Source organism: Podarcis bocagei, assembly GCF_964188305.1.
Source record: "Podarcis bocagei genome assembly, chromosome: 11".
NCBI classification, from domain to species: Eukaryota; Metazoa; Chordata; class Lepidosauria; order Squamata; family Lacertidae; genus Podarcis; species Podarcis bocagei.
The window spans coordinates 42,089,299-42,150,246 of NC_138136.1; the positions used below are offsets into that span (position 1 = coordinate 42,089,299).

General features: G+C 42.9%; 1 protein-coding gene across 3 annotated transcripts; it reads right to left on the reverse strand.

The window, feature by feature from the left end:
- Window positions 1-35,091: 35,091 nt before the first annotated feature.
- Window positions 35,092-57,161, reverse strand: GPBP1 (GC-rich promoter binding protein 1). 3 transcript variants are annotated; one of them, XM_081213025.1, is made up of 14 exons: window positions 57,002-57,161; window positions 54,822-55,836; window positions 51,270-51,343; window positions 47,187-47,216; window positions 46,823-46,943; window positions 42,514-42,637; window positions 41,569-41,792; window positions 40,799-40,865; window positions 39,767-39,951; window positions 39,253-39,390; window positions 38,905-39,054; window positions 38,028-38,215; window positions 36,973-37,075; window positions 35,092-35,972 (listed from the first exon to the last, which is right to left on the reverse strand). In XM_081213025.1, exons 5-14 carry the CDS (start codon window positions 46,883-46,885, stop codon window positions 35,814-35,816), a joined length of 1,401 nt encoding a protein of 466 aa, XP_081069151.1. In that variant the 5' UTR covers window positions 46,886-46,943; window positions 47,187-47,216; window positions 51,270-51,343; window positions 54,822-55,836; window positions 57,002-57,161; the 3' UTR covers window positions 35,092-35,813. The 3 variants fall into 3 exon arrangements, with proteins under 3 accessions (XP_081069151.1, XP_081069150.1, XP_081069152.1); XM_081213024.1 differs by lacking the exon at window positions 47,187-47,216 and having other exon boundaries at window positions 51,274-51,343; XM_081213026.1 differs by lacking the exons at window positions 47,187-47,216; window positions 51,270-51,343; window positions 54,822-55,836; window positions 57,002-57,161 and adding an exon at window positions 50,791-50,898.
- Window positions 57,162-60,948: the final 3,787 nt, after the last annotated feature.

A 60,948-nucleotide genomic window follows, 5' to 3' on the forward strand; every position in this document is an offset into this window, starting at 1 on the left:
CACAGGTTGTCAGTTGGGGGAGGGGGGACACAAATCAGGATGGTATATTTTAACACAGTAACACATTCATTCTTTTCCAAACGAATTCATCTGCTTGTCAGCCTTGATGTCTCTCTCATTAGATGTACAGTTTCCTTGTGGACATGTTCTTTGTCTGAGATAAGGGAACCAGATGCTAGTATCATTGCACGAGTTTCACATTACAGTGGTACCTCGGGTTACATACGCTTCAGGTTACATACGCTTCAGGTTACAGACTCCGCTAACCCAGAAATAGTGCTTCAGGTTAAGAACTTTGCTTCAGGATAAGAACAGAAATCGTGCTCTGGCGGCGCGGCGGCAGCAGGAGGCCCCATTAGCTAAAGTGGTGCTTCAGGTTAATAACAGTTTCAGGTTAAGTACGGACCTCCGGAACGAATTAAGTACTTAACCCGAGGTACCACTGTATTTGTGAGCCATGATTCTGTATGCTCACACACACCACTATCCCCCAGCACCTTCTCTCTCCACCTATCCATCAGAACAGAAGTGTTTTATTCTATTGTTTAATAACTTAATTGCTCTTCAGTCAGTTAATCTTTGTTCGGAGCACCGCGGAAGGCACTTCCAGGCGGATATTACTCATTTGGAGAGGAAAGAAAAGTAAGGAGAAGCCACTGACTTGCTTCCGCAGAAGGCTTTTATGTTCATGTATCAGAGCAATAAGCCCTTCTGGCTGTTAACTGTCCCCTCTGATTCAGTACACAGGATTAGATGTCAAGATTAAGAAAGGCACCTGATTGCTTTTATTTCAGATTGTTAAACAATAGAGTTAAAGAGCTGCTGCAAGACACACCAAGAACTATTTTTGACCCAACACTGCTGTGCTCTCAGCGTTAAAGAGCCAAGAATCTGGAAAAGAGATGTTGAATACTATCATCCAACTATCCATCATCTCAATCATTTCCATCCACAGCTCTCCTTCTTGTGCTATTCAATGTGACACTGAAAGCAAAGTGCAACTCGCTTATTCCAAAGCATGAAAAGAGCAAAGCTCCTTCAGCTACAGCACCCCAGTTATGGAATGCCCTGCCTCTAAAGCAGTGTTTCCCAAACGTTTTTGGGCAACGGCACACCTGTTTACCGGAAAAAAATCTCGCGGCACACCACCATTAAAGCCCCGCCCCCGTGACGTCATTCGGGGAGCCGGCGGCCCGGGCCTGAGCTGGAAGGAGAGGCGGTGCTTTTCGGCACAAGGCAATCGGCCTGGAATTGTTTCCCGCGCGCTGCGAAAGGGAACAGCTGCGGTCGCGCGAACCCTCCGGCGCTGGGAGGGGAAAGGGCGGAGTCGCAGAGCACCAGCTGGCCGAGCGGTTGCGCGCAGCGTTGCGCTTTTGGAGAGCGTGCGGCTGCTGCTAGGGGATCCGGGGACGTGAGCAGGCCTGGCCCGACCCGGGTTGAAGGAGGACAAGCCGGCAGCGCGCCAAGTGAGTTCGGTTGCGCGCGATGGCCCCCGCTCCCCCCACCCCCGCCGGATCCTCGCCGCCGCCGCCTCTCGCCCGCCTCCCTCCCACGGCACACCAGCCGATGTCTCACGGCACAGTAGTGTGCCGCGGAACACCGGTTGGGAAACACTGCTCTAAAGGTCCACCCAGTCCCTACATTGCAATATTTGGGGCAGGGGACAGGCAGGCAAAAGTACTGTTCCTTTCCAGGCATTTTCAACTGCTGGTGATTTCATGGCCTAGTTCGCATGTCACATTAAACCATAGTTAAGCTTAACTATGGTTTAAAGGGGAATGTGTGGCATGCTGGTGCAAGGAATGAAAATCGCAGCCATTCCACTCATCTTTCCACTCTTGCTGCTTCACTGCCAAGAGGTAAGCCATCATTTGGCTTGCTCTTGTGTCTGAACCTGGAAAGACACAATGAAGGTTTGCTCTTAGAATCCAAAAAAAATGGGGTTCTAACTTGAGCAGGAACCTCCAGCAGTAGAAGAGTCTCCCCACTGCGGACATTCACCGTCCAGCTCATGAAGAGCAAGAGCCATAGTCATGTGGAGCCTGGAGATGATGATGCTGAGTTGCTTTTTCCAAAAAAAAAAAGTGCACTCAAAGCAACTTACAAAAACCATCACTAAAAGCAAGTGTAAAAGCAAAAGCAAGAATGGAAACAACCTAAAAGGCTCGCCAATAATATGTGTAAAAGAGCAGGTCCAATTCACCCCTGTTAAAGGCAAGCAGAAAATGAAGATCCAAAGAAGAAGAGTTTGGATTTGATATCCCACTTTATCACTACCCGAAGGAGTCTCAAAGCGGCTAACGTTCTCCTTTCCCCTCCTCCCCCACAACAAACACTCTGTGAGGTGAGTGGGGCTGAGAGACTTCAAAGAAGTGTGACTGGCCCAAGGTCACCCAGCAGCTGCATGTGGAGGAGCGGAGACACGAACCCGGTTCACCAGATTACGAGTCTACCCCTCTTAACCACTACACCGCACTGGCTCTAGGTGACTAGGTAAGTTTAGATTAGATAATTTATTACAGTTGGAGACCAGCTTATAACTAGATAAGTTTTTGCTTGGCATCAAAAAGCAGATTGTGTTGCCACCAGGCATGCCTCCCTTACTGAGCTCAGCCTTGCTTGTGCATAGTCTTCACCTTACTGTATGGTCTATTCTATATTATCTTAGAGTGAAATTCTACATGTCCCACATATAAAGGGCATTTGAAGCTAATTGCTCCCACCCACCCCCTGCAGGAATTATGGTAATTGTAATTCGTTAAAGGTGCTGGGAATTGTAGCTCTGTGAAGGGGAAACTACGGTTTCTAGGATCTACCCAGACCGAAGTCATATTGAATTCAGTGGGGCTTGCCCTGAGGTTTGTAAGGTTAGGACTGCAGTCTTAATGTTTCAATCGACATGCTATGATCCTGCTGTTAAGAACATTGCCTGTTGTCTGGTGTGTGTCAATCGTTGCATTGTTCATATTACAGTTTCTCTGATTAGTCCATGTAATGCTGATACTGGAGACATTTGAACTCTTAACTACTCCACTGTCAGTTTCTTATGGAAGCAGAACATCTTGATAAATGGACTCCTGAGCCTCTGGGATGACACCCTGACTAGTTCTGAGTTTGTTCCAAAACAGATAAACAGAAGAGGTTACTTCTGAGGTTCCTTAGTACGAAGAGGTTACTTCCTAAGGACAAAGACAAATTACTTGGAAATATCAATGGTAGAAGGGCCCAGAGCATTTGACTAGAAGATTTATGAACTTGAGAGGGGGGAGAACATACACTGAGATATCCTTGATTAATAAATCAAGCAACATGCCAGAAATGTGGGCGGCAGCCCTGGCGGAATTTTGTTAGTTGTAGGCTGTGTTTGAAAAAAATGGAGAAAATGATGAGCTGTGAAGTTACTGCATGGTGTTTATTCTGCTCTTGTTCTGCCTTTGTGGATACAAACATGTTCTTTGTGGATGATTGGGTGCTCTTCCTGTTCCTCAATGACAGCGTGCTTTGTTGTAGCTTAGTGAGTTTCTTAGCTGATAAACTAGGATCATTGTGGCTGCTTAACACTTATGGTTGATCGGTGCATGTCATCAGTGGCAATGTGCAAATGCCTTCCATATTGTTATGTTCTTGTTTCTTCCTATATAAATGCAAATGTAAGGCTGTTGTCACTCTGCAATTTATGTGGCAAATGGCAGGGAGGCAGGTGAGCAAACAAGTGGCACAGGTGGCAGGCAGTCTTGGTGGGCCAATCCACAGTGTGGCGAGGCGCTTCACAGAGCAGTTTGGCAAAGCACTCTGTGACGTGCCTCCCCCTTCTCTGTTTAATTGGCTGAAAAGAGTGTAATATAAAGTAAGGTTACTTTATAATCTTAGATCCAGAGGGAGAAGCTGAACAGGCTAGCACCACAACAGTGCAGGAAAATGAAAGTAACTACTCCGGCAAGTTGCATGGTGCTGTCTTGGATCTAACCCATAATAGAGACAACACGGGAGACAATATTGAACAATTTACCAATTTCTACATGTGCACCTAGATGTGTTTCGGATCTTCTTGGGGCTGTCAAGAGGGTTTAGGCCTCCAGCTGTTTGGGGACTACAATTCCCATCATCCCTAACCACTGGTCCTGTTAGCTAGGGATGATGGGAGTTGTAGTCTAAAAACAGTTGGAGGGCCGAGTTTGGCCATGCCTAGTTTAGGGCCTCCACAGTCATAAACCATTTTAGATTTCCAAGAGGTTGCAGTGGAATTAGGGTACAGTGGCAGCTGGGGAAAGGGGACAGACAAAAGATTTAGCAAAATCTACCTTTTTTTCCAATCTTCTTCTCCACCTTGGAGGGTCTCCTGGGACTACACCTGCCCTCTGACCTGATCCTATGCAGTTTGGAATGCTGGAGCTGGCTAGTGTTCGCTTATTTAAAATGGTCTGTTGCTCAAGAGCTTCAAAACCATTGTAATTGTGTGATCTGGCAATATTCCACTGAATATCACCCACAAAGTAGCATCAGATGAACACAGGAGGACCCCACATCCAGTGCCTTGAGTTCTATGAAGAAAGGGTGAGATGTACACGTTTTCATTGTAATAGTTGCAGCTCCCAGGCTGCTCCCATCATTCTCCTCCTGCACTTTACCCAATGTAAATCATCTACCACCAACCATAAAGTGTGGATTATATGCATTAAGAGAGTAGGAGCTGGCTCGATTAAATTAATATGTTTCTGTAAAGACAGGAAAATAAGCAGTTCCAGGAATAAAGGGGGGACCACTTTCATTTTTAAAAAAGGAAATAATTAATTATGATGATGCTTTTGTTCAAGGGGTATTTTTAAATCTTTTGGGGGAGACATTTTTAACAGGAGGCTAGCTTTCAGCGTCCCTGCTATGAGCAGACTAGTAACCAAAAGAGTGTTTGTGCCATCTAGCGGTTTGTGAAACAATTACACAGATCATAGCTTCCAAGACTTTCATAGAGTTTCTTATTGTTAACAAGTATAACCTGGGCATCCTCCAAGGGGTTAAAGATGGCACAAGGTGGTGGTTCTTCCCCCATTTGCATTTATCTGCACAACGACCCTGACTCAAGGTCACCCAGTGAGCTTTTCCCATCGAAAAGAAAATAAAAAACCCATTGAGCAAAAGCACCTCAAGGTGTTTTCTGCTCTGTTTGGAAGCACTCCAGGAAGTCTTCATGCAATAGGCTTGTTCACACTTTCCATTGAACCCAGCTACAAGTTGTGGGGCTCCAGTCACAGCAGTCCAAAGAATAGTGGGCAAATTCATAGAGGCGAGTTCTATCAAGGGCTACTAGCCATGATGGATCTGCTCTGCATCCATGGTCAGAGGCAGCAACGTTTCTGAAAGCCTGTTGCTAGAAACCTGTGGAGGGGAGAGGGCTTGTGGGCTTGGATCTGGGTGGTCACTGCGAGAACAAGATGCTGGACTAGATGGGCCATAGTTCTCTTATGACGGCTCCACCGCCAAGTCCTGCTGTTGCCCACCAAGGCTATGGATTGTGCCATTACCTCTGAGCAGTATTACTCATCTGCATCCTGGCTGCTTTCCCCATAGCCCACCGGTTGTAGGTAAAGAGTCCTTTTAACCTGCACCATGTTGTACATGTTAAGTATAATTGTTTAATTGACACGGAAATGGAGAATGGCTAGATGTGTATTGCTGATGTTGGGGTTTTCCACAGCAGTATACTAAGCTCTCTGAGCTTTAACTGGTTGATAATTAACTGTTGAATGTTCTTTGCTCTAAACTGAATGTGTGCCTTTGATCATGTGACAAAGGTACCGTGGACGCTTGGGTTGCGAACGTGATCCGTGCGGGATGCATGTTCGCAACCTGCAGTGTCCGCAACCCGCAGTGGCATGTCACACTGCGCACGCACAGGTTGTGATTTGACTCTTCTGCGCATGTGCGAAGCATGATTTAGCACTTCTGTGCATGCGTGACCTCCCAAACCCAGAAGTAACCCGTTCCAGTACTTCCAGGTTTCGGCGGTCCGTAACCCAAAAAAACACAACCTGAAGCATCTGTAACCTGAGGTATGACTGTATTTGGTTGCAAATCTGCCATTTTGGAAGAGTGGTGGCTTAGTGGGAGTAAGATGTGTCAAATGAATCTCTTGAAGAGAGACAAAACAGCTACATGCCAATGGAGCCTGTGTGAGAGAGAGCTATGTTTGTCAGCTCTGATTATAATTTATTTTATTTCTTATAAGTTGCTGAGCCTGCGCTGGACATGCTCAATATATTGTACAACGGTTTGGATGTATCATTTACTGTTGTTGTTTTTTTTTTGTTCTGTTTTGAAGAAAGTTCTGCAAGTAAAGTTTTGAATAATATCTACTGAGCCTAGACAGTGTTTTATTCCAAAAAGAGTCTGTTTTTATGCATTCAGCTGCTTTAAGCTGTGTAGTATTAATATCTTCAATAGCACATAAATCCTTTTAATATCAAATAAGAATCCCTCCTGAATGTAGAAAGGCTTGAGCACTTCCACCATTGAGTCAGCAGAATATGTCAGCCAGTGATTAAATAGTGGGTGACATTCAGAAGAACCTACCGCTGGGCCTGGTTTTATTATTATCTTGGTGGCCTCATCCCGGACCCTAAAATATGTATTTTATCTATTTCCAATCAAGTTAATGCAGATCATACATTTAAACAGATAAGTATATCTTCTGGTAGTCATTCAGTTAGTGATTGCTCAGGGCTGAAAAGATGCTTCCTGCTGTAACCTAGATAACTGGTTCAAGTCAGTGGCATATGTGTTTTGCTGGTGTCCGGGGCACATGCGTGCACACAAGAGGGCAGGGGGCAGAGGGCTGATAGAGCCCACCGTGCCAGGCCCAGCCCTCACAGCTGACAACACCAGAGCAACACCAGCCCCACAAAGCGGCACAGGGCAACACCTCCCAGAAAAATATGCCTGGGGCCATCACCCCAGTAGCCCCCTCCACACTACGCCCCTGCTTCAAGTACATTATGTTCATTGCTGTCTCGGAGAAATTGGCATGTCATATTCAAGCACCTTTTCATTTTACCTCTGTTGGGGGTTTATTTATTAAATATACGATATCACAAGTTACACGGCTGGCAAATCTTTTCAAAATATGGTTCTGTAGGCGGTGTTTTCATACCACATTTAAAATTTCTGAATTGTATCCATTTCATTCACTCCTGATTTTTTTTATTAAAAAAATTCTTTTGACTTCATTATCAAAAGCTCCTTGTGTTGAACTTTCCTTATTTTGTTGTTAATATTTGTTTTTTTTTCCCTCCTCTTTGTATGCATTGTTTGTTTTCATTGCTCAATAAAAAATAAAAAAATAAAATAGAGCGTTTGCAATGCAAATAGGCACATTGATCACATCCGATGTCGTGGGCGCTAATTAATTTGTTAGTATGATTTCCTGTGAATGGAGAAAGAGAACTGGAAAAAAGAGAATAATCATCTGTAGGCATCCTTCCCACATGAAATTCTGATGTTTATGCAGTGTCTCCGGAAGATGAGGTTGCTTTGAATCTTGCCTGAATGCACAGAGGGAATCCACATCAGAAGAGACATATGCTTTCATGGTGACTGGCCTGCTTATGAACTTTCTTGAATATGTAATTACTAGCAGGAAGGTTGTTCCAAAGAGCTTGAAACCCAAAAAAACACAGCTCAAAGCACTGCCTGCCTGTGCTTGAACTATATCTGGATTAGCCTTATTGTTTTTGGTTAATTGAAACATTGCACTGATGAAGGCAGAGATGGCCAAGAAGATTATCTCCAGATGTTGTTGGACTACAACTCCCATCATCCCTGACCATAGGCGAAGGTCACAGGGGTCACCACAGCAAATCCAATTAAATGACAATTGGGGGAAAGGAAGACAAATAGAGCCTAGAAGAAGTAGCAGAGAGACGGACAAGCTCAATGTAATGCTAATGCTGCGGGTGTAAAAGAAATAAAAAATAAAAACAGCAGGGGCACAATGGGAGTCTAGGGTTTTCCCCAGACACTTCTCCATTGCGAATCAATTGTACCTAACAGTTGTTGTGCAGCTCTGCCTGGAAAATTTGAATCAGATCATTAATGAGCAGCTTTATATAACATTTGGCTTTCTAACTGTTTGATCAGGTAAGATTCCATTTTGCTCCAAGTGAAATGCCTGAGTTCATTTGCAATTCAAACTCACATATTCATTGCCATCAGCAAAGCAGGAAACACCCACTGGGGAACAAGTGCTGGGTTGCAAGAACAGCCACACAACGAAAGAGCAAAGACACCCCCAATTTGGCACATGTATAACAAATCTGACTGTAAGGCAGTTGCTCAAGGCATGGGGAAGGTTCCTTCTTTACAATGAATGGTTGTCTGCTGCAGTGGTTTTCAACCAGTGTGCCATGGCACCCTGGGGTGCCTTGAATGATGGTCAGGGGTGCCACAGGCAACATAGACCTCTGTCCCTCTTTCCTCCCTCTCTCCTCTGATGCCCTCTTGTGTCTCTGCCTGCCAAAGGCTTACACAGCTGTTTGTTGCAGCAGCCCTGGGTACAAGCTCCCCAGGCGAATGGTGTCTCTGGGGCTGGCCAGGGGGCGCTGGTTGTCAGGAGCTGAGGTGACCTCAGAGTAAGCAAGCAAGCGGGTGAGGGAGCCCAGCCAGCCAGTCCTATAGCCCTTGCTGTTGGGCTTGGATAGATACGTCCCAGGCCCCTGTGGGGCAATGGGAGGAGGCACCTCTGTTTGGGACAGGGGAGTGCAACTCAGAGACCAGGGACAGCAGCAGCAGTTGCCTGGAGGACTCCCAGAGCCAGTGTGGTGTAGTGGTTAAGAGTGGTGGACTTGTAATCTGGTGAACGGGGTTCGCTTCCCCGCTCCTTCACATGCAGCTGCTGGGTGACCTTGGGCCAGTCACACTTCTTTGAAGTCTCTCAGCCCCACTCACCTCACAGACTGTTTGTTGTGGGGGAGGAAGGGAAAGGAGAATGTTAGCCGCTTTGAGACTCCTTCAGGTAGTGATAAAGCGGGATATCAAATCCAAACTCTTCTCTTCTTCTTCTTCTTCTTCTTCTTCTTCTTCTTCTTCTTCTTCTTCTTCTTCCCAATGAGAGGGGAGAGAAGAGGCTGAGAGAACACACCACAAGCGAGGTGTTCGAAAAAGTTGCTGCTGGCTCTGCAGGCAAGGGGTGACATAACTGGGCTCCTGAGCCCCGCAAGGGTGCCACAGAAAGATTGTAGCTGGTCAAAGGAGCCATAGACTCAAAAAGGTTGAAAATCTCTGGTCTACTGGAAGGGCTTTCAGTGTTCTATGGAGTCCTCTATTTGCAGGGGTTTCTATTCTAAGTCTGGTTTAAAGATTGCAAACCCTAAGAAGCAAGAATGGGGGAGGGTGTGAATAGTCCTACCTTCTGCTCACCAGCCTAAGCAGGCACACAGGAGATCACCTGCTCACAATTTTCCACACTCTGGTGAGATGCAATATTTGTTTGTTTATTAACAAGGTTGATATAATAATAATAATAATAATAATAATAATAATAATAATAATAATAATAATAATTTATTATTTATACCCCTCACATCTGGCTGAGTTTCCCCAGCCACTCTGGGCGGCTCCCAATCAGTGTTAAAAACAGTACAGTGTTACATATTAAAAACTTCCCTGAACAGGGCTGCCTTAAGATGTCTTCTGAATGTCAGGTAATTATTTATCTCTTTGACATCTGATGGGAGGGCGTTCCCCGGGGCGGGCGCCACTACCGAGAAGGCCCTCTGTCTGGTTCCCTGTAGCCTCACTTCTCACAATGGGGGAACCACCAGAAGGCCCTCAGCGCTGGATCTCAGTGTCCGTGCTGAACGATGGGGGTGGAGACGCTCCTTCAGGTATACAGGACCAAGGCCGTTTAGGGCTTTAAAGGTCAGCACCAACACTTTGAATTGTGCTCGGAAACGTACTGGGAGCCAATGCAGATCTCTCAGAACTGGTGTTATGTGGTCCCGGCAGCCACTCCCAGTCACCAGTCTAGCTGCCGCATTCTGGATTAGTTGTAGTTTCCGGGTCACCTTCAAAGGTAGCCCCACGTAGAGCGCGTTGCAGTAGTCCAAGCGTGAGATAACTAGAGCATGCACCACTCTGGCGAGACAGTTCGCGGGCAGGTAGGGTCTTAGCCTGCGTACCAGGTGGAGCTGGTAGACAGCAGCCCTGGACACAGAGTTAACCTGCGCCTCCATGGACAGCTGTGAGTCCAAAATGACTCCCAGGCTACGCACCTGGTCCTTCAGGGGCACAGTTACCCCATTCAAGACCAGGGAATCCCCCACACCAACCCGCTCCCTGTCCCCCAAAAACAGTACTTCTGTCTTTTCAGGATTCAACCTCAATCTGTTAGCCGCCATCCATATATATACCACTTACCTTTTTTTAATAAAAAACAACAACCTCAAGCTCTCAACTCAACTCAAGCTCTATGCAGTATACATAAAGCAATATAAAATAATCATAAAATCCAACTTTAAAAAAGACATAATAATTTTTGGTCAAAATATGCATAGAATCAACAGTTTAAGGAAAACAAATATAAGTAATAAAATGGCACATCTGGGTAGGCTTCACTAAACAAAACAGTGTTTAGCAGGTATCAAAAACTGTACAGAGGTGCCTGCCTCTTATTAATGCATTATTTTCCCATTTAAATTACAGTCATTATTTCTAGATATGCATCTATGATGTTGTTGGTTTGGTATGGAGTCAGTCTGGGTGATGCCCTGAGTGCCCTCCAATTCTTGGAGTCCTGTACCTAGTGAGGTGGGAGAACAATGGAGACAGTTGCGTGTGAGTGAGCTGGGAGCAGGCTGGGAGCTGGACAGAGACATGCTTGCTTTGTGCTTGAACCAAAGCTTCACCTAATGAAGAAACAAGATTTGGTTGGGTGTGTGTGTGTGTGTGTGTGTGTGTGTGTGTGTGTTGCAGGGTATTAATGTTGTGAAACCTTCCATGTTAGGCTCAGGTTGTATATAAAGTTAAAGGGACCCCTGACCATTAGGTCCAGTCGTGGCCGACTCTGGGGTTGCGGCGCTCATCTCGCTTTATTGGCCAAGGGAGCCGGCGTACAGCTTCCGGGTCATGTGGCCAGCATGACTAAGCCGCTTCTGGCGAAACCAGAGCAGCGCACGGAAACACCGTTTGCCTTCCCGCCGGAGCAGTACCTATTTATCTACTTGCACTTTGACGTGCTTTCGAACTGCTAGGTGGCCAGGAGCAGGGACCGAGCAACGGGAGCTCACCCCGTCACGGGGATTCGAACCGCTGGCCTTCTGATCGGCAAGTCCTAGGCTCTGTGGTTTACCCCACAGCACCACCCGCGTCCCCAGGTTGTATATATGTGTGAATAAAACCATATAGCCTGACACAACCACCTCTGCCGACCTTCATTCCAAGAAAAGAGAACTCTGGATAAGCACCTGAAACTTCTGGATTCTTTCACCACTCAGAGATTGGGGTGGCACGTAACAATATCTATAAATTAGCACATGCAAATTTCATGCAAATCTGTGTATCTCTCTTTCTTTTTTCATTGCTCTTTTTGAGGAGGGGCAATGCCTAAGCAGCCCCAAAAGAAACAGAAGAGGCACCCTCCTGTTTGTGGGGTTGGGCATCGGGGTAACAGAGGAACGTTCAGGACTTGAAAGAACAGTTGTAAACAAGATGAAACTCCCTGCAGCTGCTTCTCAGGTTTAATCCACTGCTGGTCTGCAGGCTGCTTTGAGTGGATTTGATGTTTGCCTGTGGAGGGTGTTTGACGTGGGTGTGAGGCAGATAAGCACAGCTGACGAATGACATTTGGGTCTGCTTCACAGCTACACAGGAAGCTCCTCACTCACCGAAACCCAGGCTCCTTTTAAAAAAGCCTACGTGTCACTACTATATTTAGATGGGGAGATAGTTTTATTGTAATGTTGTAACAGATGTCTCTTTTTTTCTTTTTTTTTCTTTTTTGGTGCACTCCATTAGGAAGCCCTTGCACTAAGTCAGATGATCGCGCCATCAATCTCAATACTGTCTACATGAATTGCTCTTCAAGTTTCAGGCAGCAGTCCTTCCAAACTATACCTGGAGATGCCAAGGATTGAACCTTCCGCATGCAAGGCAGCGGCTCTGCCACTGAGCTTCAGAGTAAGTCTCTGTCCAGTTTCTGGTGATCCCGCTTCCTCTTCCCTCCCTATCTCCCTGGACCACAGCCCACCCCATTGAAGAGCAATGGTGGGGCTGACATACAGAAGGTGCTTTTCTGGGGAAGAAGAAGAGGAGGAGGAGTTCAGATTTGATATCCCGCTTTATCACTACCCTAAGGAGTCTCAAAGCGGTTAACATTCTCCTTTCCCTTCCTCCCCCACAACAAACACTCTGTGAGGTGAGTGGGGCTGAGAGACTTCAGAGAAGTGTGACTAGCCCAAGGTCACCCAGCAGCTGCATGTGGAGGAGCAGAGACGCGAACCCGGTTCCCCAGATTACGAGTTCACCACTCTTAACCACTACACCACACTGGGGACTTACACCAGACCTTCTCTGGATATAAGACCATATGTTTAGAAAAGCATAATTTCTGCTTGAGTAATTTTTTCTGTAAATGGGTTTTCTATTCTGGGTTGTAGTCCCATTCTCGGAGTAGACCTGTTGAAATTTAGGAACATGAGTAAAGTAAGACCATTCATTTCAATGGGGCTACTCTGTATAGGACATAGTTGAATACAACCCTTGGTTGTGGCTTAATTTATTGATTGTTAGTTCTATCTCCATGTATCCTCATTCCTTGATGCTGCTTTTAGTCAGGTGGCTGTGTTTTTAATGATGGTTTATTGTCCATTTTATACTTATAAGCAGCTTTGAGCAATCCCTTTAGAGGGGAAAAAGAGGTATACATTTTCATATATTAAGATGAAAATAATTTAACAGAAAATAGGTTTTAAAACACAAATTCAAATATATTTCTAATTGCATATTTTTGTGCAGACTTTTTAAATATGAAAATTGGACAGGACTGTTAGATGAATGAAACATGTGAAAGTGCCATGGAGATGAGAAATGCTAATTTTTCCACATCCTTAGTTGTGTAGTTTAATGCCGCATTATGCCATACATTAAAGAGGTATGCTTTAAATGAATGGCTTCTCCCAAAGAATAATGGGAGCTGTAGATTGTTAAGGGTGCTGAGCGTTGTTAGGAGACCCCTGTTCCCCTCCCAGAGCTACAATTCCCAGAATTCCCTGTGAAGAGGGATTGATGGTTAAGTCATTCTGAGAATGGTAGTACAACAACAACAACAACAACAACAACAACAACAACAACAACTCTGTTATAACAGCATTAAAAGGCCATGGACATTCCCATCTAGCTCAAGGATTCCCTAAAGAAGTAAGTGGAGTTTGGACCATGTGCAGGAAAGGGAAGATCTCCCAGGTTGGGAAGCTGGGAAACAAAAGGGAAGCTCCCAGGTGAAAGCTTGGAGGATCCACCTCTTTCTGTGTGAGACAAGGGTTAAGATCCACCTGTAGGTTGCATTGCATTGCACTGCACTGTATTGTATTGTGAAAAGCCTTAATAAAATATTTTTTTAAAAGAAGTAAGTGGGCTTCCACAGATAGTACAGGGTTGCAGTCTGATGCTGTAACCCATTTGTTTTAAAATGTTGCTAACTCTAACAGCGGTAGACAAACAGCTTAAAATGTGCCTGCAACCAAGTCTTCAGGTTCTAAACCTGAAGAGAAATTGAAAAAAGAGCCCAAAATGTCTTCTCGCTGGAGTTGTTAGACCTTTGCAGGGAAAGCCCAGGAAATGAGGGTCACCACTTAGGGTCAAAACATCTCGCAAAGCTATAACAGGACCCAAACCACAAAGCTCAACCTTTGCCTGATGTGAAAGGCTGTAGCTAATTAAAAAGTCCTGTGAACCCTCCAGCATAAAACAACATTAACATTTCAGAAGAACCCCATTATAGGGTGACCCAGCAAGAAAGCCTTGATGACAACTGGCACAAAGGATGAATCAAAGATGTTGAAATCCTCTCGCTCTCTTCTCAGCCTGATGGCATTTCTCTCAGCTAATAAAGATGGTGGGATTTCAAAGTAATAACTTTTCCTGCTAAACAAAACAATATGTCAGATGGCTGTGATTGCTGCTTCCTGCTTCGCTTCTTTTTTACCACTTCAAACGTCACACTAGATCAGAGTTATTTTGTGGTCTGGAGATATTTATTCACTGCTTTCCTACCTTAAAATGTTTTAAACTCTTCAGTTAAGTGATAGGAATAATATCCTAGACATAATTCTATCGACCAGGGGAAGCCAACGTGGTGTTCTCTGTATGCTCTTAGGCTACAGTTCCCATTGGCCTCTGACACCATAGCCAATGGTCATAAGAACATAAAAAAGAGTCTGCTGGATCAAGCCAGTGGTCCAACTCGTCCAGGATCCTGTTCTCACAGTGGCCAACCGTTGATGCCTGTGGGGAACCAACAAGCAAGATTCAGGCACAATAGCATCACTGTGTGCATGATGGGAGTTGTAGTTCAATGACATCTGGAGAGAACCATATTGGCTACTCTTGGTATAAACCATTGGTGGCCAACTGCTTAGGGTCCAGACGCTCCCAGCTAACTTCCAAAAGTCATGGAAGTTCTGAGGTTTCACCAAGAAGACTCTGGGACCTCAAGCTGAAGAACCTGGCAGGTCTCCTGCCCATCAGAACATCCAAGGTCATCTCTAAAGTCCATCACAGCAGAGGCTTCTAGAGCAAAGTCACCAATGAATACTATTTACATTTCCAACCTGGAATAGAGATGAGCTAGATACCATCAGGACAAGGGTCAAATGTTGCCCCTAGGCTGCCAGGAGTTACTGCAGACTAAAGTTCTGCCTCCTTTGTTTGAGGCAGTATTCCTCTGAATAAAAAGGTAAAGGTAAAGGACCACTGGACGGTTAAGTCCAGTCAAAGGTGACTATGGGGTTGCGGCACTCATCTCGCTTTCAGGCCGAGGGAGCTGGTGTTTGTCCACAGACAGCTTTCCCGGTCATGTGGCCAGCATGACTAAACCGCTTCTGGTGGAACAGAACATCATGATGGAAACCAGAGCACACAGAAGCGCTGTTTACTTTCCCACCTCAGTGGTACCTATTTATCTACTCACACTGGTGTGCTTTCAAACTGCTAGGTTGGCAGGAGCTGGGACAGAGCAACGGGAGCTCACCCCATTGCGGGGATTCGAACTGCCAACCTTCTGATCTGCAAGCCCAAGAGGCTCAGCAGTTTAGACCACAGCGCCGCCCACATCCCTCATGCCTCTGAATACCAGTTGCTGAAAACCCCAGGAGAGGAGTGTGCTGCTGCAATCAGGTCCTGCTTGCAAGCTTCCCATAGGCATCTGATTGGCCACTTTTAGATGAGGATGCTAGACCAGATGGGCCATGGGGTCTATTCTTTTGTTCATGTGTACATATTGTCGTTATGCTATTCTATCCCATTCATTTCACCACAAAGGAAACACAATGAAAATTGGGGGGCAGTAATCATATCATTTGCAGACTGAAAGCAACAGCAGCAGCAAATACCAATCTTATTCCATAGATTGACTTATGTTCGGGACATGGGATGAATAAGCAAATGTCAGCAATTTCCACCCGTTTATGTTTTCGTAAAAATTCTCCTTCATTTTTAATGGTGAGCCATGGGGACTACAGGTCAGAGTATTACTTGGGTAGCAAAAGGTGATTCTTTCCACCCAGGTTGGCCATAAAGGCTTCAAAGGCAACTATGGGGTTGCAGTGCTCATCTAACTTTCAGGCTGAGAGAGCCACCATTTATCCACAGACAGCTTTCCGGGTCATGTGGCCAGAATGACTAAACCACTTCTGGCACAACAGGACACTGTGACAGAAACCAGAGCGCAGGGAAACGGCGTTTACCTTCTCACCGCAGTGGTACCTAGTTATCTACGTATTTGCACTGGCATGCTTTCAAACTGCTAGGTTGGCAGGAGGTAGGACAAAGCAACGGGAGCTCACCCCATCACAGGGATTCAAACCGCCAAGCTTCTGATCGGCAAGCCCAAGAGGCTCAGTGGTTTAGACCACAGCGCCACCAATAGTCACTGCATCTGACCGACTAGCTCCTGGTTGGACTCTACCTATGGCAAGGCCTTTAATGACAGCAAGGGCTTAACAAGTGCAACCACATATTGACTCAAGGCTGGAGATCACAAAGACCACTGATCGTGGGAGTTATGCCATTTTCCACTTCCAGTCAAGACAAATAATGCATACATCAGAAAGCCATACGTTAAGTGCTTTGATTATTATTATTTTATTGTACACCACTGTTTGCAGGTTTATAAATGTAACAAATAAAATAAGTCAAATCCTTATCCCCCCCCCCCAAAAAAAAAAACACCCACCTGTTCGTGGCACAAATCTTTTCCAGAAGTTCAGGAAGCAAATGCTTCATCCCTCAGGAAGAAAGTCAATTCCAAAATAAATTTAAAAGATCACATTAAAAGGAGAGGCATAATAAGGTACAGAAATCAATAATGTCATTAATATGTGAAGCACCATCATTGTCTTATTCGCTGCAGAAGTTCACGCTTCATTATCGTTCTGCAGAAGCCTTGGCACACAGTGCTAGCACAATTCCAGATCGCAAGGGTACTTAGCGAGATTAAATTAGAAAGTGCATTATGTAGTGCCCTTTGGGAAGTCTGGCTGAGATATTTCGAACATGATTTAAGGCTGAAACGGTTTCTTCCAGTAACTCACGTGACTCCTTCCCTCATCTGCTTTTCTCTGTGATTCCAAAGGGGAGGGAGGTTCATGTGAACATATGAGCTGCCTGATTAGGGAATCAGACTAGCGAAGAACATAAGAAGGTAAGAAGAACCGTGCTGGACTGGACCAGTGGACCATCTAGTCAAGCACCCTGATCTCACAGTGGTCAATGGGAAGCCCAAAAGCAGGACATGAGCACAACAGCATTCTGCCCACTTGTGATTCCCAGCAACTGGCCTTCATAGGCATACTGCCTCCAACAGTGAAGATGCAACCTAGCCATGGTAGCTAGCAGCCACTGACTGCCTTATCACCATGTTATGTGGTGCCATCAGAAAAAGCCTTCTCTCCCTTTTAAAGCTGTGCTTGGTTCCAGCTTGGTGCTTCTGCCCTGCTTCCCTTCACCCACACCAATTTTTACTACTGCAGAGCTGTTGAGGAACAAGTGTAATCTTTGTTACTGTTTGGTAACCCTATCCACTGCACAGTATCGGTTGCCAGACCGAATTGGACAGTTGTCAGAATTCTCCATCTGCCCTTTATTGTGTAATTCAGTGGTGTTCTTGACTACTATGGTGTTAAAGATGTGGGAGATTGCAGTCAAACATAATTATGCACAGCTGCTGCTTAGTGCATGAAGGGGTAAAGGACCATAGAGTTGTATTAATAGAGAGACTCAGTTAGGTCACTCCCCCTTCTTCTCCAGAGAGGAAGTAAAGCATTTCTACTTCCTTTTTCTCTCTCTGCATCATGTAATCTACCAAGGAGGACATGTGCAGGCTTGCTCCCAAATTTATAGCATGTGTCTGGGACTTCTTTCTGTATTTTCTACTCAAGAGTATTTTGCCTGCATTATTCTTGGTGCTGAATGGAACAATGCATGCCTGAGATCTTGAATCTGTAAGTAAAACATTTTAAACTTACTTAACAATGTTTTCTGCGCATTACAAGAGGGTTAGTAAGAGGTCAGCTATTATGTTCATTTGAACAGGATAAAAAGGTTTAACAACCTATATTCCTAATGCTGTACTGCTGCACTAGTTGTGAGTTAAACTCTCCTGGGGTTCTCTGTGTGCTAGCCCTGGGTTTTGAATCCAGTCACCCAGCCTATTCTTTTGTTGTTAACCCACACACATGAGTCCACAGAGATTCATATATTTAATTCCCCCCACATAGAAGACTGTTTGACTGTCATGCAACAACAAAATGAATGAATGCCTGATCAGCAGAAGTATTTAATATCAGCTGGAAAGGCCCTGTTTTGGGGGTCCTTGTTAAGTGTGTCCCATAGGGAAACCACACAAAGCAAATCCTTCGCTCTAGTTATCTGACTATCCCCAGCACTGGTGTCTCTTATATTTCAATTAAAAGCTTACTTATTTTTGCAGGTCTTTGGCACGTTAACATGAACAACATTACCTGCGAAATGTATTGCTAGTGGTTTATTGTATTTCTATGTATATGATGTTTTATGATGTTAACTGTGATTGTTTTACTTTCTTTTAAACTTCCTTGGGCTCTTATGAGAGGAAGGCTGGGATATAAGGAAAATAAATAAAGAAATAGTCCAGGGAGTTGGGTCAAAATTTATTTGATCTACAGCAGCACAAAATCAAACAAGGCAGTCAGACAACAGTTGAACGGAAAGTTCATTACTTCCTAGCCCATCCAGAAGTTCATAGTCCTGTTAGTAACATGGAGTTCTCTTGCCATATTGCCTTAACTACTGGTACATTTACAAGCCATAAGCATTCCAGATCCTTAATTTAGGGTCTAATTAAGAGTCCATATAATAACAATCCAGCTACCTTGCAATATATCGCTGGTAGTTCCCATTATCAGGACTGCCATTAAACAATGGTCACATAAAGAAGACTCAGCAAGGACTTCATTAGCAGGACATCTAAATCAGCACGAGAAACTGTAAGCACTCTTGGCAAGCAAGAAGAATCCATTCCAGACATCGATATTTGCTTATGCTTAATTATCAACCTCTCTTGAAGCTGGACATTGCTTTGGAACACCTTCCAGATATCTCGGATGTGTGGGGACTGCGCTGAAGAAAATGAACTCAGTATGTGTTCATGAGTGTTTGTAATCATGGATCTGAAAGACAACAAAGGCTCTGATGCTCACATTCCCCCATTATTGGATAACTGGGAGTGAAAGAGAGATACCACTCATCTGTCTGGCCAAAGACTTCTAAGGCTCCTTGTAACATCAGAGCAGCTAAAGTTTCCCAATAGCAACCAGAGGAGCTATGCATTCTCTGCTTGCACAGATCTACTCTGACATCAGAGCAGGTTAGACATTCACTGCCAAATGGCATCCACACCCCTTGGGTTGTGAATACGTATGTTATTCCATTTTATGTATCAGATGGAGCTCTGAGTAACGTGTCCCATCCGTTCAACGATATCCGCTTGCACAATGCGACTTTTCCCATTAAATCTCCTTAAATCTGTTCTAGGGGCTCCTAAACCCTCTAGAGAAGATTTGGGAAGGCCCCACAAAACATGGTAGCAGGGAGAGGAGGGAAGCCCATTGCACAAGCGGAAATCCTTGCACTGACAGAACACATTAGTTGGATACCGATTTACTGTTATCATTATTATTATTATTATTATTATTATTATTATTATTATTATTATTACTGTTGTTATTTGAGCTTTTCAGAATGTTGGCACTCAAACATGTGTAAATTATAAGACCAGTGAGTGTCCACAGTCACTGTTGCTGTTGTTGTCGTTGTCGTCATCAATAAGATACTTCTACTGCATTTGTCGCTTGGCTTCTGTTGCTCCCAAGAGTCTACCCACAGCATGTGAAATGGCCTTATTAACCAAGCATTGGCAAGTTGTCCCAGAGGTATTGTGGCTTATTAAGCAATGATTGCAAATCGAAGGAAGGACAAAAGACAAGAAATACTTACATACACAGCCGCTCCAGGGAAGGAAAAGCTTGCTGAGTCTTTCCAAGAGCATCTGTTCCTTAAGAGAGCCATAGGCCAAGATACATACAGTAGGTGCTTTCTATTGTTGTTGCTGCAGACCCTCTGAGTGTCCCTATTTTCCAGGGACAGCCCCGGATTTACAGAAGCCATCCTGGTTTCTGATCTGATTCCTACTTTCCCTTAAAGGTAAGGGTAAAGGTACACCTGCCCATACGGGCCAGTCTTGCCAGACTCTAGGGTTGTGCGCTCATCTCACTCTATAGGCCGGGAGCCAGCGCTGTCTGCAGACACTTCTGGGTCACATGGCCAGCGTGACAAGCTGCATCTGGCGAGCCAGCGCAGCACACGGAAACGCCGTTTACCTTCCCACCGGAGCGGTACCTATTTATCTACTTGCACCCGGAGGTGCTTTCGAACTGCTAGGTTGGCAGGCGCTGGGACCGAACGACGGGAGCGCACCCCGCCGCAGGGATTCGAACCGCCGACCATGCGATCGGCAAGTCCTAGGCGCTGAGGTTTTACCCACAGCGCCACCTGCTTTCCCTTAGGACGTCCCTATTTTCATCAGAGAAGCATTGGAGGGTATGGAGGGTATGCAACCCCCAAACCAAGGCGATAAGACACAACCTTTAGAAGACATCTGAAGGCAGCCCTGTATAGGAAAGTTTCGTAATGTTTAATGTTTTATTATGTTTTTATATACATTGGAAGCCATCCAGAGTGGCTGGGGCAATCCAATCAGATGGGTGGGGTATAAATAACAATTATTATTATTATTATTATTATTATTATTATTATTATTATTAATTGAATAGGCTGCCCCTATTTTCACCGGAGAAATGTTGTGGGGTATGTTTGTTGCTGCTGCTGCTGCTGTTGCTGTTATTTCCCAGATCTTTACCCTAAGGTTACAATAATTTAAAATACAACATTAAAAGCAGTTTAAAACAACTTGCAATCACAAAAATAGGGTAAATATACATCTTGGAATACTGAGTGAAGAACCAAAAATGCATGTTAGCATAGGAACATAAGAAGCTGCCTTGTAGCAAGTCAGACCCCCTAGCCCACCTAACTCAGGTACTGCCAATGTGGACTGACAGCAGCTCTGCAGGGTTCAGATAGGGGACAATTCCCAGTTCTATCTTCTTATAACTTGCTAGCTAGCTGGCTAGCCAGATAACTGGATAGCCAGATAGCTGGATGCAGAATAAACAGGAATATGTACACAGCCTGAAATAAAGACACATCCCTTCTCCATTTGCCTATGGCTGGGACCATTACTCAGAGTAAGGCTGAAGCCCACCTTAGGAAACTGAGTTGTCATGAAAGGGCAGCAGATTGCCAGTTTTCTCATTCACTACTATATTTTTTCCGCCATGGGGAGGGGATCCCATTTGGATTCTCTGCCTCAGGCTCTGACATTAAACTGCCATTGTGGGGCGGGGAGTCATTATGTTGATGAGGCCTGTGATTATCTCTGAAGGGAAGCCAGCCCAACCTGACGAGAAAAGGCGGGTGAGTCAGTCGTAGCTGGGAGAAGTTTGCACCTGCGGATCCCAACCACGTCAAGGCAGCGACCCTAAGTGTCAACAGAGTGAAGGGAGGAGATTATGTGGTTTGTGTCTTCCCAAAGAAAGTGCAGTGCTGTTGAATGAATGGGAAGCAGTAGGCAGTTGTTAACCAAGATTGCCCAACTCTGACGGTAATTTTGAACAAAACTAGGCTGGGCCATTGAAACACGAGCCTTTCTTTTTTGAAAAGAACAAGGCATCAATACTATTCATTCACCTTGCCCAAGGTCTTGTTGCCCAAGGTGGAGCCAAAGTCAAAAGTATGACTTGAATATTAACAGAAATTCACACAAATTCACACAAAAATGCATGCAAATTTTTGTACAGCCCTTTTTGAAAAGCAGGGAACTGATGGGGGAAATGTGAACTAAGGTTCATACACAGCATACATTTAAAGCACTTAACATCTTTCAACTGGGAACTGTGGTTTATTAAATGTGCTGGGAATTGTAGCTCTGTGGGGGCAAAGGTCTGACTCCCATCCTGCTTTTGTGGTGGGGACGCGGGTGGCGCTGTGGGTAAAACCTCAGTGCCTAGGACTTGCTGATCGTAAGGTCGGCGGTTCGAATCCCCACGGCGGGGTGAGCTCCCATCGTTCGGTCCCAGCTCCTGCCCACCTAGCAGTTCGAAAGCACCCCTAAGTGCAATTAGATAAATAGGTACCGCTTTATAGCGGGAAGGTAAACAGTGTTTCCGTGTGCGGCACGGGTGCTGGCTCACCAGTGCAGCTTCGTCACGCTGGCCACGTGGCCCGGAAGTGTCTCCGGACAGCGCCGGCTCCCAGCCTCTTAAGTGAGATGAGCGCACAACCCTAGAGTCGGTCACGACTGGCCCATACGGACAGGTGTACCTTTACCTTACCTTTACTAGCTGTGCTTTAAAGGCTGGGCTGGGCTGGGTGAATCCCAAGCCAGAATTTAGATTGCCGGAAGAAATATCAACAACCTCAGATATGCAGATGACACAACCTTGATGGCAGAAAGTGAGGAGGAATTAAAGAACCTTTTAATGAGGGTGAAAGAGGAGAGCGCAAAATATGGTCTGAAGTTCAACATCAAAAAAACAAATATCATGGCCACTGGTCCCATCACCTCCTGGCAAATAGAAGGGGAAGAAATGGAGGCAGTGAGAGATTTTACTTTCTTGGGCTCCATGATCACTGCAGATGGTGACAGCAGCCACAAAATTAAAAGACGCCTGCTTCTTGGGAGAAAAGCAATGACAAACCTAGACAGCATCCTAAAAAGCAGAAACATCACCTTGCCAACAAAGGTCCGTATAGTTAAAGCTATGGTTTTCCCTGTGGTGATGTATGGAAGTGAGAGCTGGACCATAAAGAAGGCTGATGGCCGAAGAATGGATGCTTTTGAATTATGGTGCTGGAGGAGACTCTTGAGAGTCCCGTGGACTGCAAGAAGATCAAACCTATCCATTCTTAAGGAAATCAGCCCTGAGTGCTCACTAGAAGGACAGATCATGAAGCTTTGGCTACCTCATGAGAAGAGAAGACTCCTTGGAAAAGACCCTGATGTTGGGAAAGATGGAGGGCACAAGGAGAAGGGGACAACAGAGGACGAGATGGTTGGACAGTGTTCTCAAAGTTACGAACATGAGCTTGACCAAACTGTGGGAGGCAGTGGAAGACAGAAGTGCCTGGCGTGCTCTGGTCCATGGGGTCACGAAGAGTCGGACACGACTAAACAACAGGTGTGCTTTAAATGTATAGTGCGTATGCAGCCGAAGAACTGACAAATGAGAGAAACTAAAATTGACAAACGTGTCCATCCCCACCAGAAATGAATTCTAATACTGGAAAGGCAAATGAAAGGCGGCCTGGATTTGTTTTCACACTGCAAAAATGAACATAGAAACAACAATTTAAAAAAAAAAAAACAGAAGGAAAAGATGTGTTCTTGAGCCAACTGAGCTCAAGCGTTAACATGAATTGTGAACAGTTAGGTCGCTAGTTCCGCCTATTAAAGCACTCAGCCCCAAAGTCATTCTTCTGAGATCGTCTTCAAACAAGGACTTTTAATGCATCTTGAAGCAGATGGTCTGTGGTTAATGCTTCCTGTATCGAAAATGATTGCAGAAGAGCAGCATCTGAAAGCTGCCGGAAAGCAAATATTAATTATAACCATAAGAACTGTGCCATTCACTAGGGCCCCAAATCGTTACCAAACGAATGTAGATGTTTAGAAGAAGCTAAGCGTGGACGGGCTCTGTGGCATTTGTGTATCTTTAAAGTGGGGCTTGCTTAGCCATCTGTGATTAATTCTTCTGGGATCACAGCCATCCTTATTTTCCCATTCTGTTATCTGGTCTTAACAAATTAATGAAGTGTTAACAAAATATTCAGCTGAATGGGGAGAATATGAACTACTGTTTATAGAGATAAACGTCTTTCTATCTTGAGTCTATTGTTTTTCTAGTCCACCATTGGGGTGGGGAAAGTCTGATGAAGGTAAGCAAGGAGCAAGGATAAGATGCAGTAAAGAAAACTGCAGCAGCTGGATAACTTGTGCAAACAATCTATTTAAATCCCTGGGCTTTTTTGCATGGTTCAGATATAACAGAGAACTATAGATGTAGAACATATTGAGCATTACTAAGTTAGGTTTATTAATTTCAATGGGTGTACAGTGGTACCTCAGGTTAAGTACTTAATTCGTTCCAGAGGTCTGTTCTTAACCTGAAACTGTTCTTAACCTGAAGCACCACTTTAGCTAATGGGGCCTCCTGCTGTCACCACGCCGCTGGAGCACGATTTCTATTCTCATCCTGAAGCAAAGTTCTTAACCCGAGGTACTATTTCTGGGTTAGGGGAGTCTGTAACCTGAAGGGTTTGTAACCAGAAGCGTATGTAACCTGAGGTACCATTGTACTGTAAGTGAAATTTAGTTGAGTCCTACATCCGTGAATGAGTCTTGGAGCCATTGCACTAGGGACTCTTCCCTGCCCCCATCCTTGCTTTCCTATATTTTGTCCCCCGATGGATGAAAAAAATACTTCGGGAAGGGATATTTTTAGTTAAAAAATGGCACAAAGGGTCAGCATTAAGCACCTTGCCTCCAGCTGTTCTTCTTCCACTGAGATTTATGGGGGTTTTTTAACAACAGAGAAATGAATCACAGAACTCTTTTTAACGCCTAACCTGAGCTACAGAACAATTTACATATCTGAGGTGCATGAACTAAAAGATACAATCATCCAAAAGCTGTAGAATTAATTCCAGTCCATGACAGGCCTGCTTCACTGAGATTACCATTTCTAATGAGAATTTCCCCCCCTAATGGCACATTAGAGATTATGTTCCACCATTTAAAATTAATTGATGCATTCATTTATTTAAAAATGCAGTGCTGATAATCAACAACAGGCAAACAGTTTTGCAGTCAATGCCAGCCAGAATTAAAATGTGTGTTTGGTCTTTAAACTACAGATGCAACCATTCTAATTTAAATTCTCGGGTATAAAATTAAGAATGCATTTAATTACTTTTAGTGGCAAGCAGATGGTCATCAGTGACAGGTTACAAGGTAGGGGGAGAAAAAGAGGGTGCATAGATTTTGCTTTTCGTTCTTTACTGTGCAGCAACTAGGGATGAACCAATCTAGCAATTTCTGTTTCTCTCAGTTTCTCTTTTTCCAATCTTATAATCAGTTCTCCACATTTCTACTGCAATTTCATTTTTTTTAAAAAAACTCATGAAACTCCATCAGCATTTTAATGTGAATTTATCATAATAAAGACATATTTGTATGCTGTTCTAATATACACATTTTGGAAGCAGCATCTCATAACATAATGCACTTTGATTTTCACTGATCTATGCCGTCTTATGCACATCTTGAATGTATGCATTTTTGAATACGTGCATTTTTGTATGTACACAGTATTTGGTTGGAGAATTACATTGCAAATTCACAAGAGTGCAAATTTTGAAAGATTGCTGTGTTTCTGTTTGCGTATTAGTTCAAGAAGTGTGAATTAGGTAGTTTCTCATTAAAATGCATATGACATTGAATTCATCCCCCTGCCTAGCAACAACTCGGGGTAGGAGAGTAATCCTGAACAAGAGGCCCATTTTGTGGATCCCTCGTGCTCACACATTGAAACTGCCTTGGTCACCCTGGTTGATGTCATTGGTTAGGTGAGCGATAGGGGCAGTGTGACCTTGCCTATTCCCCGTGATCTCTTGGGAACTTTGGATACTGTTGACCATGGTGTCTTCCTGGAGAGTCTCTGGGAATTCGGTGTTGGGTTAACTGTGCTTCACTGGTTCCTTTCCTACCTCCAGGGCCATTTCCATAGAGTAATTATGGGATGTCTGTGGACAAACGCTGGCTTCCTCGGCCAATAAAGCGAGATGAGCGCTGCAACCCCAGAGTCGGTCACAACTGGACCTAATGGTCAGGGGTCCCTTTACCTTTACAGTTCAGGGCAATGGGAGTTGTCCTGTGGTGTCCCACAGAGTTCAGTCTTGTCCCCAATGATATTTAACATCTATATGAAGCTGCAGGGAGTTCTCATCAGGAGTTTTCGAGTGAAGTCTCATCAGTATGCAGATAGGGGGGAATCAATATGCAGATGAAATCCTGCTCTGTCTCTCTGTTCCATCTGAATCGGAAGAGGCAGTTGAGGCATTAGGCAAGCAGCCGCCTCACCTCTCAATTTTCTCTGACTGTGGGAGTTACTTCTTTTTTAAAAAAAAATATGTGCATTGTCTCTTTTTTCAAGTTGCCTTTGCATATGGTATAAGGTTGGGAAGAAAAGGGGGGGAATGGTGAGTGGGGTGGGGTGATAATGCTTCTATTCTTCTGCTTAGTGTATGTGTGGGGTTTTGTGTCAGCGTCACTTGTGTGGGTTGTCTCCTGTTCGCTTGTTTATTTCTTTGGTGATGAGGGAGGCTGGGAGTGGCCTAGGATTTGGTTGGTTGTCTTTGGTTGGCTGTAGTGGGATTTGTTTATGTGTGTGAGGCGGTGGGTTTTTTTGGATCAGGTTAGCCATATTGATTCGCATGCTGTTGGGGGATTCTTGTTGTTGTCTTGTTGTATGAGATGAATGGAAACCATACCAGAGTGATGGTGCCTTCTTTTATTTGTTGTGGGAGTTACTTCTGACTCAAGGGGCATAGAACACACTAAATCATAAGTTCCATTGTTTTCACTGAGCCATTCTTGTGCAATTTTAGCCAGAGCATTTGCTTTTTAATGATCCTGCCATTTACGCTAGTGTAAATAACCTTTTCTCAGCCTGAGGGCCACATTCCCTTCTAGGAAATCTTCCAAGGGCCACATACTAGTGGTGGACAGGGCCAGAGGCAAAAGTAGGCAGAATTTTTTACGGGTAAGCAGTAAGCTGATCTCTACACCCTTCTACCATTTTGTGACAAACTTTCACCTACTTTCTATCTACAGTGGTACCTCTGGTTAAGAACTTAATTCGTTCTGGAGGTCCGTTCTTAACTAGAAACTGTTCTTAACCTGAGGTACCACTTTAGCTAATGGGGCCTCCCGCTGCCATCGTGCCCCCTCCACGCGATTTCTGTTCTCATCCTGAAGCAAAGTTCTTAACCCGAGGTACTATTTCTGGGTTAGCGGAGTCTGTAACCTGAAGTGTCTGTAACCCTAGGTACCACTGTATTCATTCTCTGCCTGCAGATATCGTTAAATTTCTTTTCCTAATTTAGAAACAGTGAAGCCTTGGCCTTTTTAAATTTTATTTTTAGCCCAGACTTACATATAACTCTAACGGGTCTTGCAGAGAGTCAACGTGGGGCCAGTTCAGGGATGGTTTCATGTCACGTGTAAACACTTCAAACACATGTAAAGAAGGTTAATCCAAAGCAAAGCCAGCCACGTCCAGCATCTGTCTGCTGCCTCGACATATGGTTGTCACATACTGAATAAATGCACATGGCAAGAAACAGGCTGGCCGGCCGGACCAAAAGAGCATCCTGAAAGAAAGAGAGCAAACATGAGCAGATTTGAAAAGGGGGTTATGACAGCTAACTCTGCACTTCCAGATGTGCAGATTAAAAGATGGTGCAATTTGCATATGTAAAACTGTTTTCAACTTGAGTGTCATTAAAGAAGTTCTGTTAAATTATAATATTTTAGGAGGACCTGCAATGAATAATCAAGCACATTTACAGAGCAATGGTCACTGTTTTGTAAAAAGAAATAACATAGAATTATAGAAGGGATCCTGAGTGTTGTCTAGTCTAAAGCTCTGCAATGCGGGAACCATATTTTTGTATAAACTATCAGGAATCATTTTTTGTATCATGCAAATATTTAAATCAACATTTTTTAGTGCAGGGTTTGCTGTACTAGTTCAGAGAAGCCTGTTAATTTTGGCAGCTCATGGCCCATTCAACGGCTTATATCCATCCTGGCTTTTGGTACAACTGCATTGTTTAGACAGGAGGCTGAAAAGCTGTAAATAATAATTTAAAAAAAAACCCAGGAGAGGAGGTTACCATTGCCGCTGCATAATATCCATTACTTTCTCTTATAAAATCAGATATCTCTTAGCCAACACCAGCCATCAATATTGTGCAGTGATTTCCAGAGAGTTAGCTGTGTTAGAGTGCAATGCATGTTAGCATTTGCTCAGATTCCAGTGCATTCCCATCACTGGTGTTTGAAGCTGACTACACATGACATTAGCCACAATCCTATGTACCCTATCACTCCTTGAGAAATACTCCTGTGTGGTATCTTTTCCCTCCAACCAGCTTCCATGCAATCTGAAAGTGCAAGCAATGTTCAATGGTTCAGCTGGCATGTAGACAGTTCATCTAGCTTTTGTGCATGTGCAAATGGTGGTATCATTGAATAGGAGTTCAGGGGGGTTGCAGGTAAGGGGAAACAAACCAGACAATATGCATCAGGTGAAGACACTCCATCTCATCTCTGGTGTGGGCAGCAAGCCTCTAATGTATACAGTGGTACCTCGGGTTAAGAACTTAATTCGTTCTGGAGGTCCACTTTTAACCTGAAGCTTCTTAACCTGAAGACCATTTTAGCTAATGGGGCCTCGCGCTGCTGCCGCGCCACAGCTGCGCAATTTCTGTTCTCATCCTGAAGCAAAGTTCTTAACCCGAGGTCCTATTTCTGGGTCTGTAACCTGAAGCGTCTGTAACCTGAGGTACCACTGTACATAGCCTCAGTCTGTTGCACATCAGGCATTAAAGCACATTTTTACCCAACCCAAGCCCAAATAATCCTGGGAACCGTGGCTTGTTGAGGGTGCTGGGAATTGTAGCGCCGACCTGCCACAAAGCTAGCGTAGATACTCTGCCCCAAATACGCGAGCCACTTCTGCTGGCCTACACATGAAGTAGATCGAGCTGCACCACTTCAGGCTACAAGTGAGGAACGCCATTTTTGAATGCAAACTTTGGGGTTGTCGGAGCCTGAACAATGGTGTTCATCTTATTTCCCAGCAACAGTAAAAAAAAAAAAGGCTTTGATGGGGTGCAGGGAAGGGGGGTGCACAAAGTGGTGATTCATGGGTATAGATGTTTAAAGCATCCTTTGCTAACCTGGTGCATTCCAGATGTTTTGGTCACCAGGTTGGCAAAGACTGAACTAGGGTGGCCTTGAAGTTTGTAGCCTCTGAGGCGGCCTGAGAGAGCAAGAGATGAAAAGGAAAAGGAAAAGGAAAAGGAAGAAAAATTCATTCTTTCAAGGAGCTAAAATCTCATTCTTTCAAGGAGCTAAAATCCTTGTGAGCATGTGTACAGTTTGAACCTAACAATCTCACACATGTCTACACAGTCAGAACTCCCACTGAGCTCAACAGGGCTGACTTCCAAGTAAGCGATACAGCGCTGCTGCCTTAGTCAGCAGATGGGTTTCTTTTTCTTTTTAAGCTAAGCCTGTCATCAAATGCTAGTATTTGGTCCAGTTAGTCCTTTAATGCAATCACCCCCGACAGAGTGCTTTGTATCAGCATCCTGTTTGCACAGATCGTAAAGGAAGCAGGCTGCTCTGTAATGAGGAGGAAGAACGTCACCAGAGTATTAGTGTTTTGTTTTGTTTTCATGGCCTCTGTTGCTTATGTTGCTTTTTAAAGAGCTTCTGGCTGCAACCTGGTCGTTTGTCATCAGACGAGATAGTAAATGCCATTTAGAGCAAAAGAAATATTCCTTTGCCACAGCAGGGTTCACAGGTGGGAGATTTTATTTCCATCAGCCATATGTTTTTCACACATGGGTTGTTCTGGTCATGTGCTGCACTGCATTTTGCTATCAGACTAGAACAGAGTGGTTCTGGGTGCCTCCAATTCAAGTAACATCAGTTGTACTGTAGCCCCTCTGAAATTAATGGAAGTAATTTAGCTGCTGCAACTAAATTCCCATAGATTGTGGCTCCATGCACACCATACATTTAAAGCACTTTACTTTCCCTCAAAGTATCCTTGGAGTGGTAGTTAAGGGTGCAGGAAATTGTAGTTCTGTGATGGGTAAACTGCAGTTTGCAGAATTCTTGGGGAGAAAGCAATGATGCTTATGCAGCTGATTTAAGCCAAACATATTTGGGCCAAAAGGCATAAAGTTGAGTTTTTATACAATGGGTATGTAAAAGCAACCCCAGATTGTTGTAGAGCTTTTACTATTGTGCACATTTTTTGCAAGCAATTTCCCCTAATGTAATGCATTTCTGCAGGTCATTTTCACTAATATATGCATTTTAGTAAACATCTTTTTGCTGGAGAACTGCATCATAAAATCCAAAATGTGGATCTTGAAGGATGGCTGTGTTTTGGTCCTGAGAATAAGCCTTGTTGACCTCAACAGAACTTTCTTCTGAGTAAACAACTTACTACAGAATCAGATATCAGAATCTGCTTCTTTATTGCATAAGACCTTATTATTATTATTATTTTGCATTAAAGGGACTTTCAACTGCGTCAAAGCACTGATTTCTAGTAAGGTTTACAACTGCCCAGAGATATTGTATCAACAATGGACAGCTTAAACTAAACACAAATGAGCCAAACTCAAGAGCTGGGAGGGTGGGGGGAGGTGAAATGGCTTTTAATGTTGTGTGATTACAGACTCTGCTATAGGACCATCTATGAATCACCTTGCTTTGAAGTATAAACAGGATATAGCTCTTTCAACCACTGCACTGTTTACTAAAACGCCTACAAGTAAACTGTGCAGTGGTTTAAGGTTAACTTAGGCAAAGCAATCATTCTAATTATACCAGTTTTGCATCTGCTTGCACCAGCATTCAGAGTTCAGAGCTGATGCCTACAGCTGTTCCAGCTTCACCCAAGTATTTCTGTGCAAGAGAAAACTGTTCAGTGTTTCTTCTTGAAATAAGACCGTTTGGTGAGTTCTCGCCGTGCACAAGCCATACACAAACAGCTCATCATATGGGTCTGGTGGTTTGTAATTCCACACCAAGAATTAGCAGAACTGTACATGCATGCCTTGCTCCATGGTGCTGGTGGCAGAATGCCTTTGACTACCAGTCGCTGGAGATCAAGGTGGAGATTGCACTATTGTGTTTAGATTCATGAGCATCTTGGTGGCCACTGTGAGAACAGACTGCTGGACTAGATGGGCTCTTGGCTTAATCCATCACACCATTTCTTATGTTCTTATGCTGCAAGATTGCTGCAGAAGTTTCTCCCAAAGAACTCACAAAACATTTAGATCCTGACATGAATTTCAGACACTTGAAAAGGCTGACTTGTAACATTTCCCCAAGCTTCTTTTTATAACATCCTTTGGCCATCTTCTTCCAAAGCATAAGCAATGAAGATTGATTACAACTGAGGGTATAAATCTCAGCATAAGCGGGGCGGGGAGAGAAAGTAGAGCAGAAGAAATATTATGAGACAAGAAGAAATTTGGCTAAAGAGATTGACAGGAACGTCAGCACTTCAAAATCTAAACTGCAAGTGTGTGTGTTAGAAATAAACCAAGTTCTCAAATAGGCACAAAGGCAACCCAAATACTTCCTGTATATAATTTCTGTGAAGAGGCTACTACTGCACTGACATCTTCTGGCCGTTTTGGGCTCAGCAGGAAAATCCGTAACTGTCTGAACCATCTATTTTAACCTGTTGTGGGGTTGGGCATAGAACAGTGTTATTTATGTCAGTCTTTCAAGAACTTGTGGGGTTCTTATCTAAAAGAGAGCGGTGTTGCGGCATTATTATTTATTTGTGAAGCCCACAAGCCATGTTTGACCACAGGGATCAGGAACCTCAGGCCCAGAGCTCAAATAGGCCTCTTTATTTATCCCTCAAGGCTCTTGCCAGACACACACCTCACCAGCCCTGCTTCACACCCTTCCTGAGTGCTTTTGCCTGGATGGAGGACAGAGGGCTGTGTGGCAGTGCATATAGAGACTCACTTAAACTTATATTTGTTGCTCTGCCCACCACTGTGGCATGTGGCCCCTAGAAGGAAGAAATGTGGCCCTCCAGCTGAACGGGGCTCCCCACCCGATTCACCATATTGTAGCCTCAGCTTCTGAGTTACGTCCCAAGAATCTTCTTCCTCTGGCCTTACGGTGTATTCTTTCAGTCACCAATACCAACCCTGCAACAGGCTGACGAAACAGTGGGATGAAGAACGATTTGAACAACAGCAGCTGAACCAGCAGAGACTAGTCTGTTAGGACGTGTGCAGCACTGCCCCACCAAGCCCAGTCTGCCCCCAGCCTGCTTCTCTCCTGATATGCTTCCTACCAGTCTAGGGGGAGGGATTGGCTGTTGGCTTCCTTCTCCTTTGTCTCAGCATCATCCTTGTAGAATTCAGCAGGAAGGAGGACAAAACCAAAATTAGTTGGCTCCACGTATTATTGGCCTTTCTGTCCTCCCGGTCCCAATGGGCAGCAGCCTCCATTGGCAGCTGGTATTGTACAGTCATACAGAATCAGAGCCGGGTCTGCCAAGCGCCAGAATAAAAACACATTTTACAGAACAACTTCAGCACCACCTGGTGGTTAGCGAGACTCATTCACCATCAACTAGTGCATCTTGCAAAGGTACACATGGGCTGCAAAAGGGAACCTGTATCATTTAGAAATGGAATATTAAGATAAAAGCTGGATTGTTGCTTCTGTAGTGCTTACAGTGTACCTGGCACCAGACTATATTCAATGTGCGGTTAGAGTTATGCCATGGGAGCATCGCTCCTGGTTCATGATATAAACACGCATACACCCACACCATTCCTACAACTGGTTGTCCTGCCAACCTAGCAGTTTGAAAGCATGCCAGTGCAAGTAGATAAATAGGAACTCCTGTGTCAGGAAAGTAAATGGCATTCCCATGCGCTCTTGGTTCCATCACAGTGTTCCGTTGCGCCAGAAGCGGTTTAGTCATGCTGGCCACATGACCTGGAAAGCTGGCCACATGTGGACAAACACTGGTTCCCTCAGCCTGAAAGCAAGATGAGCGCTGCAACCCCATAGTTGCCTTTGACTGACTTCACCATCCAGGGGTCCTTTACCTTTACCTTTTACAACTGGTTGGCAAAACAGAGAGAGAGAAAAACCGAGCCAAAGTTTTGCCATCCCAGTAACAGAAGAAACTCCGCAAGAGTTGGAAGAGACCACAAGGGCCATCGAGACCAACCCCCTGCCAAGCAGGAAACACCATCAGAGCACTCCTGACATATGGTTGTGAAGCCTCTGCTTAAAGACCTCCAAAGTAGGAGACTCCACCACACTCCTTGGCAGCAAATTCCACTGTCGAACAGCTCTTACTTGATTGAGAGAGAAAATGTAGCCACTCATGCTTAGTGCAATTCAAGGAGCCTAGTGGTACATCTCCCTATGTCCCCCACCGCCCAATTATTCCTCTGCCTGCCTACACCTATAAGGCTGCATTACATGAACCTGTCTCTCCTGTGCAGTGGGGTGGAGATAACCCATGTTTTGATCTGAAACATATCCAGTTTTAGTTTAGCACAATGAAGTAATACACTTCACAGCATCCACACTAAGGGTAAAGGTGTTCAGTGTGTTCTACTTAAGTTTCACTTTGCTCCTTCCCCTTCTGGAAACTCTTGATTAGGAGAGACTAGACTATTAGGCAGCATTCAACTTAGACTAGCACAATAACTCTTGGCTGCACAAGGTAACTTTGCCACCCTCTCCTCTCCCCACTGGAGATGCAGGTGGCGCCGTGGGTTAAACCAGAGCCTGGGGCTTGCCAATCAGAAGGTCGGCGGTTCAAATCCCTGCAATGGAGTGAGCTCCCGTTGCTCTGTCCCAGCTCCTGCCAACCTAGCAGTTCGAAAGCATGTCAAAGTGCAAGTAAATAAATAGGTACTGCTCCGGCGGGAAGGTAAACGGCGTTTCTGTGCATTGCTCTGGTTCGACAGAAGTGGCTTAGTCATGCTGGCCACATGACCCGGAAGCTGTATGCCAGCTCCCTTGGTCAATAAAGCGAGATGAGCACTGAACCCAAGTCATCCGCAACTGGACCTAATGGTCAGGGGTCCCTTTACCTTTACCTCTCCACTGAGTCATAGTCTGCTCCGGAGGATTGGGGGCACCCATGGGCTAGCTATGCTCTAGCTGAGTACTACCTGAGTACTACCAGTACTTACACCAGGTAAGTATCTCTAGCTCAAGATAAAATCCTATCAAAACGAATGTAGTGGTAGGTGCGTCATACTGAATTAGAGGCGCATGGTGAAGTTCACTTGTAAAACAGTCCAATATTTACAGCCTGGCTCTTCCAAAGTGAATACAAACCAAATCAGTTTCCAAAGATTATCCAAAGCAACACCTTTAAAGCACAATTCGTAAGATGGCATGGGGTGTAAGCATATCCATCTGAGAAGTCCAAAGGAACACTCTAAGAAGCATCAGATCTAGGTGTTTTGTCAACAATCCTGCTTTAAAACTAGTTAGTCAACACTGAACTTGAAAACCTACATAGTTAAAAACTAACTTTAATGAAATGATTGTCTTCATTTTTGTGAAAATATTAATTTACTGCCATCAGGCTTCAATAAAGGTGTTCAGGTCCCAAACAGCCCTTGATTTTGTAAACCACCACCAAGCCATGTCTGTTTTAATAGTTAACTAAAACTCTGGATATTGTCCATTTTCTTAATGACACTACTTTTGAGGATTACTGTCATATTGAGAAGTGTATTTTAATATTCCAGTAACTCTTTCTGGTCATTCTAAAAGCAATTCTTATATTTGCCCAGGTACCATCCGGAGCATAAGCACATCATTTTCTTTCGCAATGCTTGTAACTCCAAATATAAATCAGCTATAAGGTACCAGACTAATCCTGCTTCAAGTTAAAATCTGAAATTGGGAAAGAAAAAATAACTAGATATTCTATTGTAGTAAGGTTGTAGAGGACTCTGCACCTATCTTTGTTGGAACCTGCCGAAGAGTGGCTGGGGAAACCTAGCCAGATGGACGTGGTATAAATTGTTGTTGTTATCATCTGCATAGAATAAATTATTGTGAATATGGCCACTGCCAAATTCCATACAATTATTTAACCATGTGTACATTAAATAAGATTTCATATTCAATACCTTAAGAAAAAAAATCCTCCTTATTGTGCAGAAACACAAACCAGAACTTAGAATTAATTCTCAGAAGTGTGAAGGCAGCAACCCTGGATAATTAAAAGAACCACAAGATATACACAAGTATCTTCAATGTTATCTTCCAATATATTAAGTGAAGACATTTTATTTTGCATGTGTTAAGATGGATCCAGTCAGAGAAATAAGCTTTCTGCATCTGAATAATTTATCAAAATAATGTTTATTTTCCCCACAAAGAATCAGCACTCATTGTGGAGGATCCAGATTCCTGGGTCTTGCAGCATCCAAATAAAGCTTTTGATTTACACCAGTTCTGTGAAGTTTAGAATTGAAGCAAGTCTTTTCATAATTACTGTAGTACAAACTGCTAGAGAATTACTGGTATGTGGAACAATTACAACAGTTCAGGAAATGGATGTCTTAGTGCACTTATGTCTTATTTTTTTTGTTTAGCAAACATGCTATATTGTCTATTGTCTGTGCACAAAGTGAAAACTGTAGATTCCCACTGTAGAAGAAATCCGTCTCAGTAAGCAACACACTGTGTCAAGCTGCCCTTTCCTCCCTTAGACCTGCAGTCTTAAGACAAAAACTTTGCCAAACATTACATAATCTTTTTATTATTATTAAATGAGAAAATCTCATTCTCTTACATTGTCACATTGCTCGTCAGAGAAATGCTGCAGTGATGAAGAAAGTCAATGTTGGGGCAAAGTCCTCATTTCTACAACATTCATTTACAGAAATTATAGTCATGTTCAACACAGCTCATCAACACAACATTCTTAGGTTCCTTCACGAGGAGTCCAAAAGATCCTTCCTCTAAGGGGGCATGTCACTATGTAAAATTATAGTTCTCCCCTCTTTTGAACGATTCATTCTCAAACTGCACAAGATGCAAGGCAGACATCCTCTAGAAATCTTCACACATCATCATCATCTGATGTGTCACTGCTGCTTGTCTCCGTGTCTTCATTCTCAATTGTTGGTTTGAAAGTGCTGTTTTTCCAGGGACTGAATTTGAAGTCACAGATGAGGCCATTTTTTAGAATACCATTTTTCCTAAGGCCATTTTTTTGTAACTGAAATTTAAAGCACAAATCAATTTAGCTATCTGAAAATGGCAGATTGAAAAGCATTTATTTTTGTACAAGGTGTTAAGCATGTGTATTTCACGCCTGGCAACAAAAATTAACTTTGCAAGATTCGACAATGGCATTAGTACTATGTTTTGTAGATGCTTGCATTTCCAGGTTTCTTTTGGTTTTTTTAGGAACAAACATGAAAATAAGCATGTAATTAGATTCCTGTCATTAGATCTCAAGTCAAAGTATGAGGTTAAAGAGAGCCATGAACATAGATGTAAATCCCTAGTTACGATTCCATTTCCCATAAACTGAGTATGGTTTACATATTGCTTACATATATACAGTAAGTGGTCTCTACTGCCACATCCCTGATTCTATAAAGCTGAACTGGATAAAGGGGGGAGGCTACTTTAATATGAATACACAAAACTTTCTGCAGCCATTAGTAAGCTGACCCCTATTTCAAACCCAATTCAAATAGTTCAAACATCCCTTTCAAATAGGGATCTATGGTCTTATAGGAATTACCTAGTTTCTAGATACCCATCTTCCCCTCCTGTATCTCTGAACCAGTAGATTAACAAAATATTTCCTCAGACTAAATATTGGAAATCCCCCCTGCAATATTCAAGGCTCAAATCTAATGGATGGAACAAGATGCAAAAAGTTTAAATAAGAGGTCAACCAACAGTAAGAAACTTCTTGCCCTTGTAATTTAAAACACTCACCAATGTGTATCTAACAAACAGGCTCTTATAGGAAAACAAGATTCCCATTGCCACCATAAATAGTTGTGCAGGCAGCACAAAAATATGGAGGCTTATATGAACTATCGGCTCTCTCAGGCATTAAGAAGGTACTAGTTGATCATTTTAACACTGAGATGCTTCAATATGGAATGTAAGAAAGATGTCCATCTTCTATCCCACTCAGTAGAATATTTCACTTGAAACATAAGAAACTCAAGTTATGCAGAGCTAGCTTTCGCTCTCACCTGTTCACTAATGACCTGAAATTCCCTCATTTCATCCTCAGTTAGCGGAGCACAGGTCTCATCGTTTTCACTGTCTTCCTGCCAACCCATCTCCTTTAACAATCTTTACAAAAGAAATAAAAATGTGGACATTTATAAAAAGATCAGCAACTTTCATTCTCCAGACCTAATTGCTCTGAAGGGTGCAATTTAATTCTTCTGGCCAGCTCTCACAACCTTGCATTCTTAAGACTTTTTGGAGAAAGTGATTGAAAAAGCAAACGGTTTGCTTCACTTCCCTGTCCATTTTTTCTTCATGCCTCTCTTCTTCCCATTCGAGAAAGAACAGTACAGAAAGAACATCAATACATGAGAAAACCCAGTGCACGACAGGGGTCTATACATGGATGCTTATCTAATGTATTTCTAACCCATTCTTTAGGATACAACAGAGGCAAATGTTCAACTTAAAACAATATAAATAAAACAGCACTTCCAAGGACCATACAGCTGAATGACAATAACTATTTATGTGCAGTATGTGAAATACTGAATCAAAACTATCAAGTTAATTCCTATTGTTAGCCAACTTAACCTTGTATACAAGGGGTGGGAAACCTTCAGTCCTCAAGTCAAATTTGGCCAGGCAAGGGGCTAAATTTTGTCCATGATACTATTTTCCCCAAACCAGAGACACCTGCCCTACACCTGTCATTATGTGACATCAGGTGTGGGGCAGGTGGAAGTATGGCTTAATCAGCTGCGCTGTTGTTCCCCTGAGAAACTTGATAGCCTAGCTGATCCTTGCAGAAAACCAAGATGAAGTCACTGCCCATCAGCTGATGTGCGCTGAATTCAAGCCTACTGGATCTACTGCATGATTGAGTTCCACTGGGAATTGATGTCAGTCGACCGACAGGTTGTCCTGCCTACCTGTCAAAAGTTGGCCTATGGACAGACAAGGTTCTGCTCCACCAGGTCAAAACGTTTCCCTGCCGCTGCTGTATACCTATCCTTCCAGCAAGCAGTATTTTTCAACAGGTTAAAACCATGCCAATAATTGGAAAAATACATACCGATGCTCTGCTTCAAGTGAGCTTGAAAGGACATCGGTCTGCGGAAATGTTGAAGACCGAATGATCTGCTGAGACATCATTATATCATTTCTATTTTCTTGAGGAATTTCATTTTCAAAGTTTCGGTTTATGTCCCTCTCTTCGTGACCATTGTTGCTGTTATGTAAATTAAATTCATCATCATCATCCTGTTAAAGAAGTCACATATTTGAGTAAATTCCAAAAAGATTTGTCCGTGATTTGCATGAATATAAAGACGCAACAAGCCTACATATTGCATCCCACTGGAAGTTAAGCCCTTAGAAGAGTACTGCTAGAGCTTGTCCAGCATTCCATTTTCCACAGAAGCCAATAGATGTCTCTGAGGAACCCACAAACAAGACATGAGTGCAATGGAACTCTGCTGCTGTTGCTCCCACCCAAGCAAGTGTCTTTCAGGGGCACACCGCCTCCAATTCTGGGGAGAGCATATAGACATTGTGACTAATGAGACTGTTATCTCTGAATTGTGAAGTACAAAGTACCTATGTTTACTTTTGGGGTGTGATACAGGACTGATTAAAACAGCTGAATTTTAAGCTACATAGGATAGCGTCAGTAAATTCTGATGACCAACATATGCTAAGCTCACTATGGAAGATATTCCTTAGATTCCCAATGGAAGACAATCCTTATCTACATTTTACGTTGCTCTTTATGATCAACACTGCATCACAAGTCTTAAAGAAGATGCTAGCAATCCCACCCACCACTGAACCCACTGACTATACACAATTTTGGCTTTATGCACTATCCTCAGAACGCAGCCCCCATGTAAGCTGAAAGTCTGTAGTAAAAAATGAAACACACATGACCCTCTGTACAAAATTTGTAGTACCTTCTCTTGCCCATCATGCTCCTCTTCCACTCGATCCCGTTTCAGTGTCTTCAAGAATTCACTCTTCTTATCAGTGCGCATTCGAGTCAATTTGGTTAAGCGAGGCTGGCCAAGTTTATCAACTGGAGATGAGGAATTTGATCGATTACACTATGGTGGAGAAACACACAATACTGAGATGAAGAAAAACTACATGGCAATGTTTCATTTTGTTCAGCTGCCATTATTTCTGTTTTATTTAAATATAGTTTCAGGTTTCCATTTAATTCTCAAAAATCACAAGTTCATGAAACATAGCTTCTCAAAACTAGAAATACCCCAAATAAAAAATAACAAATTTTTCTGTACCTCTTTCACTGAATTCTGTGATCCAACAGCCTTAGCAGTAGATTTGAAAGCACTAAAGTTTCCAATACCGTATGGAGAATCATGAGGAAATGGAGGGCCAAGTTTGTTGTCTTTTGTTTGGCTTTTCCACTGTGTTGTCTAAATAAATCAAAATGATGAACAATTTTTGACCAGGTTAATAAACTAAATTCTTTACATTATTTAATGTTTATGACAAGAACCTGAACATGTTTATATAGCACCATCAGTCTACATGACAATATATGAAAAAAAATTAATTAAAGAGGGGGGTTGGCCCCTTCCTTGAGAAGCTTAGAATCTAAATTTTGACAAAGCGAAAGAGAAGGCAATGAGAAACAGAGAGAGGTAACAAGAGATAAAGGAGTAAACAGGGTTGCATTTATTTTGGTTTAATATGTGTCTTACATGTAATGCTTTAACACAGAAAATGAAAAACATTACAAAACAATCTGCAATCCCCTCCTCCAAGACACATTACTTATACGCATCTTACCTTTGCAGGTGGAATGACAGGTTTGGGAACTAAACCTTTATAGACACTTGTACCAGTTCCATTCTTGACTGACTGTGAATGAATATTTCCTGCTACAGGGAGTCCAGATATCTGTAAATCTTTCGTACTGCCTTTCTTTATAACCAGCATTCGTGGAGATCTAGATTTTGGGTTCAGAGGATATTCTGCAAAGAAACAAAAGTTTCATCTTATATATTGTGTTGATATTTTTTAATTCAGGAGGAAAACACTGAAGAGGCTCAGGTGATACAGTTCTCCTTATACTCTGTAGATCATCATAGCAAAACAAGTGTTTATGTTTATAACCAGGTACCATGGAACTGAAAGAAGCCGTCTGACCTAAGAAGAGACAGTATTTAAAACAGTCCAACAGCTTTAGGCACAGAACATCATCTTGACCCCACCAAAAAAGACTGCCAGGACATGAAACAAAACAGAATGATTTTTTAAAAAGAGGAAGGCATCAGCATACTTGAAGGAACCCCAAAGTCCTTGTGAAGTACAAAAAAAATAAAATACAAAACCTTAGGTGAGGAAAAAACCCAAAACATGGCCCAAGAATAACCAAGCATGCTTAGCAGCCATGTGATGCTGCATGACAGTTAGAAAATAAAAACAGAATGGAGCATGGAATGGACTATCCTGGGAGGGCACAGCTGGCTGACACCTAATTCTGGTTAGGTGACATGCATATACTGTAACTGCTGCAGGCCCCACTTGCATCAGAAATTTTCTCTAACAATGCACAGCCATCATGGTTTCAGGAACACTAACACGTGATGGCTATCTTTAGTGCAAGAATGTGAATATGCATACATTATAACTCCTTATGAGCAGCACAGCCACATTATTCTGATAGTTTTCAATGCTCAATAAATGCATCACAAAAATCAAACAGCATCACAAAGTATAGCTGACTGAAGGTGCAAGAATAAAGATCACTTCAAAGGCATTTTTTAACAAAATGACACTCTAAAAGCTTTACTGTAATTTAAAGCCCAGTGCTCTTACCCCAAACACCAGCAGCTAATGATTTATTCTGGTTTGGTTCTCTCTCATATTCAGGATTCAGGGATGGCTGAAAAGAAGGGGGGAAACAAAATACAGTTTGATTTAAGATCTGCTGGAAAATATCCAAACATGCCAGATCATAAATATGACAATTTAGAGAGAATATTCAGATCTGGCAAATGATGTTTACCAATGAGGGTGCTGAATCTTATTTCAACATCACTCAATGAAACCTACATCTAACAAAATGAAATCTACATAAAACCACCAATAGAGGTCACCCAAGGGTTTGGGGTTCAAAGTCATCACTATGCAATATCCAATGCTATCTTTTCTTTCCATCTCACTCCAGGGAGGCTTTAAGCAGGGTTTGGGAACAGAATCCCACTGGCAGACCACATCTTGATGTCGCCTACACCACACAGGCTGGCAAGGCCACTCACCTGTTAATCATCTGGAACCACCCTGAAATCATAACTCAAGACAGGCTGAAAATTAAGTTCCCTGCTGAAAGTAGAGCTCAGCACTGATTGAAAGTCCCTGCTTTCACCAGATTGGCTGTACTAAGAAGTTCCCAAATGGGAACTCCCTACTGTAGCTGATCACAGTGGGGGCTTGCTCTCAGCACCTATCAGCACTGACACCCAATTCCCATTGTCAAGTAAAGGTCAGGAGTGCACTTCTACCAATGGAGCTCTTGATTAAAGCTCAATGAAAGCACATAAACGATTCACTTCTGCGAGTGAATGAGTTCATTATGATTAACTTACAAAATCTTCGGCTTCAAATTGTTTGGGTTCTTCCTTGTCTTCCTTTTTCAGAGTCTCACTTTCCGGTGCATTTTTTTCATGCAACCCTTGGCTTTTTCCAGACTGAAAGCTACTGGCACGAGCACGTGAACCTCCGCTATGATATCCCACTCTGTGGTGTGTGTTTTCAGTGCCATTTCTACCTTGTGAACGCCAGCCATTTCTCTCCTTTCTTCCCATATGCCCTTGGATTTTAAAATGGCAAAGTTACAAGCAGTTTCAAAAAAAAATACTTTGCAGAAAAAAATTGAAATGTAGCATGCTAAAAATAACTGAATTTTGGTGGAACTGTAAATTAGGAACTGAAATGATTGATATTAAAAATTAGAATAAGATCCCATGGTTAGTCACTCGGAAAATCTAAGAGGGGTAGTGTCGAAAAAAGACAAAAGTATGTTGTGTAATAAGTGAACTGCAGCAGAAGTATTAATTTCAAAAGAATAAACAGAAGTTATCACCCATAAAAGAATGGAAATAGGCAATCCAGCACAGGATTTTAATGTATAAATTTTCTTTAAACTTTTAGAGAAGGGACAATGAACATGCAAAAAAACTCATCGCAACTTTGAAAAAGTTTGTTTTTTCCTGGTGTAGTAATACGCAATATACAAATACTGGAAAGTAAATTTGGGGTAGTAATTTTACAAAATACATCCAAGTGTTGCTCACCCTCCTATAGCTATACTACAGAGGATAAAGCACAATCTATGGCTCTTCATCCAAAGAGCAGTTCTGTAGTTGTGCTGCATGGAGTTTTCAGTTTATCCAATACAGTCACCCATATTGATTTCAGCATACACAGTGAACTGTTCAGAGGGTTTATGAACTAGGAGCAGCTCAACACTTAAAAAACAGTAAAAATAAAATAGGGTTACACTGTATCTAGAGGATTAAACACATACAAACCTCCATTTGAACGACCACTACTAGGATCAAATCCATCAGAAGAATTGTGTCGCCTACGGTTAACTTCATAACGATTCTCTGTCCATGAAAAGCTGTCGGAATGCTTCTCAAAATTCAGTGATGACTAAAAGTAAACACAAATATTAAGTGAGGTCTACAACAGCAAAACTAAATAAATCATCTTCAGCTACTGTGTTGGCATGCAAGAGTGCATAGGTTTGGTGTTTAAACACTTTTTAGTTTTTCTAAATCTGAAGCCACTAAAATCATCCCCAATATTATTATTACTATTTATTGAATTTATATACCACCCTATACCCAGGGGTCTCAGGGCGGCTTTAAGAATAAAATCAAAATATAAAACCACAAAATACATAATCAAAATAAAAACAACAACCCAATAACCCCCCCCAAAAAAGCCACATTTTAAAAGGGCAAGAGTAAAGGGGAGATAAAGTCATAAACTTCCAGAGCAACTGACAAGCAGCACTCTGCCATTTTACCTGCGTTCTGTGGCTGCGAGGTATAACTGTCATGAAATATATTAGATGAGCAGCAGACTGGTTTCCTAGGTGAGCAAGTTTGAAAGCCAAGGCTCCACTATCAAAAAGGTCCTACCATATAGCATCACCTACACAGTGGTGATGAGACACAGTACAGGGTCACTAACTTATTACCTCACCTGGCAAGCTAGAGAATCTTTTGAAACAACTGGGTCTGAAACTGTAAAGGCTTTTAAAGGTAATGACAAAATTTAATTTACCTCTAAAAGAAACTGTGAGCCAGGGCAAATTAAACAGTAGCAGAGTCATACTGCTATAGCACCATTCTTTGCTATCACTGTACAAAGCTATACAGTGGTACCTTGGTTTACGAATTAATCCGTTCCAGAAGTCCATTCTTAGACAAAAGCGTTCTTAAACCACGACGTGCTTTCCCATAGCAGTGGGGGACTCAATTTACAAATGGAACACACTCAACAGGAAGCGAAACATGTTCTTATTCCAAGGCAAAGTTCACAAACCAAAACACCTACTTCCAGGTTTGCAGTATTCTTAATTCAAATTGTTCATAAACTAAGCTGTTCTTAAATGAAGGTACCACTATATTGGCCAGCTAAAACTGCCAACTATTTGTAACTTCCTGCATTTTCATCCTCATGACCACCTATTCTTTGAGGTATGTCCTATACAGGCGTACCTTGGAAGCTGAATGGAAGCCGTTCCGGAAGTCCGTTAAACTTCCAAAATGTTTGACTTCCAAGGCACGGCTTCCAATTGGCTGCAGGAGCTTCCTGCAGCCAATCAGAAGCTGCGAAAGCCCCGTCGGACATCCAGCTTCCAAAAGAATGTTGGCAAACCAGAACACCCACTTCCAGGTTTGCGGCGTTCAGGACCCAAAATGTTCAACTGCTAAGGCGTTCATCAACCAAGGTACGACTGTTCAAGTCACTGAAAGATCTGCTACCTTGTGTTACTATTTCGATACAAGTTTCAAGAAATCTTGCACCTAAGTGCAAACATGCAGTCTGCAATTTCAGCACATGGTGGAGCTAGTGTTCCATCAAGCATGCTGATATTGCAAAGTGAGTTGTTAAAAGTTTGGTTGATTTATGACCTTTCAAGCTATTATTGATCTTTACCCTATTGCAAGGTAGAAAACAAGTTGATACCAAAGAACAGGGGAAGAGAAGTATTACATCTTGCAAACAGAATCTGGTGGCATTTTCACTTAAAGGTTTACAAAGCAAGATCTTTTCTGGGTTTTGTTGGGGGGTTGGTTCTTTACACACCACCAGAAAGTCATTTTTAGCTTAAACTACTCTACACATTATTGGCATCACAATGTATTTCCAGTTTGCTTTTCCCATTCCCTCATGAGGTTTTAAATGAATGTTAAGATAAGGTCAATGAGAAACAAATGAGCACTACAAAACATATATTTACATTGACCAGTCACTTTAGTGACACAGCCCCCAGCCCTGATTTGCGTGGGGGTTGCATTCCAGGTCATTGGGTGCAATGGCCACTTCCAGGTTGCCACAATGTGTGTGTGTGTGGTTGCGCATCAATTGGACACACAAAAATCGTCCGTTGCCTGTACTATAATAATGCAGCTGATGTTGCTTTGCAGTCACACCAAATACCAAGAACTCATGTCCAGAACAAGTCGGAGTGATTAAAAACAATACATTACATTCAAAGCCACTCACACATCAGACTTCACTTCCTCTCCTTCCTCTTACAGGCCCCTCAAATTTGCTCCAGAGGGTCCTGAACCCTTAAGCCAACTTGAGGGTGCAGATAGACGGCGGCAGGAGGGAGGAGAGGAAGATAGAAATCCCATTGCATGAGTGGAGCTCCACTTGTACGAGGCTGGATTCTGTCCAATGTGATAAACACCAGATTTAAGATGTACATTTACTTTTCAAATAAGTCCCACATTTCAGTAAATGTGCATAGGTTCAGGCTCCAATAAATGTCAAGAAATGAAGGCTAGGCAAAATTGTTTCTCTACAGGTCATCCATGCTGCTTGATTTGTAGAGTTTGATTATTCATAGTTAGAGAATTTAATCATTTTCAATCACATGTAAATGGCAAGCATAAAGCAGGACAAGAACTTAGTGAGCTTTGTCTCTAAATGGATGTCAGATCCACTGCAAAGTCCACATTAACACAACATATGGCTTGTTCTTTTAAACCATGGTGATCTTTTGGGGGCATTTGACCAGTCAAATACCATATTTTTCCATGTCCCCCGTGTATAACACGAGTCCTATTTTTTGGGACTCCAAATAAAGAAATCTCCCATATGCACTGTCCATGTATAAGATGACCCCCCCTCATTTTAAACTTGAAAAAATAGGGGGGAAATATAGTCTTATACATGGAAAAATGCGGTAATTATCAAGTATTTTTCCAGCAAAACACTATGGGTAAGATCCAGAGACAATTGAATGGAACTCTGCTCACACATCAGTTTTTCTGGCTCCTCCCTAGACCCAAATGCTGTGACTGAAGATTGATAGACCCCCTGGAAAAGGGTGGAATGGGACAAAGGAGTCAGGAAAGGGAAACTGGACATATCAGGCAGATCTACTTTGTTCAAGGGGAAGCACTTTTCCACTTGTGCAAAAAAAAAATCTCTGGATCCAAGCCGATGAGATAAACAGGGTTGACACTTATGCCAACTACACACACACACACACACCACAAAACCCCAAATTACATAGCTGTTACTGCGAAACAATGATATAAAAAGAGCAATAAATTATTGGGCAGATCTGAGCATTACATGAATGGACTTCTGCTAACAGAATGGGTCTTTGCCTTCCCAAAATCTGCTCCAGAGTTGCCCAACCCTCTAGAGCAGGTTTTGAGGATGTGTGGAGAGCTGCAGTGGTGAAAGCGAGGAAGGTAAAGTTCATTGAATGTGCACATGGACATGGTTGGATATGACCCTTTAAAAAACTTTTTAAACCAGTCCTTCCTCCAGAGAACTTACGGTGGCAAACATACATAAGCTGAAAACTATTCAAAACAATAAGCACCACAATGCAATTTGGGGAGGCAAGAAGGTAAGCTCTGCAGAGTGGTATTCCTACTGCTGTAAAATAATGGCCAATTTACAATGTTTTACCTGTTTAAAACATAATTCTATTAACATGCTTGTATCATAATAATGTTTCATTTAAACTAGGCTATTTTTACAAAGAGAGGCATACACCAATAGGATTTTAAACAAAAAAAAACCCTGAAAAATCTGGAACATACGGTCAGCACCAGCTGACCACTTTTCTTGCCTGTTTGCTTGCTTGCTTATTTTAAATGTATTTTACAGTCAAAAGGAGGTGAGCCAGGCATGCACTTTTGGTGATTATTCCCAAGTTAATTGTGGTGTTTACTATTAGGGCAGCAGAGGCAAATTACATTTGATTGCTGCAGTCAACCGCCCTGAGACCTACGGGCATAGGGCAGTATACAAATTTAATAAATAGTAATAACTATCATGGTGGCGTGATCTGTTTAAATTGTGAAATTTAGGCTCCCTTTTGGAAAACAGTTTTTCTTTGAGATTTTTGTTCTAATATCTCTTGAATATATAAACCAATGAAAAGCATGGGGTTGGAGGAGAGAAGGGTTGGAGTCATTACATCATTAAGTTCAGGATCTAACAGTAGCTGCACTACTGCACTAACAGTAGCTGAGTCTGGTATACGAATGAATGGTTTACACAACCTCTGCTAATTTCAAAAGTGAAAGAAAGATAAGTGGGTGCTGATACTCATAATGAACTGTAAGAACAGACCTTTGATGATGATGGTGGAGTAGGAAAATTAAGCCAGGCTGGAGCAAAGTCATGCTGCGCCATTTAGGTCCAGTCTCTCCAAATCAGTGAAAACAAGGCTTCAACACCTCATGGCAAATACCTATCAGAGAAGTGAAATGTAGGATATATATTTTTAATCACGTATCTTGCAATAAGACTTTAATATCCCCAAAGAAACTTAAAAGAACCACAATAACATTCAAGAATCACAGCTAACACAAACACAAATTTAAAAAGCTATTCACCAAGTGTACTTGGAAAAGCACTGAAATAAACTGGGAGTCATGAAGATTTTAACACCAGCAATGTTAATGTCTTAGACTGCAATTCTAACCACACTTACCTGGGAAAGTCCCACTTAGTTCAGCAGGACCTGCCTGTAAAGAGACAAAGTTAGGATTGCTCTGTACGTTCCGTAAGAAGCCACTGCTTCTGTGTGCCTTCCTCCTTGCTTTTCACCTCCTGGTGCTGTGATTTCTACCACAAATTCAGAAGCAGGCAGAAACAGTTCCTCCTGCCACTCTTTATAGCAATCCATGGCAGCAGCACCAGATTTCAACATCAGCCACAGAAGAGGAAAGTGGCCAGTAGCAGCACCAGCTGGCCTGTGGATCTGGATCCTGGGCCCTGAGACTGACAGGTGAAGGATCTAGCAGAGCTGGAAGACCACTGCAGCCTGTTCTGGGAATCCCTCTATGAGCTACCTATCCATCACCTCCCAATACACTGTATTTTGGATTGCCACTTATCTATAGTCAAGCAAACTGCAGTGTGAGATTATTACATTTTTAATATATGGGCAGATATATTTTGAGCTTAGCCTGTCTGCTAGGTTAAAGGCAGAAAGACTGAAGAAAGGCATGCTCTCTACCACAAAAGGCATGTCACAAGTCAGTTTTGCAGCAACTCAATGAAGAATATTCCCTTCTGTCATAGGAAAATGAGGATTTTCAAATGACAGTACCAATTCCTGACTACCACAGAGTAAGTGCTTGGTATTACCCTCATCTATATATACATATCTGGCATTTAACAGTTTTCTGAATCTTTAGATACTGTATGTATTCCGACTTCCATTTTTATGTGACCCTCAATACTGAACAAAGTTGTTCGGCCCTTTTACAGGCTACAATGATCTTAACTGCTGAGCAACAGTATGTGACAGTTCCTTTTCAGTTCAGTTCATATTCAGTTGCTGAATATCTGATAGCCATCTTCATCTTCAGCACTTCATTAATTATGGATTTCATGTATAATATGGAAGTTTTACAAGGAGTTTCTCCGGCCAACTGACAAAAAGTAAAATCTGCACTCATTTTCACTATGCCACTATCTCACACCTCGCTCTGCCAAGGCCAAGCTCATGTAGTAGTTTTAATACAAGCATAGGCTAAAATGCACCCCAGTATACAGTCATTTGACAACTAGGTTGCTTCCCACCCTTCATATTCTTAAGGGCAGTCACTGCATCCGGTCCCTTCTGCAAGCTTTCCATTCACAGAAAATCAAGTCTGGGTCTAACGTAGTATAAACAAAAACAGTTTTAAATTGTTTTTTGGTTGCTTTTATTTCTAGTTTGAAATAAAACAGTCCTCATCATTAGAAACTGTAAACTCTAGGGAGAGTGAGCATATCAGGTTACAATCAAGCTGACAACCCAATAAAATGTCGCCTAAGTTTAATTTTATTCCACATCAATCCATACAATCATGGGTGCAGTCATTTAAACTGCATCTCGCAGCTCTAGAGTTGAAGGTCACTACTTTCTGGAAAATGCTACAGCTCAGTCATGTCATCATACCAGCTACACTACACAATTTAAAAGCAAGAGTGGGTGGGGTTTTCTATTAAGTATCTATCTAATGGCATGGAGATGTTTTTAGTGGAGCGCAGGGGCCCTAACATCTTGTAAGCAGCAAGCTATATTAGATGTGTTTCCAAGTCTATGTTGAAAAGCACTTAAAAGCTGTTAATGACTGCATGAGTTAATTTCTATAACTATTTACTGAATTTTTATGCCCCTCAGATTTCAGGGCAGTTTACAAAAATATAAGAAACTATTTCTAATCAGAAGAATAGGGTGAGCCCATATTACGTGTGTGTGTGTGTGTGTGTGTGTGAGAGAGAGAGAGAGAGAGAGAGAGAGAGAGAGAGAGAGAGAGAGAGAGAGAAATTTCAGGATATAGAGTACCCAGGTACTTATCACCCTGAATTGACTACTTTCAATAGTTATGTTACTAAGAATTAAGAAGAAATGTATCGCCATCAAGTCTTAGGGGTTGCATAAGAAAGGAAATGCAGTTCAAAGAAATAGCAGAGAACACTAGAGCAAGAGAGCCTGGCTTATGACCATACCATGTACACTTAATTTGCTCCAGGGCTAGAACAAGGTGAAACAGCCCTGAAAAGATATCCAAAGTAGAAAAAGAATCATAATTATTCCACTCTTCAGACTTGTGCGCCTCATTTGCACCACACAGTAAGCCGCACCATGGCTTGATAGGATTGTGCAAATGTGCAGGACCATGGAGCTAAGCAAAGGTTGGCACCAGTATTTTGTTTGTGGACACCTCACAGGCTACAGACTTGCAATCTCTAGCACTTGTTGTGCAGCAGTTGTCATTTGCAGTGTCTTCATCATGATTAGCAGCAGGACTCACTTATAAGCATACCATGCATATATACAAGACTGCCCAAATTGTGTAGTTTCAAAACAGCTTTTTGTGGTTTTTTTGTCCGTACGAAACAAGAATGCACTTATAATAAATATCATAGCTCCTTGGATGTGCTAAATTTAGTTATAGTAGGAGTTTCACATTTCCCAAGTATAAAGCAATTAATCATAACATTTTTAATTATCGATCCACAACTACACCATCCTAGAATGAACAGTCATCTCATCACTGTACTGCATACAAAGATCCTTACAATGCCTAACATTTCTAAAATACTATTTGCAATGTTAGGAGCCGCATATACTGTGAAGTGCTGGATGACCAATTTATCATGTATGCACTCAATTCGGGCCAAAGAGAGAACCTGCAGGAACTAACTACAAACCCCAATGGAGAACATGCTATGATTTTGGAACACTGAAAACCCGAAAGTAAATGCCTCGGTTTTCGAACGCGCCTCAGAATTCGAACAGGAAATGCAGCTTCCGTTTTGAGTTTTCCATTTTGAGGCTTCCGCTTTCAGTTTTTGTTTTTTGAACATTTCGGAACTTGAACAGACTTCCGAAACTGATTACATTTGAAAACCGAGGTACCACTGTATAGGGCCAATCTCACCTTTCTTAAGTGGAAATTCCACAACTGGAATGCTTTGTGCCATGCTTCCACCAATTTTTATTCTTTAGGTGGTGGTACATAAAACAAAGTATCAGAAGACTATATTCTACAAGTGGGTTCACAAAGGAGGAGGTGGCCTTTCAAACCCTGGCCTCACGTCATTTACTGTTTTATAGGTCAACATTAGCTCACTGAATTGGGCCCAGAAACAAATTGGAAACTATATAACTAAAGCAACACAGCCTACAAAATACACACCAGAAAACAATTGTTTTTACATACACTGGGATTCTAATAGTGTAAAAGCAATCACATTAACTCACTGAGTGCAATGGGGCTTACTTCCAGGGAAGTGGGCTAGGACAGATAACTTGCATGGAATTGTTTCTACACAATACAAAAGTTTCAGTTGCATAATCAGAAACTATCATTCTATGACTTCTATCAGGATTTGTCATCATTGTAAGATGCGGCACACATTCTGAGGCACACTTTTTAATGCTTCTGTGGAAGGAAAATTACAGAATATCCTGTTCGGGAACAAGATACAATCTATGTAGCTGGTTCCACTTCAAGCTGCAATTAAAATTAAAGACCTACACAGTAAGAAACTGCATACATTATATACATACTGTACTATATAATTCAAATTCTTACTTTTGATGCCTGAATTAAGTCTGAAATTCTTGCTAATCATTTTAGCATGCACAGGTATGAAGATTTCCTTCACTTCTGTACAGAAATTGTACATAAACTCTATTGATGTCAACATTTTAGACCTCTTGCCAAAGATCCACAGAATCGTCAGGGGATTTCTGCAAGCACTTTTAGGAAAGATGGGGAATGTCTGCACTGAGCTCTCAACCAAGTATGCTGTACAAGGAAAGGGGAGATTCACTGTCATATCGGCAGACACAAAGAAAAAGCTAACTAAATAGAATTTTCAAAGATAAGTAGTCCAAGTCAAAAAATCAACAGAGATCAAAAGAATTGTTTATTCACTGAAGAATCTTCACTCCCAGGCTTCACTTCAATCTCTGATTTAAGGTTTTAAATTGTCAAATTTGGGGGGAAGATTAACATACGTAAATATGCTGGAGTTTAAGGTGATTTGAATAGTGCCAAATATCAGTCACTTACTTTGTAACTAGGTTGTTTTGTCCATCTTATATATTTTTTGAGGCAGCACTGGATTCTGTTGAAAATAAACCTGCAGGAAATTTAAAATGTTATAATTAAACACAACTGTATTCTCATTGCCCTAATGAAGCTATCCAAGTTTTACTTCTAATAAAGTACAGAGCAAGATAAATTTAGAAGTAGTTAATCTACTGTGTTGACTCGAGTATTCTGCTGGAGAATAAATTAAAACGGAGGATCTAAACAGCCAACTAAAACAGAACATTCTGTAGCCAAGCTAAAGCTTAAGAGACCAATCCTATTTGGTAGAGAAACCTTTTGCCCATCCAATCATGTATAGAGTGACACCAAGCCCTTGGTCCAGTGCAGACCAGCCACCACCATTACTGCATAAGCACTAAGGCACCCAACATCATCAAAAGGGGTTTCACATCTTTAGCACAACCATACTGCATAAATGCACTAGCAAAAATGTATTTTAAATCCCAAGCCAGTGGGATTGCTGTGGACCCTAGCAGGTGTTTGAAGTATTTTGAAATATATATTTTAGCATGCCTGAACAATTTCATAAATTGCAGTATGCTCTTGAATGCCTTTGCTTTCTGCACCCCTCAACAATTATTGGGGAAGTTGTCTTATACCATTTCAGTATTCCAGCATCTTCATTTAAAAAAAACAACAACAGTGTCTGAGCCTGTGTCTACTCATAAGCAAGTTCTACTGAATCCCATGGTACTTAGTTCCAGTAAGAGGGGCTAGATTACTGCCTAACATAGCAGGGTTCCGATTTATCCCAATTGAAATGAGCAAGAAAATGAAACTATCAAATGTGTGTTTAGTAACAAGCCACTGCAAAGTACAGTACAGTCACACTTTAAGCACATTTAACTTGTGTTTATTTCAACCATACACCACATAAGTGCAAGTGAAATCCAAGCAAGAAAAAGAGATTAAAAGTTCTTTTCATGCTGGGTCCACTTGGGTTACCCAGCAAAGAGAGTTTTCAAGCACTCCACCTTGTTGGCTAAGCAAGGCCTGCTGAGTGTGCCAGCTCCAGGAGTACTAGGAATTCTTTCTCTCTCTCCTCCACCCTCCCCATCTGCTATCCATTTGGGTTTGGGTATATGCGGAACCACTGGAACCAAACCCCTGCATAAGATGCAACCCTACTGTACTGCAAAGGCTCATTTGACCCTGGGGTAAATATTATTCAGCATGGTGGCTCTCAAACACTGGAGTACAACTGGTACCAGTCTAAGACCACATGGCTAATTATCTGGAATAATAGGAGGGCACTATTTAGGCTAACCCTGTTCAAGGGGGTGAATTCTTCTTCAAGCTGGGCTTTATCTTAGCATAAAGAACTATTTAACTATACAAGTTAAATAGTTTGGTTTCTATTTTATTTTCTCTCCTGTTATGAGTCCAGTATTTCTCCTGTGCATATTAAGTTTCTGTTTTAATTTCTCTTCTGTTTTCTCCACTCTAACTTCCAAAGAGGATTGCTTCTAATTCATGAGTTGTATCCTTTCCACTGTCACTTGTCACTGGCTTGTCAACAAAATTAACAAATGCTCAGCTATACATCACCAGACACCAGCAGTTGCTTGGCATAAACAACTCTCTGTATGTGTTTTTTCTGGAGATGAAATATAACAACCAATAATCAAAAATCAAAAATATTAAGTTGATGTTGGCCCAGTTTGAATGTGCCTGCCCCTCTCTTCTTGTGCATATCGTAAGGAAGCAAACCAAGCTTAGCATTTCCAAAACAAACTAGAAGCTAGAAGCAAAGAACAAACCTTGGCTTCTTGAGTTAAATGAACCACAAGTGCTGTAGTTTATGGCTTACTATTAACCAGGCCAACATGGGGGCCAATGCACCTCATTTTTTGTGGTAGACTACATCTTTGGAAAGTGGCACCAAAATCATTTCAGAATCATATACAGTGGAACCCTCGGTTGTCTAACGTAATCCGTTCCGGAAGACCGTTCAACTTCCAAAACTTTTGACAACCGAGGCACAATTGCCAGTTGGCAAAATCCATTGAAAATGTGGGGAAACGCGCCTCAGAAGCCATTTGACTTCCAAGGCGTGTTCGAAAACGGAAGCATTCCAAATCGTTTTACTTCCGAAGCATTTGACAACCAAGGTTCCACTGTACCACTGTATATATTGGCAGTTAGGGCTTTAAAAATGCTTTCTGTAAAATATCAAAACAAATTGTGTACAAGGTTAATGGGCATTTAGAGGCAAAAGGAGCAAAGCATCACACATCTGCACTGGGGGACAGCATATGCCAGTATCCTCTTGTAAAAAAAATTATTGATATCAGGTGAAGATCCGAGTAGGATCAGGGTTCCATTTTAATAATCTAAAATTGTTCCAAGTGGCTATGGACTACCATATTATTGTTTATTTAATTTCTATACCACCCTTCATCCAAGGATCACAGGGCAGTTTACAACATATAAATGTATACCATAATAACATACATAACATAGTATGTACATACACAGATACCATAGTAACAAATAAAAACAATAATCCCACTCGAACACACAGTTTAAAAGGCCATAGACAGGGTAGTTAAATAAAGGCCTGTCTAATTAAACAAAGGCCTGGGAGAAAGGGAATGCTTTTGCCTGGTGCCTTAAGATGAGGGCACCAGGCAGGTCTCCCTGGGAAGAGCATTCCACGTTCACAGAAGTGTTTCTATACCAACACTACTATATCTGCTACATACACATAAGAGACTAAACAGAATGAGAATTCTATCTAGACAGCTCACAATCAATTTTATATTTAGTGGCCAGTTGCAATCCTCTTGTGCCAAGCTTTAATACAGCTATCTTGAATTAAGCTAACCAGTTTTCTGGTTCAGACCTTACATGAAACTAAGATATTAGTACTAAAATCAGGTGGGGGGGTGTAGAGGAGAAAGACAAATAAGGCTTAATCCTGGTCCAAAACTATCATCATCGCACTATCAAGATGCCTGGCACTGACCTAATGATCACTTCTGCACATGGTTCAAATCCTAAATAGGATGCAAGTCCATTTAAGTTCAATCAGATTCATTTTCAAGTACAGTGGTGCCTCGCAAGACGAAATTAATTCGTTCCGCAAGTTTTGCCGTCTAGCGAATTTTTCGTCTTGCGAAGCACGGTTTTAACGGTTTAACAAAGTCGCGAGACGTTTTCGTCTTGCGAAGCAAACCCATAGGGAAATTCGTCTTGCGAGGCAAATCGAAAACGGAAAAACCTTTCGTCTAACGAGTTTTTTGTCTTGCGAGGCATTCGTCTTGCGAGGTACCACTGTAGTCATGAATCAGCTGAAACTTCAAATTTAAGTAGTAAGTCTAAGCTTCCTTAGAATCCAAGCAAGTTCTGATATAGTTAAAAAAGATTTTCATGTGTTAACATGCCTCTCAAACTTTTGATAAAGAAAAATATTAACAGAAGCAAAACAAAAAAGGAACATCTTCAACAGTTTACCTCACTTACAATTAATATTTGTAACAATTGTAGTTTCAGGCAATACTTACAAAATCCAAGAGAACTGCACAGATTGGCATTAACTCTCCGTGATTTGCGTTTTCCAGTTTGCTTCCCTTGCAGTAATGATCCGAGTTCCTTAAAGATACTACATCCGTAGCTATGCAATACAAGGGCTGATTATTGGAAATCAGCTACCCATTCTTCACATTTAAGGACTCCAAAAAGTTATTTTCAAAAAAGTCAGACAAGTCTGGTTTTAACAGCCTGTCTTATCTTCTGACACTTCTTCACTTTCCTATTCCGCATATATCTTATTATCATAAACATCAGTTCCAAAAGAAATAAATACACCTTTTATGACATAAAGAATAGAACTGAGAAGTCAAAGTCTGCATTCAATATGAAGTTCATTTCTAACAGTCGATTCAGACATCCACGGACAGCAGCTATCTGGATATTCCCATATTGCTTCTTCAGAACACTACAAAAAACCCCACTAAAAAATGAAAAATAAAGCTCTTTGTCTCTTCATTTAGGAAACAGACATCATTGTAAAAAGTAATTCCAAATTGCCTAAAAAATGAAAGCAATATTTGCCATAAATTCTACATCAATATTAGAAAAATTGGGAGCTACATTTAATATAATCTTCTAGACTTAGTTGACAAATCAAGTCAATCTCTGTTTTGACTGAAATGTTTGAACTAGAAAGCAAAAACAGTTCTTGAAAGTAGCATGCAGAACTTAAGAAGTTTATACAATTATCCATTCCATATGGAGAAAAATTAGTCCAAGATGATATCCTGAATTTAAGAGGAAGCAGGAGAAGAATCTCAAAAGTTCATAAACCGGGTTCTGCAGGCTTCAGAAGTGCTTGAAGTGGAAAAGCAACTGAACAGGTTATAATCCCAATTCCCTTTTTAGTCAACGTTTTCGCTTTCAATCGAAGCAGACTCTGCAGGTCAGCATCCAGCTACCTTTTTTTCACAGGCTGAGGCAACAGGTTGCAAAATATACAAGATCATGTTCAGAATCCAGATCACCTAGAAGTGGGGTAGGAGGCTGGGAAAAAGAGACAAGACATACAGCAATTAATGTTCCTTTCTTGAGACATCTAGGAAATCTGCAACATTATGAATCTGCTCTCTTGAGAATAATGAACACCATGTACTTGTGAACAAGGAAGCCTTAAAATAAGGACATGCAACGAAATCCACGCGGATTGCGCTGGAAACATATGCTGGAGTCAGCAGCGAAAAGGGGAGGGGAGGAGGTCCTACTCCAGGGTGAAACGGCAGTTGGCGTAGGAGTACTATCATGGGAGGCAGGCGCGAAGAAAACCGGAAGAATTAAAAAGTCCCACCAAGCACGTTCCTTGGCCCAATTTCGTACCAAAAAGGAAAAAAAGAAAGAATAAAGATAAAAGCTACAACGAACCAACCGAACAAAAGGAAGATCGGTGAAACGGGAGGATTTGCAGCTGCAACCCCTAGGCCTAGTTAGTCGGGAGAAGTCCCCACTCCGCGCCGCTGGGCTTACTTCCGAGTAAACACACGATAGGACCCCCCCCCCTCGAGGTGGCAATCTCGGATCCGGGACCCGAGGAAAGTATGAGGGGCGCGAGGAGGAAAGGCGTCCGCGGCTCTCCGAGCGTCTAACCTACGGGAGTGCGCACGCGTTTCCTGCCCAGGTTGCGCTCTCCCTCCTCCTCCCGTCCCATTTCATGGCCAGGTAAAGTCGGGGACGAGTCCTCCCGCTGGAGGTTGTCATATTTACACCCTCGCTCGCTCGCAATCTGCCCGCAGGGGGTTCGAAGCTGCTGCCTCCAACTGCCGCCCCTCGACCAAGCCGGGGCCCAACAGAGCTGGTGTCCCGTTTATTCCCCCCCCCCCCCGTTGGAAGAGGAAGGGAGACGGAGAAAGGACGGAGAGGCCACATGCCCAGGGCTCGATGCAGGCCGGGGGGCGGGGGGGAAGAGACCGAACTACGGGAGCCGCGCTCCGGCCGAGGATCCTTCGCAGCTGCGGAGCCTCAGAGCCCCGTTTCTCCTGCCTCTTCTCCCCCGGGGACGGGCCCGCTCGCCTGCCTGGCTCCGGAACCCCACGCTCCGCACACGCAAACATTGTTTCCTCCGCCACCTCTTCCCTCAGACCGACCGACCGGCGAGGGGGTGGCATGGAGGAAGGAGGAGGAGACGGCGGCGGCGCCGGCGTAACGCGGCTCTAACCTGCCAGCCAAGTCCCGGCCAAGCACAGCAGCTCCTGCGGGGTCCCGGATTTGAAAGCTCCTTTTTGCCGCCGCTTCTCCCCCGCCGCGCGCACAACTCCTCGCTCCAGTCAGTCAGTCAGCCCCAAAATGGCGCCGCTCCGAGCCGCAGCAGCGATGCCCTGCGCCCAAGCCTCGCGAGAGTTCGCCGCCAACAGCCGCCACGAGCAGCTAGACGAGGCTGGGCTTGTGTTGGGGGCGGGAGGGAGCGCGCGAGCGCCCGACGTTCTACGACGCTGTGTACATGTGTGAGGGAGGGAGGGAGAGGGAGAAGATTCTGGCTTGTGCGAAGCGGAGAACTCCAACGACAAGACACATACGACAGAACGCGCGCGGAGGTTTTAAGGGCCCCCCGAAAGGAGAGGTTTCGTGGAACCCCCGATCCACGCCTCGCGTTCCTATAAACGCCACCTTTCTCCTCCTCCCAACAACCTTCGCTTGCGCGGCGCTACTTCGGCTGAAGGCGCACCAGCCCGCGAGCAGCGCCCCCCTCGCGTGACGTCACTCGGAACAATCCCGAACGTTCGGAGAGCGGCGAAAGGGGGAATCCCCTCAGCGAGCGCGCTGCTTTTTCAAGTTGGAGGGAGGAGGGAATCCCCGGCTGCCGGCTTCTGCAGCGCGGCGAGCGAGAGGAAGCCAGCGGCGGCTAAAGTGGATGTCGTTTCCCACCCTCCGCGACAGCGGCTGCATATTGCATAAGACAAAACGCGCCCGACCCCCGGCGTTTTATTTGGGGATTTATTTATTTTTTGCCATAACTGGTGTTTTTGTTTTTTTAAAAAAATATGTTTAATCTGCTGGCTCCCAGTTTATTATACTGCATTTTGCACTTCGGTGGATATGTTTTTGTAAGCTGCCTTGAAATATTATTTTTATTTTTTTAAAAAAATAGACTGATGGCGTGCTTCGCCAGCCTCCCTTCCCACAGCGTTCATTGTCTGGCTCTGACAGAAGGAGCGTTGTGACTCATTATTCTGCGTCATGCTATGCCGAAAACATTTGTTTGTTTTTAAAACACCATACCCTGCCATTGATTAAATAGTAATAAGGCAGCTTTATTACAGAACACTGAAACAGATTGGCCATCGTTTTAAAAACAAAAACAAACCGCAGAACAGCAAATCCTATTCTACAAAGACAGCAAGTCAGGGTTACCCACCCATAGGTGCACCAAAGCGCACGTGGGTCACACGGACAGTGGCGTAGCGTGGGTTCTCAGCACCCGGGGCAAGGCAAGTATTTTGCGCCCCCTAACCCGTGGATTTTAGCACTCGAGTCTCTTCCGCGCCCCCCCCAGATGTTGCGCCAGGTGCGGCAGGCCCCCCCCTGCACCTCCCACGCTACGCCACTGCTCCCACCACAAGTCTGGACAGCCATCCGAAGGCTGGCGCGGGGAGAAGGTCTCTCCGCCCCACCCCCAGGCTTCGGAGCAGCCTTCCGAAGGCTGGCGGCGGGAGGAGGTCTCTCCGCCCCACCGCCAGCCTTTGGAGGAGGTCCGAGGACAGTGGGGTTCCTGCTTCCTCGAGGAGGGCCGGCCAAACGCGCCCCCCAAAATGTTGCGCCCGGTGCGGCCGGCACCCCTGGCACCCCCCACGCTACGCCACTGCACACGGATTCACTTTTGTGCACATTTATCCATGCATGAGCACTTTCAATTCAATCTCAGTGTTTCCCATGCACACTGGGGGGGGGGGAATCTCAAAAAAAAATTGCAAAAAGAAAGATGTAGGTTGAGCAGGTGAAGAGTACATTTGCTTCACTATTGGTTTGCTTCACTGAGTTTCCCTTTACCTCAAGACATTAGGGCAGTGGTTCCCAATTAGGTAAATACTGCAGACCCCCCCCCCCGTTTTTCAAAAGCCAAGCAATGGACCCCTCTACTTTTGAACATTGTAATACCTCCATGGTAGTTGTGGTTATGTGAACAGTGCCATGGACACCCTAGGTGGGTTATGCGGATCCCCCTGGGTCCACGGACCACCAATTGGGAACCACAGCATTAGGGGAAAGGACCCATGCAGGACTCTAGAGGCAAAAGTCCAGCTCCCTACTTAGCATCATGAGCAGTAAGAGCACAAATGCAACATGGCTGGTTTATCACAGTAACACAGGGGCCCCTCCATAAAACAGTTCTATCCCGAATCTCAAATTGTCTATCTACATTGTTGTTGTTGTTGTTGTTGTTAAAGTCCCATTATCTCATTTTCCTACAAAGCACGGAGTAAGCAGTTTGAAGCAGAAAGACAGCCTTGCATGGAATGTCACTATAGCAACAGTGGTGCACAACACTCAGTGTACTATCCAGGTTACTTACATGTGCAATAGTGGGGTGAAAGTCCTAGGACATCAGTCAGATTTCATTCAGAATTACAGTAGTCTTTAATTCGATTAGGTGGTGGATACACCCACACAGTGAGAAAGAACACTTTCTTTTTGTTTTTAAAAAAGGTGCCAGTATTCCTATCTTTATAAAAGTGCTGTGGGTGCCAGCACAAAGTGATTAGCCTGGGCAGCAAAAAAAGGTGAAAGTACTCCATACCAATGAATACCATCACAAAAAGCACTACACACATGTAGAATGATTGCTCCTTTTTTCTTTATTTTCAGTTTCCATTGGCTTTGTCAAGGGATGTGTGACCTTTCTATCACTCTTTTCATTCTTGGCAAACAAGAATTCCTTCATCATGAGCACCGTGCAAACAACACAGATGCGTTCTTGACATCTTATTTTCCACCCGGTTTCCTAAAAACAGAACCAACAGACCTGTCTCAGAAGAACTCAATCACTGTCAAATACTATAAAGTCAACAACATTCTTTGTCAGCTAGGAAAGCAGCATCTCAACAGTATGAGTCAAGATGTGGCCAAATATGGCCCATTCAGTCATGCCAAATGAAATCAAAAGCATGGATGAGGTTGTGGCTCTTCCAGTCATTTTTATAATCATGGATCACAACTTAATATCATCCCGTGGAGCCCAAAGGCATGTAATATCATTTTGTTCCTGCAAGCAATTACATGTGTGGCCAAATTCCAAAAGCCATATGAGAGATTTGTATAAGCCCCAAGGCTTCCAAAGTTTTCTTTTTTATAACACCCTCCTCTGTTGTTGGAATTTTTTAAAAAGAGGTTCGTATACTGGAAACCCTAAAGAAACCCAAAAGAAACTTAAGCATAATACATAACTATATTTCAATTTTCCCCCTTTTCATGCTCATGTGGTCTATAAGACGTCTTGAGCATGATTATGAACCAAGAGCACCCCAAAACCTTCTTTCTTATAACACCCTCCTGTGTCACCCTAAAAAACAGAGCATCAAAAATAGCAATAAATAATGCAATAAAAAGAGAACATTACTGAAGATATGATGCATGTACAGAAGTGTTTGGAGGACTCATGCAAATAAGATAGAGTCCAGCCTATATCACTGATTTTTAAAGTTATTAACAGTGCAATCATATGCATGTCTACTTAGAAGTGTGACTGACTGTAAATCCAATAATTCAATAAAGCATTGTGTCACTGTTTGCAGGCGGAAATTTGAATTCCCTGGGAGAAAGCCAACTAGCACAGGGGCTCACCTCAGTTTTAGACATACAAAAGCATCTATCAATCACCACTAATTTGGTAGGTTCTCCAGTTCAAGACTTTATATGGCTCACATCAATAGGCCTTTATTTTGTTTTTTTTACAAGCTGAATGGATTCTCCATGGTCTAACATGAATGAATGCAAATGAGAGTTTCACTCTGTACAATTAAGGGCCAGTTTATACAGCCAGCAGAATCAAGTGGTAAAGCTTTTTCTGAACACCCCTATTTCTGGCTGCATATAGGGGTGCATATCATATTTATCCATGGGTGGTGATGAAACATGTACAAAATACAAGATCAGGCTGATGGCAAAGCA

Bases quoted from the DNA above. Each gene is read 5' to 3' on its own strand.
- GPBP1 (XM_081213024.1), bottom strand. From the start codon at position 46,885: ATGGCGCAGCATGACTTTGCTCCAGCCTGGCTTAATTTTCCTACTCCA. The intron at 38,216-38,904 runs GTACTACAAATT...CTTCTTTAACAG, and splicing joins AGCATGATGGGCAAGAGAAG to GATGATGATGATGAATTTAA. The intron at 35,973-36,972 runs GTGAGAGCGAAA...TTTAAATTTCAG, and splicing joins TTCAGGTCATTAGTGAACAG to TTACAAAAAAATGGCCTTAG.